General features: G+C 46.3%; 2 protein-coding genes and 1 pseudogene across 6 annotated transcripts; 1 reads left to right on the plus strand and 2 right to left on the minus strand.

The window, feature by feature from the left end:
- Positions 1-8,018: 8,018 nt before the first annotated feature.
- On the plus strand, positions 8,019-9,309 carry LOC118473057 (uncharacterized; annotated as a pseudogene).
- A 2,408-nt stretch (positions 9,310-11,717) lies between these two features.
- Positions 11,718-51,253, minus strand: LOC111828497 (uncharacterized). 5 transcript variants are annotated; one of them, XM_035960695.1, is made up of 18 exons: positions 50,431-51,253; positions 39,205-39,270; positions 33,476-33,588; positions 33,165-33,291; positions 33,015-33,071; positions 32,863-32,946; positions 32,689-32,790; positions 32,526-32,608; positions 30,864-32,394; positions 22,222-23,187; positions 20,457-21,497; positions 20,106-20,249; positions 17,860-18,165; positions 17,697-17,756; positions 17,119-17,364; positions 13,235-13,345; positions 12,639-12,815; positions 11,718-12,488 (listed from the first exon to the last, which is right to left on the minus strand). In XM_035960695.1, exons 1-10 carry the CDS (start codon positions 50,848-50,850, stop codon positions 22,609-22,611), a joined length of 3,162 nt encoding a protein of 1,053 aa, XP_035816588.1. In that variant the 5' UTR covers positions 50,851-51,253; the 3' UTR covers positions 11,718-12,488; positions 12,639-12,815; positions 13,235-13,345; positions 17,119-17,364; positions 17,697-17,756; positions 17,860-18,165; positions 20,106-20,249; positions 20,457-21,497; positions 22,222-22,608. The 5 variants fall into 5 exon arrangements, with proteins under 5 accessions (XP_035816588.1, XP_035816590.1, XP_035816589.1 ...); XM_035960697.1 differs by lacking the exon at positions 39,205-39,270; XM_035960696.1 differs by lacking the exons at positions 11,718-12,488; positions 12,639-12,815 and having other exon boundaries at positions 13,322-13,345; positions 17,697-17,759.
- A 1,066-nt stretch (positions 51,254-52,319) lies between these two features.
- Positions 52,320-56,794, minus strand: LOC100273099 (uncharacterized). The gene is made up of 8 exons (NM_001147548.1): positions 56,336-56,794; positions 55,966-56,033; positions 55,397-55,463; positions 55,069-55,223; positions 54,916-54,986; positions 54,738-54,806; positions 54,315-54,415; positions 52,320-52,867 (listed from the first exon to the last, which is right to left on the minus strand). The coding sequence occupies exons 1-8, from the start codon at positions 56,588-56,590 to the stop codon at positions 52,547-52,549; spliced, it is 1,107 nt and encodes a 368-aa protein (NP_001141020.1). The 5' UTR covers positions 56,591-56,794; the 3' UTR covers positions 52,320-52,546.
- Between the last annotated feature and the right edge of the window lie 14,567 nt (positions 56,795-71,361).

Raw genomic sequence — 71,361 nt, forward strand, 5'->3', positions numbered from 1 at the left:
CTATAGACATGGTTAGGATACTCACTGTCTTCAAAGCCGGGAGGTTGCTCAACATAGACCTCTTCCTTGATTGGTCCGTTGAGGAAGGCACTTTTCACGTCCATTTGATAAAGCTTAAAGCCATGGTAAGTAGCATAGGCCAATAATATGCGAATTGACTCAAGCCTAGCTACGGGTGCATAGGTTTCACCGAAATCCAAACCTTCGACTTGGGAGTATCCCTTGGCCACAAGTCGTGCTTTGTTCTTTGTCACCACACCATGCTCATCTTGCTTGTTGCGGAAGACCCACTTGGTTCCTACAACATTTTGATTAGGACGTGGAACTAAATGCCATACCTCATTCCTTGTGAAATTGTTGAGCTCCTCGTGCATCGCCATCACCCAATCCGCATCTTGAAGTGCTTCCTCTACCCTGTGTGGCTCAATAGAGGAAACAAAGGAGTAATGTTCACAAAAATGTGCAACTCGAGATCGAGTGGTTACCCCCTTATGAATGTCGCCGAGGATGGTGTCGACGGGGTGATCTCGTTGGATTGCTTGGTGGACTCTTGGATGTGGCGGTCTTGGTTCTTCCTCATCCTCCTTTTCTTGATCATTTGCATCTCCCCCTTGATCATAGCCATTATCTTGAGGTGGTTCATCTTCTTGATTTTGCCCTTCATCAACTTGAGCCTCATCCTCATTTTGAGTTGGTGGAGATGCTTGTGTGGTGGAGGATGGTTGATCTTGTGCACTTGGAGGCTCTTCGGATTCCTTAGGACACACATCCCCAATGGACATGTTCCTTAGCGCTATGCATGGAGCCTCTTCATTACCTATCTCATCAAGATCAATTTGCTCTACTTGAGAGCCGTTAGTTTCATCAAACACAACATCACATGAGACTTCAACTAGTCCAGTGGACTTGTTAAAGACCCTATATGCCCTTGTGTTTGAGTCATAACCAAGTAAAAAGCCTTCTACAGTTTTAGGAGCAAATTTAGATTTTCTACCTCTTTTAACAAGAATAAAGCATTTGCTACCAAAAACTCTAAAATATGAAATGTTGGGCTTTTTACCGGTTAGGAGTTCATAGGATGTCTTCTTGAGGATTCGGTGAAGATATAACCGGTTGATGGCGTAGCAAGCGGTGTTGACCGCCTCGGCCCAAAACCGATCCGAAGTCTTGTACTCATCAAGCATGGTCCTTGCCATGTCCAATAGAGTTCGATTCTTCCTCTCCACTACTCCATTTTGTTGTGGAGTGTAGGGAGAAGAGAACTCATGCTTGATCCCTTCCTCCTCAAGGAAGCCTTCAATTTGAGAGTTCTTGAACTCCGTCCCGTTGTCGCTTCTAATTTTCTTGATCCTTAAGCCGAACTCATTTTGAGCCCGTCTCAAGAATCCCTTTAAGGTTTCTTGGGTTTGAGATTTTTCCTGCAAAAAGAATACCCAAGTGAAGCGAGAATAATCATCCACAATAACTAGACAGTACTTACTCCCGCCGATGCTTATGTAAGCAATCGGGCCGAATAGGTCCGTGTGTAGGAGCTCCAGTGGCCTGTCGGTCGTCATGATGTTTTTGTGTAGATGATGGGTACCAACTTGCTTTCCCGCCTGGCATGCGCTACAAACCCTGTCTTTCTCAAAATGAACATTTGTTAATCCTAAAATGTGTTCTCCCTTTAGAAGCTTGTGAAGATTCTTCATCCCAACATGGGCTAGTCGACGGTGCCAGAGCCAACCCATGTTAGTCTTAGCAATTAAGCAAGTGTCGAGTTCAGCTCTATCAAAATCTACCAAGTATAGCTGACCCTCTAACACTCCCTTAAATGCTATTGAATCATCACTTCTTCTAAAGACAGTGACACCTACATCAGTGAATAGACAGTTGTAGCCCATTTGACATAATTGGGATACGGAAAGCAAATTGTAATCTAATGAATCAACAAGAAAAACATTGGAAATAGAATGGTCAGGAGAAATAGCAATTTTACCAAGACCTTTGACCAAACCTTGATTTCCATCCCCGAATGTGATAGCTTGTTGGGGATCTTGGTTTTTCTCGTAGGAGGAGAACATTCTTTTCTCCCCTGTCATGTGGTTTGTGCACCCGCTGTCGAGTATCCAACTTGAGCCCCCGGATGCATAAACCTACAAAACAATTTTAGTTCTTGACTTTAGGTACCCAAACGGTTTTGGGTCCTTTGGCATTAGACACAAGAACTTTGGGTACCCAAACACAAGTCTTGGAGCCCTTGTGTTTGCCCCCAACAAACTTGGCAACGACCTTGCCGGATTTGTTAGTCAAAACATATGATGCATCAAGAGTCTTAAATGAAATGCTATGTTCATTTGATGCATTAGGAATTTTCTTCTTAGGCAACTTGGCACAGGTTGGTTGCCTAGAACTAGATGTCTCACCCTTATACATAAAAGCATGATTAGGGCCAGAGTGAGACTTCCTAGAATGAATTTTCCTAATTTTGTCCTCGGGATAACCGGCAGGGTATAAAATGTAACCCTCGTTATCCTGAGGCATGGGAGCCTTGCCCTTAACAAAATTTGACAATCTTTTAGGAGGGGCACTAAGTTTGACATTGTCTCCCCTTAGGTAGCCAATGCCATCCTTAATGCCAGGGCGTCTCCCATTATAAAGCATGCTACGAGCAAATTTAAATTTCTCATTTTCTAAGTTGTGCTCGGCAATTTTAGCATCTAGTTTTGCTATATGATCATTTTGTTGTTTAATTAAAGCCATATGATCATGAATAGCATCAATATCAACATTTCTACATCTAGTACAAATAGTGACATGCTCAATGGTAGATGTAGAGGGTTTGCAAGAATTAAGTTCAACGATCTTAGCATGTAATATATCATTTTTATCTCTAAGATCGGAAATAGTGACATTGCAAACATCAAAATCTTTAGCCTTAGTAATCAAATTATCATTTTCTACTCTAAGGTTAGCAAGAGAAATGTTTAATTCTTCAATCCTAGCAAGCAAGTCATCATTATTATCTCTAGGATTGGGAATTGAAACATTACAAACATGAGAATCAACCTTAGCAATTAAACTAGCATTTTCATGTCTAAGGTTGTCAATCATCTCACGGCAAGTGCTTAGCTCACTAGATAATTTTTCGCATTTCTCTATTTCTAGAGCATAAGCCTTTTTAACCTTAACATGTTTCTTGTTTTCTTTAATTAGACAATCCTCTTGGGAATCCAAAAGATCATCCTTTTCATGAATAGCACTGACTAATTCATTTAATTTTTCCTTTGAGCTATGTTAAGGTTGGCAAAAAGGGAACGCAAACTATCCTCCTCATCACTAGCATTATCATCACTAGAAGATTCATATTTAGTGGAGGAGTTAGATTTAACCTTTTTCTTTTTGCCGTCCTTTGCCATGAGGCACTTGTGGCCGACGTTGGGGAAGAGAAGTCCTTTGGTGACGGCGATGTTGGCGGCGTCCTCGTCGTCGGAGGAGTCGCTTGAGCTTTCATCGGAATCCCATTCCCGACAAACATGGGCATCGCCGCCTTTCTTCTTGTAGTACCTTTTCTTCTCCTTTCTTCTCCCCTTCTTGTCGTCGCCTCGGTCACTGTCACTAGATATGGGACATTTAGCAATAAAATGACCGGGCTTACCACATTTGTAGCAAACCTTCTTGGAGCGGGACTTGTAGTCTTTCCCCCTCCTTTGTTTGAGGATTTGGCGGAAGCTCTTGATGACGAGCGCCATTTCCTCATTGTCAAGCTTGGAGGCGTCAATTGGTTGTCTACTTGGTGTAGACTCCTCCTTCTTCTCCTCCGTTGCCTTGAATGCAACGGGTTGGGCTTCGGATGTGGTGGCTTCATCAAGCTCGTTGATCTTCCTCGAGCCTTCGATCATGCACTCAAAACTCACAAAATTCCCGATAACTTCCTCGGGGGTCATTTTAGTATATCTAGGATTACCACGGATTAATTGAACTTGAGTAGGGTTAAGGAAAATAAGAGATCTTAGAATAACCTTAACCATCTCGTGGTCATCCCACTTTATGCTCCCGAGGTTGCGCACTTGATTCACCAAGGTCTTGAGCCGGTTGTACATGTGTTGTGGCTCCTCCCCTTTGCGAAGCCGGAACCGACCGAGCTCCCCCTCGATCGTTTCCCGCTTGGTGATCTTGGTGAGCTCGTCTCCCTCGTGCGCGGTTTTGAGCACATCCCAAATCTCCTTGGCGCTCTTCAACCCTTGTACTTTGTTATACTCCTCTCTACTTAGAGAGGCGAGGAGTATTGTTGTTGCTTGAGAGTTGAAGTGCTCGATTTGGGCCACCTCATCCTCATCATAGTTCTCATCCCCTACGGACGGTACCTGTGCACCAAACTCAACAACATCCCATATACTTTTGTGGAGCGAGGTTAGATGAAATCGCATTAAATCGCTCCACCTAGCGTAATCTTCACCATCAAAAGTTGGTGGTTTGCCTAATGGGATGGAAAGTAAAGGTGTATTTTTGAAAATGCGAGGGTAGCATAGGGGGATCTTACTATACTTCTTGCGCTCTTGGCGCTTAGAAGTGACGGAGGGCGCATCGGAGTCGGAGGTCGATGTTGATGAAGTGTCGGTCTCGTAGTAGACCACCTTCCTCATCCTTTTGTGCTTGTCGCCTTTCCGATGCGGCTTGTGGGAAGAAGATTTTTCCTTCTTCTCTTTGTGGTGAGAAGAGGAAGACTTTTTCTCCTTCCGTTTGGAGGAGTCCTTCTTCTTCTCCTTCCTTTTGGTGCGGGACTCTTCCGATGAAGTGCTCCCGTGGCTTGTAGTGGGCTTTTCGCCGGTCTCCATCTCCTTCTTGGCGTGATCTCCCGACATCACTTCGAGCGGTTAGGCTCTAATGAAGCACCGTCCTCTGATACCAATTGATAGTCGCCTAGAGGGGGGGTGAATAGGGCGAAACTGAAATTTACAAATATAAACACAACTACAAGCCGGGTTAGCGTTAGAAATATAATCGAGTCCACGAGAGAGGGCGCAAAACAAATCGCAAGCAAATAATAAAGTGAGACACGCGGATTTGTTTTACCGAGGTTCGGTTCTCTCAAACCTACTCCCCGTTGAGGAGGCCACAAAGGCCGGGTCTCTTTCAACCCTTCCCTCTCTCAAACGGTCCCTTGGACCGAGTGAGCTTCTCTTCTCAAATCACTTGGGAATCAAGCTTCCCGCAAGGGCCACCACACGATTGGTGCCTCTTGCCTCAATTACAAGTGAGTGTTTGATCACAAGAAAGAATGCGAAAGAAAAGAAGCGATCCAAGCGCAAGAGCTCAAATGAACACTACAAATCACTCTCTCTAATCACTAATGCTTTGTGTGGAGTTGGGAGAGGATTTGATCTCTTTTGGTGTGCTTTGCAATGAATGCTAGCTCTTGTATAGTGGTTGGAAGCTGGAAAACTTGGATGCAATGAATGGTGGGGTGGTTGGGGTATTTATAGCCCCAACCACCAAAAGTGGCCGTTGGGAGGCTGTCTGCTCGATGGCGCACCGGACAGTCCGGTGCACACCGGATAGTCCGGTGCCCCCTGCCACGTCATCACTGCCGTTGGATTCTGACCGTTGGAGCTTCTGACTTGTGGGCCCGCCTGGGTGTCCGGTGCACATCGGACATGTACTGTTTGCTGTCCGGTGTGCCAGCATGGGCGATTCTGACTCCTGTGCGCGCTGCGCGCGCATTTATTGCTCTGCAGAGAGCCGTTGGCGCGGAGATAGCCGTTGCTCCGGAGTCGCACCGGACAGTCCGGTGCACACCGGACAGTCCGGTGATTTTTAGCGGACTAGCCGTTGGCGATTCCCGAAGCTGGCGAGTTCCTGAGGCCGCTCCTCCTTGGCGCACCGGACACTGTCCGGTGTACACCGGACGGTCCGGTGAATTATAGCGCGAGTGCCTCTGGAAATTCCCGAAGGTGGCGAGTTTGAGTCTGAGTCCCCCTGGTGCACCGGACATGTCCGGTGGCACACCGGACATGTCCGGTGGCACACCGGACAGTCCGGTGCGCCAGACCAGGGGTGCCTTCGGTTACCCCTTTGCTCCTTTGTTGAATCCAAAACTTGGTCTTTTTATTGGCTGAGTGTGAACCTTTTACACCTGTATAATCTATACACTTGGGCAAACTAGTTAGTCCAATTATTTGTGTTGGTCAATTCAACCACCAAAATTAATTAGGGACTAGGTATAAGCCTAATTCCCTTTCAACCGGCGTGAGAGAGGTGGGAATCCCGCGGCCTTCGTGTTCGTCCCGCGCCCAGGTCGGGTGCGCTTGCAGTAGGGGGTTACAAGCGTCCACGCGGGAGAGGGAAGCAAGCGGCTCCAAGCGAGCGCCTGTCTCGTCCTCGTCCCCGCGCGGCCAACCCTCTCTAAGAGGGTCCTGGTCCTTCCTTTTATAGGCGTAAGGAGAGGATCCAGGTGTACAATGGGGGGTGTAGCTGAGTGCTACGTGTCTAGCAGAGGAGAGCTAGCGCCCTAAGTACATGCCGTTGTGGCAGCCGGAGAGATTTTGGCACCCAGCTGGTGTGATGTCGTGGCCGTCGGAGGAGCGATGGAGCCTGGCGGAGGGACAATTGTCGGAGCGGTTGGGTCCTTGCTGATGTCCTCTTGCTTCCGTAAGGGGGCTGAGAGCCGCCGTCGTCACAGAGTATGCGGGGCACCATCATTGCCTATCTGGCGGAGCTAGCCAGATGGGACGCCGGTCCTGTTCCCTGCGGCCCGAGTCAGCTTGGGGTAGGGTGATGATGGCGCCTCCTGTTGACGTGACTGGCCTGCGCCCTAGGTTGGGCGATGTGGAGGCTCCTCCGAAGCCGAGGTCGAGTCTGTCTTCCGTGGCCGAGGCCGAGTCCGAGCCCCTGGGTCGGGCGAGGCGGAGGTCGTCGGCTGAAGCCAGGGCGGAGTCCGAGCCCTGGGGTCGGGCGAAGCGGAGTTCGTCGTCTTCTGGGAATTAGTCTGAGTCCGAGCCCTGGGTCGGGCGGAGCGGAGTTCGCCGTCTTCCGGGACTTAGCCCGAGTCCGAGCCCTGGGTCGGGCGGAGCGGAGTTCGCCGTCTTCCGGGACTTAGCCCGAGTCCGAGCCCTGGGTCGGGCGGAGCGGAGTTCGCCGTCTTCCGAGACTTAGCCCGAGTCCGAGCCCTGGGTCGGGCGGAGCGGAGTTTCCTGTGGTGCCTTCGGCAGGGCCTGACTGCCTGTCAGCCTCACTCTGTCAAGTGGCACCGCAGTCGGTGTGGCGCAGGCGGCGCTGTCCTTCTGTCAGGCCGGTCAGTGGAGCGGCGAAGTGACGACGATCACTTCGGCTCTGCCGGGGGGCGCGCGTCAGGATAAAGGTGTCAGGCCACCTTTGCATTAAATGCTCCTGCGATTTGGTCGGTTGGTGCGGCGATTTAGTCAGGGTTGCTTCTTAGTGAAGGCAGGGCCTCGGGCGAGCCGGAAATATATTCGCCGTCGGAGGGGGGCCTCGGGCGAGACGGAAATCCTCCGGGGTCGGCTGCCCTTGTCCGAGGCTAGGCTCGGGCGAGGCGTGATCGAGTCGCTCGAATGGACTGATCCCTGACTTAATCGCACCCATCAGGCCTTAGCAGCTTTATGCTGATGGGGGTTACCAGCTGAGAATTAGGAGTCTTGAGGGTACCCCTAATTATGGTCCCCGACAGATGATGACAAGAAATATCGTGATTCTATTCAAGGGCATCGAGTCCTTCGACGAGACAGAATAGCAGGGCATCATAAGCTATATCAAGATTATTTTTCAGAGAATCCTACATACGGACATTGCTATTTTCGACGTCGGTATGTATATATTACATATATTTTTTTGCATTTTTTTAAAAACTAGTGTACGCATGCGTCTTATTAATCTTTAAATGCAGGTTTCGAATGAGGCGTATATTGTTTGAACGCTTATGGAAAGAGGTAGAACAACATGATGAATATTTTGTGTAAAAAAGAAATGCTGCTGGTATACTTGGTCTTTCTAGTCTGCAAAAGGTTACCGCGACATTTTGGATGCTAACTTATGGAGTTGCAGCTGATGCTACGGATGATTATATTCGTATTGGGGAGAGTACGACTATTGAAAGTTTAAGAAGATTTGTAAGTGGTGTTGTGGCCGTATTTGGTGGTGAGTACTTGCGATCACCTAATGAAGATGACACTGCTAGATTACTTGCCATTGGTGAAAGCAGATGATTTCCTGGTATGCTTGGATCCATTGATTGTATGCATTGGAGGTGGAAAAATTGTCCATCGGCATGGCAAGGTATGTACACAAGACATGTTCATGAGCCAACGATTATACTAGAAGATGTCGCAGATAAAGATCTTTGGATTTGGCATGCATTTTTTGGGATGCCTGGTTCGCACAACGACATCAACGTTTTGCACAGGTCGTCTTTGTTCGCACGGCTAGCTGAAGGTCAAGCTCCACTGGTCAATTATACCATTAATAACAACGATTATACAATGGGTTATTATCTAGCAGATGGCATATATCCCTCGTGGGCTACATTTGTGAAGACCATACCTGAACCACAAGGTAACAAGAAGAAATATTTTGCCACTGCACAAGAAGCTTGTAGGAAAGACGTGGAAAGAGCTTTTGGGGTTCTTCAGTCTCGTTTCGCTATCGTTAGGGGGCCAGCTCGTTTCTGGGATGAGCACACTCTCGGACTAATCATGAGGGCTTGTATCATTATGCACAATATGATAGTAGAGGATGAGCGTGAGGATGAAGATGATTTCAATTATGAAGGGGTGGGAGAAAAGGTGAAGATTTCTCATGACGAAACACCAGAACTAGAGGAGTTCATAAAAAATTATAATAAAATAAAGGATAAAAGTACTCACAGTAAGCTTCAAGACGATCTCATTGAGCACTTGTGGCAACATCATCCAGACCTCTACAAATAAATTTCTTTATGTTCATGTGTTCTTTGGATACTTTTACTTTAAATAATCCACATACATTTTGTAATTTTCTTGGATTTATTTTCTAGTTTAATAATATTATGGTTCACATAATTAGTCCTTTATGTGCCTTTGCTGGAATGACTATCGGAACCAGAATATAGAAACAAAGATGACAATATCTGTAACAAACCTAATATATTGCAATGTGTTGACAGCTATGAAATGTAACAAATGACATGAACTGACATATGCACTATCAGACTACATGAGCAGCAAAGAGCTAAACAGGTACGAAATGTCACAAATGACAACAACTGGAATATGCAGTAACATACTACATGAAAATGCACTAACTCCATCAATATTCAGTTTCTCCATAGATTTGTAGTAACTCCATGCCATGCTGGTCACCACCCAAGAACTAAGTTCAATAAACAAATGTTAGGAACTAAGATAAATAAACAAATGTGGAAGAAGAATGACACAAAGTAACCAAACCTAAGTTAAAAGTGTAGCTTCATTTCTCATGATTTTAGCCCGTAAGCCCATGTAGTATCTCCTTAGCTCTTCTGGCATAGCAGAAAGATCTAGGGTCATAATTCTCTCTTCATCCCTCTGTTTTGCAAATCAACCTGTTGTTTCCGCAGTTCGACCTCTTCTTTCCTCACCGCCAGAAGGAGCTTTTCATTTGTAACTCGCTCTTGTTCTAGTGCAAATGCTTTATTGAATCTCTCCTCTTTTTTAACTTCCTTCTCCCCATCGGTGTCTTTCTTTTGTGCCCACATGTTTTCTAAAGTTGTTGTCACACTCTTTCTCTTTTCTTGTATAATTATTGCTTTTGACTTTTTCTTGCCAGTTGGCCTAATCAAAGCTTGATCCTCTCCAGCTTGAACTTCATTATCTCCATTTTCATTTGGTACCATTGCAGAACCATCAACATTTGGTTGTGTCTTCTGTTTCTTGTTTGATGTTCTACCAGAAGCTAAATCATCAAGTTTAGCTAACCATTTAGGTTGTGTTCTCAGCTTGTTCCAACAATGCATGAACTGAAAAGATTTTTTATGGTCATCTTCAGACTTGTACAAAGCACATGCCTGTGCAACCTATTCACATTTTTTAATTTGTGAGAGACATATAAGGATACTCAAAGATAAAATGAGAGTGCAAATGAAGATCTTACCATGTCTTGCATTGTAGTACCGCTCTGTCGTCTTAACTCAATTCGTGTTAGACATCCACAAAACTTGTTGACACATTTTTGAATTATCTCCCATCGGTGCATTAGAGAATTAAGTGTACGCTTTGACTGACACTTGTTGTGTTCATGAAAGTATTCGTATATACGAGACCAATACCGACCACCTTTTTGATCTTTGCCCACAATAGGATCCAAACTAATATTGAGCCACGCTGAAACTAAAACTTCATCTTCGTCATCACTGAAATTTTTGGATCTCTTATTGTTCGGTCTTGCGTTGGGGGCTACTGGACAAACAGATATTGATTGTGACTGTAGTTCAGGGCATGTGTTGCTATGAGTATCGAATTCTCTTTGACTGTTGTCATCCCTCATCATGCTAGAAAAGTATCCATTTCCTGCATACATGACAACCCACTTCCATGTTCATGTTTGATTTTATTATTGGTTAGCTGAACATTACAATTTCAGTTAGGTTTTAAAAGGTTCAGTCCAACCATGGGACAACTCAACATTGCAGTTAGCTGAACATTACAACTTGGTATGGGTCCAATGAGATGATCACCGGCATAAGACACAAGCCTGAAGCACCATAGGTTGAGACATGCTTCCAGAGAGTGGAAACATTTAAAAAGCCCACAAGTACATAGTAGTACACAATTAAGAATAAAATGGTCACTTCACGACAATTCAGTTTGAGGATAGGATTGAGTACTTGCTGATCAGGGTGCAGCAAGTTTATTTCGATGCATAATCACCAAAATAAATATGATGCCAAGTATTCTTAAGCAATTCTAACCAAAGCTTTAGTATTATGGTACTAAAATCCAGCCATAACAGAGGCCCCACTCAGAACAAGACGCTGTAAATTAATAGAATTATGGTACTCGTATATATATTGCACTAGCATCAACACTGGGCATATATCTGGGAACGCATATGGCATTAGAATGAGTGAAGAAGCAGTAAATTAACACAAAAATCAAGGGTTGTACCATTTGTCCGTAGGTTGAATGATGAATAATGTGCCTCGCGGGATCCGAATAAGGTCGACGCTTGTGCATCTGTGTCAAATATGACTCCTCCTGAAACCGGATCAAGAGAATCTGCCCCAACTTGGAAAATCCCTCGCAATGAGCTGCCTCCATCGTGGTCGTGGCAGTCGCTGCCGACCAGTTGCCATGGGTGCACAAGACCACCGACAGAGTTTCCCTCCCGCAGCGCATCAGTGTCCCGGCGAGATACCACAACCACTCTCGAATCCGACGTCGGCCGCATCTGGAAGTCGCAGCCATCACTACCAGCACTACCGCCACCACCGCCTCGCAGAAACTCACGAAGTAGGAAGGACGCGGGAACCAAAAGGAAGACGCGGGAACCATAAAGAAAGCAGGACATGAGAACTCTCCATGATTCGCGCGCAGGCGATCGGGGGAGTATTTTCCTCGCGCATATCTACGGAACGCCAGCCCTGGTTTGCGGGTCGCCAAAATTTGCGGGGACGGAAAGAGGTACTGTTGGAGTGAATGAAGATGGTGTTTCGCCGTCAAAAATGGTTTTGGGAACCTTTTACATATTTTCTTGGATGCTCTAAGGTGTTGAAGTAATGGCACTACCATTGTCAAAATACTTCTCGATAACTTAGTCCGGCGATATTATGTAGACAAAAAGAGTCTAATTTATGTACAGAGCTAGACTTTACTAACAAATGGTGGCAGAATTACATACACGTGGCTGGAATGACAATTAACAGGTGTGGTGATTGCTATGGCAGCGGCAGGGGACGTCATCTCCTTAGTCCTCACACATATTCACGTATTGCAGGCTGCTACAGTTAGGGATTTAGGGCTAGTTTGATAACCTCATTTTTTTCAAGGGATTTTTATTTTTAACACTTGGAAAAAAATGGAGTCTCAAACAAACTAGCCCTTATGGATTTTACCGGTGGAATGGAAATGAGACAGACCGATCTGGAAAATTTACGGGACAGGGAGAAGAGGGAGTGGCTTCCTGGGCAGCCGCTGTTTCCTCCTCTGAGAAACAACACCCCTCGGGTCAGAGCCCTCGAGCACGGCATCCAGCTCCGATGGGTCGAGGGCCAGCCTCTTCTTGATGAAAGCATCCAAATCGAAATCACTTGTTAGAGTCCCCATTGCTTCGCTCCCGTTGTTACGAGCATCATTGCCCGCAGAAGTTTCTGAAGACTTGGCAGTGGGAGGACACGGTTCTGTTGTGCTTTTAACATCATCTTGCCTCGCCGGTCTAGAAGGCTGATCCAGGTTTAGTAGCCTCTTCACGCTGTCTAGGGCAGGGTCGATGATGTCGAGGAAGCCTATGACCCAGGATGCATCATCCACAACTTCAGTACGCTGCCAGTATGGAAAACAGTCAGAAGCGATGTCAAGTAGTATATCACGCAAAGATAAGCTACACTAACTATTATAGTTCATGGTCCGAACTACAGATACACCGCAAGAACAGATAAAGATATAGTAAGTCAGCAAGCAACCTGAACTAACCTGCTGAAAGTAAAGGTTCCGAATTTCTTCAGCTCGAACTGGATCCCCCTGTTCCTCCTCAAGTGCTGCCCATGTCATCCATGTCACCTCACTTTGGGAGTTTATACTCAGTGAAGACCTCAACAATCGTCTAGCGGCCGTGTAGTTACCAGCACGCTGTTCTAGGACTCCCCAAGCCTACAAAAGCAACAACTAAGGTCACCGGTCATTTTATCCCTATCTTCCAATTCAAACCTCACTTTGCGAACAGTATAAGCTACAACGTAAAACAGTGTTTTGCCCGTTATATATAACGGTCTAGTGACCTTAGCCTCTTATGGAACAGAAAATCAAACACTAGCCTCTACAGTACTGAAATCAGCACTGAAACTTCAGTTTGGTACTTTTAGACCAATATATGGAGTAGATCAAAGACTGGTTACGTGTATACAGTTCCGACAAACTGGATTCTTCAGAAATGCAAACATTCGTATTTGACAACCATGATACACTAGTTATCAAGTACTCAAATGACCTTTTGAATATACAATGACATTGAAGATAAGCCCTTTCTGACAGTTTAACAACTACCAGGCTAACTCAATGATATGCTTTACCTGAAGACAACGAGCAGCACATTCATTTGTTGAATTGACTGACAAAGCTCTTTGATAGAGAGCTCTTGCTGTTCTTGCATTTCTTTCTTTCCATTCCATCCACCCCCAAGCCTACAATATAATCTATGGGTCATTGATGAGCTTCAGAGAGACTCACATAAAATAGCAGCAGTAATATAGAGTTAAACACGAATGTTAGAGTACCCGTTAGGGTTTTGGGTGTTTCCTGTGTAATTACCCTCTCGCCCCTTCTGTAATGGGCCTGGTCCAACTACCGAGTCTATTAATACATTTCCCAGCCCCACTCAGGGGTTAGGGTTTCTCACATGGTATAGAGCCAAGTTCCTTTTTTCCTCCCCACCCAGCCGCCACCGGCCCTCCCGGCCGCCAGCCGGACACCTGACGTCATAACCAAGCTTTCCAGCAGTTTAGATTCTTTTTGTAGTAGGGGACATTTTGAGGGCCTCTGTCATGCTTGTCATCTTGGCCGACATACTCGTCTCCCTTTTACTACCTCTTCTTTTTGGGCTGAGTAGGCTTTTGACCTGGTTCATTGTGATCTCTGGACCTCGCCTGTACTCAGTCTTTCTGGATATAAATACTATTTGATAATTTTGGATGATTTTCCCATTTTTTCTGGACTTTTCCTCTTTGGTTGAAACCCAGTTCTGTGCCCGGTCCGTGCACTGCAGTGTGACAATGGCCGCGAGTTCGACAACCACGCCTCCCGCTCATTCTTCCTCACCAGTGGCGTTCAGTTGCGTCTCTCGTGCCCCTACACCTCTGCCCAGAACGGCTGGGCCGAGCGTATGATTCGCACCACCACCAATATGATTCATTGCCTTCTCTTCCAGGCATCTCTCCCTGCCAGCTACTGGGCAGAGGCCCTGCACACCGCTACCCACCTCCTAAACCGCCTCCCATCGAAGGCGGTGAGCCACCCACCCCCCATTCTGCGTGTTCGGCTGTGCATGCTATCCCAACACTTCCGCTACTGCTCCTCATAAGTTGTCTCCACGCTCCACTCGCTGCCTCTTCCTTGGCTCCTCCCCAGACCACAAGGGGTATCGTTGTCTTGACCTCACCTCCCATCGCATCATCATCTCCAGTCACGTCGTCTTCGACGAAGATATGTTTCTCCTTGCTGGCTCCTCCCCACCCACCGATCTCGACTCCTTCCTTGAGTCTGATCCGAGTACTCATCCCTCCAGGCACCTCGTCTCGCGCGGCCTCACCGTCCTCGCGCGCGGCCCCGTCGACCCCGCCCATGCCACACATGGCTTCGACGCCCCCCTCACAGTTCTACCCGCACCACATGCGACCCAGTCGCCTGCGCCACACACGGCCCCGTCGACCCTGCCAGCGCAACGCGTGGCCCCGCCTGCGGCACACAGTCCCAAGGACTCCGGCCCCTTCCACGAGCGAGACTCGCTTCACTGACCCCGCCCTCGTCTACCACCACCGCGGGAGCGCTCCTCCCTCGGTGCCCACGGACTCGGACCCCTCGACGAGCGCAGTCCGATTCGACCTGCCGTCGTCTATCATCGCCGCGAGCCGGCCACGCCCGCGGCCCCCGTTGTCCCGTCGCCTCGCTCTGAGCCGTCGGTGTACTACTCGGTCGCCATTCACCACGACCTCGGGCACATCCACCCGATGGTGACTCGCCACACCGCAGGTGTCCTTCGGCTAGTCGACAGGCTGATCCTGGCCGCTGATATGACCACTACTCCACCGGACACCTCCCCAGTCCCCTCCTCCGTCTGCACTGCCCTCGCTGACCCTCACTGGCGTCGGGCCATGGAGGAGGAGTACGCGGCCCTGCTGGCCAACCACACCTGGGACCTGTTGCCGTGTCCTCCTGGCACCAATGTGGTCACCTGGCACCACAAGCTGACTTCGGACGGCTCCCTCGAACGCTACAAGGCCCGCTGGGTCCTTCAGGGTTTCACCCAATGCCCCGGAGTGGACTATGACGAGACCTTCAGCCTCGTTGTCAAGTCGCGTCGTCCTCTCCATCAGCTCAACGTCAAGAACGCCTTTCTCCATGGCACTCTGACGGAGGCTCTACTACAACTAGCCCACCAGCTTCGTCGACGCCGCTCACCCGGATCTGGTCTGCCGGCTGAACTGCTCCCTCTACGGCCTCAAGCAGGCGCCGCAGGCATGATACACCCACTTTGCCTCCTACTTGGCCTCCATCGGCTTCGTCGAGGCCAAGTCGGATACATCACTCTTCATCTACCGGCGCGGCGAGGACACCGTCTACCTCCTCCTCTACGTCGACGACACCGTGCTCACGGCATCCACCGCCGATCTCCTACAGCGCACGATCATCGCCATCCAGAGGGAGTTCGCGATAAAGAACCTGGGGCCTCTCCATCACTTCCTTGGCATCACCGCCGAACGCCGGCCCCAGGGTCTCTTCCTGCACCAGCGCCAGTATGCCATCGACATTCTGGAGCGGGCTGGCATGTCCGACCGCAAGCCATCCTCCACGCCTGTCGACACTCGGGCGAAGCTCTCTGAGGACGACGGGCCCCCGGTCTCAGACGCGACATCTTACCGGACCTTGACAGGCGCGCTCCAGTACCTCACCTTCTCCCAGCCCGACATCGCCTACGCCGTACAACAGGTGTGCCTCCATATGCACACCCCACGGGAGCCCCATCTCACCGCTCTCAAGCGGATCCTGTGCTACTTCCGCGGCTCCCTCGACTACGACCTCCTCCTCCGACCATCCTCGACGTCGGAGCTTGTGGTCTACACCGACGCTGACTGGGCCGGCTGCCCCGACACGCGCCGGTCCACCTCCGGCTATGTCGTGTTCCTAGGCGCCAACCTCATCTCCTGAGCCACCAAGCGGTAGCCCGTCGTCTCCCGCTCTAGCGCAGAGGCCGAGTACTGCACTGTGGGCAACGACATGACAGAGGCCTCCTGGATGTGTCAGTTCCTCCACGAGCTCCACAGCCCCCTTCAGCGCGCCACCCTCGCCTACTGCGACAACGTCAATGCTGTCTACCTTTCAAACAATCCCGTGCAATTTCATCGCACGAAGCATGTGGAGGTCGACCTGCACTTCGTCCGGGAGCGTGTCGTTGCAGGTGATGTTCGGGCCCTCAGCGTCCCCACAACGCTGCAGTTCGCCGACATCATCACCAAGGGGCTGTCGTCAAGTGTATTCCTAGACTTTCGGTCCAGTCTCAACATATGTACATGATAGAGTTGCGACTGCGGGGGGTGGTGTTAGAGTACCTGTTAGGGTTTTGGGTGTTTCCCGTGTAATTACCCTCTCGCCCCTTCTGTAATGGGCCTGACCCAACTACCGAGTCTATTAATACATTTCCCAACCTCACTCAGGGGTTAGGGTTTCCCACAACGAATACAACAATACATATATAATTACACAAAGCGTTTCTAATCTTTTCAGGAATCTTAAAACTTTTACTTGTGTATATCAACTGCAGTTAGTTGGCAATCTAAGGCTTTCTACTGATTTTTTTTGTTCTTACAGTTTATTGCTGGGGATCTTACGTGAATACAATTTCAAAGTTTCAACAACAACAAAAAAACAAAAAATATTGCTAATTTGCCATTCACTTAACCTAATCACTCCCCAAATTATTGGACTGTGTGCAGTCATTTGCACTGGGAATGTAAACAACCACAACACTTGTAAATTATGACTCTAATGCTAAAAAGTTTCCCCAAAAAGAAACATGTCTTCTAGTAGTAAGAAGTGCAAGATGCAACATCAGAAACTTAAAGTAATTGTCCATTCATGCAGAAAATCCTATAGGGAATAAATGTTCGCGCAAACATTTTTCAAAAGGAAACAACGTGGAATTTATAGTCAAATAAGGAAGGCGAGTGCAGAAAGTTCTTACTATCCAAACTGGCTGATGTCTTGGATCAATCTGAGACGCTTTTCTGAATAACACACGAGCAACATTCGCAGATGAAAAGTTGTATTCCAGTAGCGCGAGTGACTGTAGAATTACAGGGTCCCTAGGATTTACAGCATGTCCAATCTTAAGCAACTTCCTTGCCCTGTCAATGTTACCTTCATTTGCCTCAAATAGTGCCCATACATGCCATGAAAATCGGTTTTTAGGACTAGCCTGGACAGCTTTCTGCAGTAGAAAATTAAAGTTATACACCACACATTTGAAAATTTCAGAGGAATTTCATATGTGACAAACCATCGCATTCACATGTTAATATAGAACGTCAAAACAACAGGGCAGAATAACTTGAGCAAACGAATATCAAGCCTTATATTAATAAGGGTAGAGACTAGACAGATCTTCTATGAAAAATTTAGACAAACAAAAACTGAACCCACAGTAATGCCATGCACTTCAACTGACACATGAACATGAGGAGACCCTCAGATATATTTTGGAATTTACAAAATCATTAATGCCAGCAATAATTATCCTAGAAAGGGAACACAATTTATTACCTCAAAGAGCTTTCTTGCCATGGTATTGTTTCCTGCACGCATTTCTACCTGAGCCCAAGCCTACTAGAAAGTTGTCGTACATAAATGACAGTTTAATAGAAAAGGCAACTCTGCAGTTTCTTTTTGTGCAGATAAAATGAATAATTATGAAGCAAATACTTACTAGCCAGCTTGCACAACTTTTTGGATTGGATTGACTGGCTTGCTCGAACAAAGTCCGTGCCTGTTCAAAGCGCTCTGCTTTAGCTTCAAGCAAAGCAAGAGTTTGGTAAATATACTCATTTCCTCCACAATATTTCAGGGCTTTCCCAAGTAGGTTCCGTGCCTTTTTTATGTTTCCTTGCTTTATTTCTAAAATTGCCCACCCGTGCCAAGCAGCAATATGCTTTGCATCAGCCACAGTAGCGGCATCAAATAGCTCGCGTGCCCTTCGAATATTTCCACCCTTGCTTTCTAGGACTGCCCAGCACTGCTTAGCAAAGAAAACAACAAATTCATACACGATCACATGCTTTGTTGGATTTATCCTTAAATGACTGAATTATAGGCGCATCAAGCATGGAACAGAAATAGTTATGGTTGTAAAGGCACAAATTGCCCTGACTTCATCAATCTAGATCTTAGAAACCGGGAACATGGAACTTGTCCACGTTCCTGGTTACTAAGGTCTGTGTAATAATTTCATTATGTTATATATAATTCAGTATAAGGATCAAATGATTTCTTTAGATGGCCCGAATGATTATGTTATCAGAGCGAAAGGACCTCTAGCGTAATGGTTAAGGCTTCCGAATAGCACCTCTAGGTCCTAGGTTCAATCCCCCTCGGGGGCGAATTTTGGGCTCGGTTAAAAAAAATCCTCTCGTTGTACCCTGCACGCTTCCGGGTTATGTCCTACGTGCCACCCTCCGGCTAGGCCATTGTAGAGTGGGGCGGTGACGGCCCACTAGTGATGGAGGGCCAGAGTTCGGAGATTTTCTTGGCCGGGGCCATGTTTCGATCTCTTCTTAATATAATACCGGGAGGACGGTCTTTCCCTCCCCGGCCGAGTTTTTTTTTATTTTGTTTTCAGATGTCAGTAAAAGTTAACAATGCAATCTTGATATGATGTTTCTGTCTCTTTCGATATTGAAAAAGTTAAAGAAAAGCTACAACAGGGAGATCCACCATTGTTCCTACAAGCAAAATAGTGTGTGTGATGTATCATGAAATAGCCTATGGTCTCCATCTATTTGGAACAAAAGCATACAAGCAGCTGACATGCAAGGAATGCAATTACTGAACTGAAGCCCAAATGCCCAAACTGCCAGTTGTTGGATTAAATGCAAAACAACATAATCATACAATTAGAATAATGCTGACTCGCATCCCTTCAATAACAAAATTATAGTTGCAGAGTTCCCAAACCAGACATAAGGTGTTTGTGTATTAAGATTACTTATTTGTAATATCCTACCTGCCAGTTTAAATTCGCTCATCATCTTGGGGGTGTGGGCTAGCTGGACTCATCACAACTGTTGCCTTCCATGGTGCTTCTCCCTACTTAGAGGGTGTTGTATCTCCTGCTATGGAGAAGATGAGGGTCTGGAGCTTGGCCAGGGTTTGAGGTGTTTCCTATCTCCTCACCCTTCTGCCTCAATAAGTTTAGTTGGTGGGTGGGTGTTTTACATGGGTTTTGACCCCCTTTTCTTATTCTGATATAATGATACTCCTGCAGGGAAGTCTATATAACCCCCTAAGGCTTTGTTTGGGTACTCTAGTATTGACCTCAATCTACATGTGCTGAGGTGGATTGTGGTGTAAATTAGTTTAAGTTACACCCCAATCTACCTCAATACAAGTGGATTGAGGTCAATACTAGAGTACTCAAACTAGGCCTAAATTGTTGTTGTTGGTCTATTTCATCCCCTAACCTACAAAGTATTCTACCTCCTTACCTAATCAAATTGTTTAATCTGACTCCTAGGTGCTTTCAATGGGTGGCTTTGCCTCTCTGGCACATGTAGGACACACATGTCAGGCTTTTACGGTAAATAGTGTTCGTGAAAGGTTAAAACTACAGGGTTAAATCTGTAAATTACCAGGCTTGGGCTGGATTGAGATCATCTAAGAGTTTTAGGAGGTTATTCGTAAAAACACCAAGACACATGAAACCACTAGTTAATTACACTGTTCCAAGGGTTATATGTGTAAACTGGTCAAGACAATAATGTAGCATGACCGACGCCTAATGATCAGAGGCACTTCCTCAGAATACCTAGTTTTATAGTTTTTAGGGGATAGAGTAGATTAATGTAAATAGTTCCGGGTACTTTTTCCTCTCCTAGCCTAGGTGTTCGAGAGAGAAAAAACATCTTGCATATGGTAGTACTCCACAAAATGGAGCATATGAACTGATCATGTGCAAACCTGCCAAATGTATGGGTTTTCGCCTTGCGTTGCTTGGCACCCCCTTTCGTACACCGCTCTAGCTTTGTCATACCTTGACTGCTTGCTATACAGCTTCCCCAGCGCCACATAAGGACGTCCGTCTTCAGGCCAGAATGAGATACACTAGTTCAGATTTAAGAATTGAAACAGAGCATCAGATCCATCAGCTCGGAACCCAAAAGTACTCGGTTCGAGCACACGACACACATTTAATAGTTTCATTCATGTCGCCTTGATGCGCTAGGTAGAGAAACCTTCTCCACGTGTATGGACTCCTAAAGCGTAAATGCGTAATGGTATAGCCTTGTCTCTCTCTCTCTACGTGCTCACCTTGTCCAGAAGTTTTTCTGCTTCAGGGAACTCGAACTTTCTGGTGTGCACTTTGACGCGGTAGAGCCAGAGCTCGAGATTGATAGGCAACGGCCGCTCGCCAGCCGCAGCGGCGAGCTCCCCGTCCGCTGTGGGCTCAAAGAGCGGCACCTTCCTCGCGATCTCCGCGAGGCCCCTGTCGAATGCCCCGCTCATCGCCTCCCCCTCGAAGCGTCCGCTGCGCCGGTCGGACCCGCCCGCCGCGGCCGCGCCTGCAGCCGCTGCAGCCGCCGCGCGCGCGCGGCGCAAGCGGACAGAGAAGTACGAGGAAGACGATGCGGAGATGGAGGCGGGTGCCTTCTGGCCGGGGCTCGGGAAGCGTGGGGGCGGCGTGGACGGGGACAGGAGCCGCATCGCCATGGATGCCGGCCGAGCTCTAGTGGAGCTTGTCTGTTGCAAATCGCCAGTGGGAATGGTGGAGCGAGGCGCGCCTTTGAGAGGCGAAGGAGGAGTGAAGGACGAGGGGCCTGGACTGACGGGTCTGCCCTCTCGGATGCGGTGCCGTACCGGGCTTGGACCTTGCAGGGACGGAAGCGGGAGGCTGGGATGAGGGCACGGTTGGAGGTCGTCAGCGCGCCACGTCGGTTCGGCGTTCGAACCACCGCCGAGTGCACTGTCAGTTGACGACTTGACGGATGACGGTGTCGGAGCTGGAGTGTGTACGTCGTTCGATATTTCTGTTATTCTGTCTGCAGGAGTTGAAGGCGGCTTCCCATCTTCCCCACAAGTCCCCGCTTCCAGCCTTTGACAGGCGGCAACTCCTCTCGTGGGCAGTGGGCACGATCGTGTCGTCTCAGCGTTCTCCAAATTCTCTTGGCAATGGAGCTGCTCGCGTGTTCGCCTTCTGACGAGAGGGCAAATGTCCGTTCTTCTCTCTGACTCAGACAGATATATTAGCCTGACAGAGTGGGTAAGGCAACAACTAACTGCAGACTGCAACTTGTATGTGACTGGCTGAAGATATCGGTAGGGTAGCAATAAAACCATACTGCAAACACGCAACTAAAAAAAACGAGCGGATAATCACGAGTCTTTCCGTTGACAAAAAAAAGCAACAGCGTAGATTAGATATAGGCCCTGTTTGGCACAACTTATTTTCAGCTTCTTCATAAATTTAAGCAGAAGTTCTACCAAACAGGTAGCTTCTGCAGCAGCTTATCAGTTCAGCTGCTTCTCAGAATACACTAAAAGCAGCCAACAAGCAGAATCAGATAAGCTGTTTTTTCAACAAGCAGCAGTTGTGCCAAAGAGGGCCATAGAATACTCTATTCGTCCAGAATAAAATAATGCAATTCTACTTTTGTTCATAAAAAAGAGTATAAATATTTACAACTGGTATATTGTGAAAAAATATATTTAACGCTGAATCTAAATATACTTATCTAGTGTCACATAATATCTACAGTTCTTTGCGTAAATTTGGTCAAGGCCATATTACAAAGCATAATTCTCAAGACATAAGGATAAGAAAACATTGAATTAAACTGCCCTTAATTGAAATCCCATATGAATCAAGAACATGGGAAAGTTACGAATGAAGCCTTTCTACATAGGAAGACAACAAATCATCTAGTTAAAGGGAGCCTATCTAGCCAACAGTCTTCAAATCAACAAACACGGAACTATGGAAGCAGTGTAGAGGCAGAAGCATATAAACACAATCAGACAAACAAAAATGCAAAAGGCAGCCCCAGAGCATACGATCTGCATTTTACAATGAACTCACCTTAATCGGGGAAAAACACAATTGCTGCATAATAATAAAAAGAACTCTGGAGATGATGGCATTCAGAGTATGAAGAGATAAACTTGAATACATAAACACAGAGAAACATTTAGCAGCCTGCAGAAAGGAAACCATTTAAATCTCATCTTAGGGGATAGTAAATCATCTCCAGTGGTTTGAAAGAACCCCACAAACACGTTACATTTGAAGTCGAACCTTTTTACTCTTAAACTATGCAAGATACTATATCTATAAAAGTGCCTGAAGAATATGCTTTCTATATTTTGTTTCCCCAACCCAGCCATCAGAATAAGTAAACATAACAGTAAAATGTTTTGAGCAACATAAGCAGAACACCTTGTTGAAGAAACCATCACGGACAAACTCTCAAGGCATTTCCAGCATCCAACAATTACCACCCCACCGCCGTTTCCTAGCAGGCCGTTGATTCTGGATGAAATCTGTACTGCATGCTAAAGCCGATAGGTCTTTCTTGTCACCGACTTCTTTTTTTGGTGCAATAGCCTCTTTGAACCTTTCCCTCCTTTTTTGCATCTTTTCCATTACCTCAAGAATGTGTTTCTCATCAGATTCTCTTGTAGCTCTGTTGTTGCAGGTAGCATCCTTCGACGTTGCATTATTCACCTGTAACTGCTCTGCTGAACTTGTTTCAATAACTGATTTCAGTACAACATTTTCCTGCTTAAGCTTGCTTTTATAAATGATATTATTATGGTCCTCTTCAATCAATTCTCCTTCCTCGATCTCCACATCTTTATTTAGACAATTCTGGTCTGCTGATTTCTCCAAATCCTGATTGCCTGAGTGACGGTGACTCAGATTCTGTTTCCACAGCTTCTGATGTACATGCTTATGTCTAGAAGTGTGCAAATCCTTATCCACAGGATGGCTTCCCTTTTGGTTATCTTCAATTACACGTCTTAACTCATTACCTTCCCTCTCAAACTGCAAAAAGATAACAATATAACATTGAAAAATTTAAACCCAGTTGATGGTGATAGCATGTGCAAGGGTATGGTATAAACTACCATTTTGCACCTAACAGAAAATACAAACAAAAACAATGCAGCAAATACAGACATTTTTGTTCCACCATAGAATAAGCAATTGTGCTATGAACTTCTAAAAACGAAAAGAACAGAAACACAAGTTCAATATGCAAAGCAATCCAGTACTCGAATTCTCCAACCATTAAAAAGAATCCAGTACTGCCTTGCTCTATGTGGGAATCCTCCAGTACTCGAATTTGGCTGGTTATTTCACCTTCTTAATAAACGGCATAGTTCCTCCTATAGGTTGGATCTCGATGTGAAGATATATTAAAAAGCAAGTATGAGTAATGTCAGGGTTGGATGACATGAGTATAACAAAGACAGGTTAATAGAAGATGTCGAGTTAAAACCTGACCCATTATATCCGACCTTTGATCCCCGCGAACGAATCAAAACCAACGCCCGACCCCCGACCCGTGGAGGGTCAGAGAAAGGGTGGGCTACCCTAAAAGTCCGCAAATCTCCCGACCCCCGAGGGTCGGGAACAGGACCAGGTCGGGGGCTGAATCCGACCTCACAGGGTTGGGTACAAATGGGACAGTACCAACAACCAATCCAGATAAGGATACAAACCGGTCTGACTTGTCACAGGCATGCGGATCGAATGACAACACAGGGTTCAGTGTGTTAAAATGCAGATTTCTCTCTGCCACGGGACAACTCTGCACTCCTCAGTACCAACCCAACCATTCCGCCACAGAAGAGTCAACTAAGGACGAAGGAACAGCTGCTGCAGCGACGGGACGGCACATGACGAATCGTGATGCTGCAACAGTTTCATGACAGGAGAAGGAGAAGACATCCGCGGGTGTCTTTGGGTCGGTCAGAATCGCGGAGGACAAGGAACTACATGACAAAACCCGACTCCGGCTCATCTCGCCTGACCTCTCTCAATAATGTAATGAAACTTTTCCTCATCTTGACCTATAAAAGAGAGGAGAGGAGCACGACCACGGCTGCGAGCTCAGGTTACCGCCACACTTGTAACACAGAGCACGACACTCCTCCCACGATTCATCAGAGACTTGGGGATTCGCCCCTCTCTCGCCTCAGTTTGTAATCCCCTACTACAGACTAAGTGCAGGGTAACACAAGTCACCCAACTGGACATAGGGACATTCAGCCCGAACCAATATAAAAACCTTGTGTATTCCTTGCACACCATCCGCACCATACGCGCAAAAGCACGTAGATTACTGGCCGGTAGTTTTAGAACACCGACAAATAACAATTTGTCAAATTTCCAGTCCTAAAACTTGACAAGGTTGAAACCTAAAGTAATTGAGCTACAGATAAAAAAAACTTGGCACTCATAAAGGCACGTTTAATAACGGTTAACCATATTGGTAATTGAATATGATTAACCAAGGATATTGGAATTGATCAGCTTCAGATATTAATAACATGTGCTGAGGTCCTAAGCCTAGCTCCATATGACATTTAGCTAACGAATCCTTTTGTTTATTGGAGTGGAATAAGTTAGTTTGTGCTAATGCTAACTATGAATAACTATAGACTTAAAACTACTTTTTGTGTAGGTGGAGAGGAGAGTGTATGGCATCTCTCATCGCTTTTCCAAACCCAAGAAGCCACAACGTTCCTCGCTATTGGGAATAAAAAAAATGATATCCAAGTTGCACAAGATCATCTGCAGTTGGAACTCACATAGTAATAAACTAATAATCATATCTGCTTTTGGAACTTGATACAGCAAAAATGATATCTGCTTTTCAAACTTGGAGCGGCTTTTGAAATATGCACCCCATTAGGAGAACACTTAATGGCATAAATACAAGTGAACAAAATACATTCTAGCAAAACCATTATAATATAAAAAGTGTGTTATAGAATATTCTTAGCTTTAAAATTGGACCCACTTGGCTGCAGTTCTTTACAGCTGCAGCTGCAGGAAATGTAAGCTGCTGGTACAGTGATTCAGTCTCAGCAGCAGCAGCCATGAAAAAGTGCAGCTGAGCACTCCCATTAAATCAAAAGAAAATGCAGCATAGATTGAACTTAGGGCCTGTTTGGAGTCTGACCTCCAACGCCACATCTCGCCTAAGGTGCGGCGGCCGATTCGGCTGCCACAACTGCGGCGCGGCAAGTGTGGCGCGGCGTGGGAACCGGAGCGGTGATCCAAACAGGCCTGAAATGTGGTATCCAAAATCTGAAGTATGCAGAAAACAGAGAGCAGATAATACTTTAGCCCATTCCATCAACTATTTGATTTGACCTAGATAACTTTTATAGGAACACACTAGGAACCTAAGTGGCATAAGAGGGCCAGTAGAAACACATTTTTTCCAATGAGTATTCAGCTGTTAACAGCTCAATCAGGCTACACATTTTAATGTTCATCAGAGACTTCTGCTGAGACATTCCTAGAGTAACATACATGATTAGTTTGGCTGAAGTCTTGATATGGTTTGCCTAAGCTTGAATAAATTGCTGGTAAGTAAATAAAAGCTACAAGTACGAAATTAATGAAACAAAAAACAGTATACACTGAATATAATAGCATAATGGGTTACAACAGATTATAGATGTTTTACAGCGAAAGGTAAAGTTTAGTTTAATATAAAAACAATCAAGAGATGATATCACATGATAGCATGAATACTATCTACTATTGAGGCGTCTATTACAGGTGCACTAGTTAAGGGCCTATCTGGATCCATTAGCACTAAAATAAGCAAGCTAATAGCTGCAGTTTTTTAGCTAGCTAACTTTTAGGAGGCTGTTTGGATCCACCTGCTAATAGGTGGTTAGATATTGAGTTGAAGATGCATAGGAACTATTAGCACCTAACTACCTATTAGCAACACTAAACTAGCTAATGGAACTAATAGTTAGCAGCCCCCTAGCTAATAGTTAGCAGGTTTATGGCTGGGGCCAAGGGCCTTTCCTACATGTCTGATTACCACTCCTTGAGGCTTAGTCTTGGAAGTGGTTTATGCTAGTAGTTGTTTGATGTCACCTGATGGATTCTTTTGGGTTTCTGGTTTTTAGAACTCCGTAAGGAAGTCTAGTCCTTTTGTACCTGGTCTTTCTAGACCATTTTATCTCCTTCTTAATATATTGGGGCGCAGTTCTCCTGCGCTTTTCGAGAAAAAAAGTTAGCAGGTTTATTAGCAGGTCTGTTTGGATAAACTATTACTAATGTTAGGTCCTGTTTGTTTGAGCCTTTGGTCACTTTTAGGCCCTATTTGTTTGAGCTTCTGGACAGCTTCTCGGTGTGAAAAGTCAGAAGCTTATACAAACATCTAGCTTTTTAATTTAGCTTTCAGAAAGCCAAAAGCTTAGAAAAGTTGAATTTATATGGGAAGTTGAAACACCTGGTTTTGTGGGTTTTCTATAGCTTCCTAAGTTTAGGAAGATAACAACATCATCGAAAAGCTATTGTTGGCTTCTCAGGCTCAAAAGCTCAACAAAAGCTTTTTAGAAAAGCTACAACTCAAACAAACATGCCTTTAGACTACTAGCTATTGGACTTTCCAAAAACCAAAGGCCAAAAGCTCGCTATAGAGCTTTCTAGCTTTTGGCTTCCGTCTAAAAGCTCCTAGGAAGCCTAGACAAACAGGCCCTTAGCTGCTAACTTTTAGTGCTAATGAATCCAAACGGGCCTAAATGGAATAACAATCAATAAAACAGTGTGGCAATAACACTAGCAAGAGCCGGGAGATGTTATTAATCAAATAAAGTTGATGATTAGCCAAATTACAAGAGGAGATGCTGAATGTAGAAGAACAATCAAAGCAAGAATAGGCCAAAAGAAAAGTTAAATAAGCATAAGTTAAAAAAGATCTAGTCAACTTACTGAATGTTCAACTGAAATAGGACATTATACCCCCTTCCACTTTTCTAAAGTTCCATAAACACCCTTACCAAACACCCATCAACTACCACCGGAACGACCCATCCCCATGTGCCCCACATGACCAGAAATATGTAGGGAAGAGAGGAGACATAGGAGTTTCAGGACAATATTTTCTTTTGCACATACTCCCTCCATTCCAACTTATAAGTCATTCTGGCTATGTATATAGATATAGTGTAAAAGGCAAAAACTATGTACCTAGAAAAATCAGAACGACTTATATTAGAACAGATGGATTATAAACTAAATTTTCTCAAGCTTAGTATTACGGTTGTGTTCGGCTGCCCCAAGGTGCTGCAGCTGCAGATAGAACCAGCACCGACAAAAAGCAAAACAGCAGCAGCCAGGACCCAGGGGAAGTAGCACTTCCAAACACGCCTTAACCCTGGTTCCCCTCCCACAGTGTATTTTCTTAGGAAAGTTTGGAATGGGACACAAGTGGAGCCCATTGTGTTGAAAGATACTATTATAAAAGATGAATATTTCAAAAACTGTGTTGGATAGCATCAAAGCACTTCCTAATTAAACATTCACTGGCAAAAACTGTGGCACCGCCAGAGCTATCTATTTGATTGCCAGGATTGCAAGAAGTGCATATGCAACTCAGATGGTAGGAGGAAGAGCAAACTTCAGGCATCACTAAAATGTCAATGAAGTAGTTTGGTTGTCTTTAGGGCACACTGGACAGCAAGCACTTCGACAAAAATTAATCATAGTGCCATATCGCATCACATGTTGATTCGGTGTTACACAGAAAGATAAACAAAAAAACTTGCAAATAAATCCACAATGGTGTACTCAAAATCAAAACTAAAGTTAACCTCTTAGCACCATGAAGTACTGTTAGTATGTCAGACTAAGGTGATAACCAACTGCGCCACCCGGACAATTTCAAGTACTGTTAGTATGATTTACTATGAACCAGTGTAGGCATAAATAGTGCCCCAGCGCAAACCTTTTGCATAAACAGCCGTGACCACTGACCACCTCAGTCATCTAAATTCTGAACAGCTAAAAGCAAGAGAGGACTTGCTCTGGCCTGAGCCTGGTTTAGGCAAATGCAATGTTCCTAGTGCAGAGTGCTTGCTAGCTGCAGGTTCAAATGTCGCATTTCAGTTTATATCCCTTTGTTTGGAATTGACAAAAAGGTTTAAACATGTTACGAACACCTAATGAATAAGATTTCACTACAAAATAAGCAAATGCTTCTAAACATAGGAATCACAAATGGAACCATGGATGCGCGCATTAGTTTGTATCTTGTGTGATAGATTTGTTTTAACTTGAGAAAGGTGCAATTCCAAAAAAGAATAAATATTTCATGGTCATTGCTGACCCCTCTAGGTAAATCTATTCAATATTTAAGTTCAGTAATATTTGGATTGCTCTTAATCTAAATAAGGATCTCATCTATGAGGGCACTTAAGCACCAGCATACTGCTTATAAGCACCAAGCTTGAGTTAGCAGACTGCTTACCATATTTTAGCAGATTGTTACTGACTAATTGACAACCTAGCAATTTCCCCCTTCATTCCAAATTATAAGACATTTTGGCTTTTTATAGATACATAGCTTTTGCTATGAACCTAGATATACAATATGTCTAATTACATATTAAAAGCAATGTATCTAGAAAAGCCAAAACGTCTTGTAATCTAAACGGAGGGAGTAGTATGTAACTCATATAAGATAACCTACATAGTAAAGATAGACAAAAACATTGAACTTCATGCAAGTCAAATAAGATTTATTCACACAAAAAGAGCCATCAGTCCAAATTCCCAAGATCGATTGACTAGTGACAAAATCCAACAAGAACCACACAAACAAAGCAAGATAGCTTTAATTTAAAAATAGCAATATAATACAGGAAAATATTTGGTGGGAAACTGGGAACCATATTGTTGGTGGAATCATGAAACCAACATAAAAGGCATACTTGAAGTTTTTTTTAAAAAAAAACTTGGCACATCCATATTGCATCAGTTTCATATGGATTTTTCAGAAACGATTTTTTATCTCAGCTTTTGAAATTCGGTACATGTATAGTTGCATCCAAGGACATGGCTTGATATCTAGAGAAGTTTTTAAAGTGGAAATTGGTACATGCATAGTGCATATGGATTTTTCAGAAACGATTTACATATGGATGCACTATGTATGTACTAAGCTCCAATTAAATAACTTTTAAGCATGCTTTTTTATAAGGCCACCAAATATTTTCCAATATAGTACTGACAATAATGATAGCAGAAAACAGAACTTTGTTTGTAGGTCCATAGCTCTGGCGTACAAACAATTCTTTGATATGTTTCATATCAGGAATCATGAAGCTCCTATCTGAAGTTTATTTCATATCCACTGTTTTCAAGTCGTCCGACTAATCGCGATTAGTCGCGCAGGTCGCCTGGTAGTGGCTGATCAGCCGGACGACTCGACTAGAGTATCAAGTCGTCCAGGTCGTCCGACTAGTCGTCGATTAGGGGCGATTAGTCGTCCGACTAGATGGTAAATCGACCAGGATTTGTCCAGGCGGCTAGGGTTTTCTAGTGGGCTACTGGGCTTCTATTTTTTCGGCCCATCTACAGTAGTATAAAGGCAATGCGCCACCACCCCTTGTCACCCCTTGAAACTTTTCCTCTCCTCTGCCGAGTCCAGAACACAGGCTGCGGCTCTAGAACACCAGCAGCAGCTCCAGAACACCGGCGGCGTCTCCAAAACACTAGCGACGAGATGAGCTCCTCATCTCAAGGTTCCCCCCTTCTCCCCCTTTCCTATCTTTCCTATTGTCTGAATTCTGATGAATCTGAATCTGTTGGAGAAGCTGCTGCTGCTTTTTGCTTGGATGATGATATGCTCTAGGTAGTAGGTACTGCATTACACATTACTGCTTGTAGCCTTGTATTCAATATTTCAGTTTCAGTTCTGCTATAGTGCTATATGCCTATATTGCCTTTCAGTCTGTTACTCAGTTTCAAATTCATACTTTCAGACTTATATAATGCCTATTGCAGTATTGCTTATATATACATATATCATATTATATATACATATGCCCAGAAATATATAGGACGATTAGGGGACGACCAGAGGTCGACCAGGACCGATTAAGCATCCTAATCGTTGCCCTAATCGCGATTAGGCACCTGGTCGGTCCTCTGGAACGACCAGCTGGTCGTCCGACCTGAAAACAATGTTCATATCTATGACTTCAGAAATATCACAGAACAGTTCATTTTTGGACAAAGGCAAACGATATAAGTCTAGATACCCGTGGAGTACTCAGGTCCTTGACAGAAAAGATTAACTATTATTTGCCAGATCAGAAATGCAACTAAACCATGTTGCATCCCAACAGATTGAACAGCTTAAACTATAAGTGGCAAATGTTTTAGAAAAGAAACGCTTTAGTGCTAAAATGCTCTTATATTTAAGCAAATCGGGTGACATGGTTAGGCCTTAGCAATTCCCAGATAGTCACTACTCAACTAATGCCCACAAAGTTTTCTGATCTGTGAAGTTTAGTTGAATTTAGAATGCCTAAAAGAGTGGCTTAGTATTTGTTTTCATGTGCATGTGTGTGCCAGCAGAACACATCATGTCAGAAATAAGAATGCAAAAGATGGAAACCCACAGATTGATAAAAGGTCGGTGTGTACAATTTTGTTGATTTTTTCTCCTCAAAGTTTACCTTTATTTTTCTATCATTCAAGTGGATGTTATCAGCATTATCCAGCTCATGTCTTCTGCCAACACAAATGTTTGAAAGAGTATTAATATTTCTCATATCACTGGAACTACAAATGGCTTCTGTATTAATTTTCTTTGTCGACTTATGCAGCTTCAAAGCATAAATCCTCCTGTCACTGGCAATGGATTGGCCATGCATCAATCTTCCTTTCAGAAGTGGCAAATCAGCAAGAGTCCTTTGGTCCATGGAACCCAGATCAGAATAAAGCTTCCTCTTAATTGGCAGAACAAAATGGCCCTTTTCAGCATAAGTATCAGTGCGCAAAGCATATCGAGGAATGTTGCCAATACAAAATGATGAATCATGTTGCTTGTTCTTTTGATGATACCCATGGCAATTATTTTGTGTCATCTTAGCATTGCAGACTTCTTTGTTATCGATGCATCTGTTTCTTGAGCTCATAACAGGGAAGCCAGTAGCAGGTTTGTCCCTCTCAAAATTGTTGAGGCCAGAATACAACTCGAGATGGTTAGCATGTCTGAAATGCCCATCATTGCTTTTGGCAAATTTTCCTTTATCTCTGTATCTGCCTCTTACCTCCAGACTCCGCCACTCGCAAAATCTGTAATCAGTGTAATGGGAAAATTCAACATCCATGCTATGGTCATGTCTGGCTATTTTCTTTTCCGGACTATACCTATCTCTGTACATGCGTCCATCATTAGCATCAGGCATATCAGTTTTTACCATTGAATGGTATATATGGTCACCATCTCGTTGCCACTCCTTCGCTGAAGAGAAGCACTTGTCAATATCTCCTTCATTGATGTCACATGACAAAGACTGCCTATGGTGGTAATTAGACTCATCGCTAAAGTAATGCTCATCGTTTTTCAGAGCTTTTTTTTCAAGAGGTGAATAACGCTGCTCATAAGATTGATTGCAAACGGAATTGTGATAGTTGGTCCTCAGGGAAGATGAGCTAGATCTTCTCTTCACGAACTTCCTATCACACGTACTATGATAGCTATCTGTTGGTTTTTCTTTTTCAACAAATATAGCATTCCTTCTGTCATCTAAACTCTGTCTCCTCTGTCCTTTTCTTGCTTTATGTCGAGATTTGAAGTCACGGTCGCTGTTGTGACCCAAAAAAAGATCACCAGACTTGCCTCGCCCAGTGAAAGGAGCTTCACCCATCCACAGAAGTTTAGATGCCATGTTTCTATCATCAGTAGAAGGGGTATAACCACGTCTGCAGCTTTCACTATTTTCTCTGTCTGGCTTACTTGGATAGCAATAAAAATCAGATTTGACATGCTCATCCTGAAGTTTGGTGGCTTCAAAGAAGTCCCTGAAATCTGAATGTCTATTGGATCTCTTAAAATAGTGATTTTCTTTTGATTCTCCAGAAAGTACATCAGAATAATCAGGGCTAGGAGATTGGTCACGTGCAAAATAAGAATCTCTTCTGTCCAGTTTGCTCCCAACACCCTCTGAGGAACCTCCATCATAAACTTCCTTATCAAACACCCTGTCCAAAAAGAAAAGAGTCCCTCAAATGTCTTTCACCAGGATGATCAATAGACATCAGCATGCAGTGCAATTGACAAGACAAACAGATCAGGAATCAACTTAGGAAAATGTAGCTTCAACAATGCATACCTTTCAGTAGCCACACCCTTGTGATTTAACTTTGAGCTGTCATCCGAAGTGGACTGATTTGATGGTGAAAGTGTCATGTTTACCTGCTCAACCATATTAACTTGTTAGAATACTGCCAGAAGATATTGATGAACCATACAAAAAAAACCTTGATGAAACATACTTGAATCACAACATCTGAATCCCTTTGTATTGGACGCCACAAGTCTGCTGAAGGAACACGTTCGCACGCACTGCCTTCAACATGGATTGCTCTACCTTTTGGCTAGATTTACAAAACCAAGTTAGCTCTAATACATTACATGTGAACATATGCTAATTCAAGACTTCATATTACCTTGCCAATGTCATTTCTTCCTTCAGATCCAGAATCATTTGCTACGTTGGACATTGCTTTCGCAGATTTCAATTTGTATGATTCCTGTACACAGAGATCAGAAGATTTCGCTCAACAAGAAATATGGAAAACATCCAAGGTTTATGTCTTACCTGCTCCAATCCTGATGTTTCATTTACAAGTGATCTAGCCCCTAACCTTAATTGCTTCTGCACAAAAAGTGGTGTACTAAGCTAAATTATCATTTGACAGCTTAGAAACTGCTACAGAAATGCTGATATGAAAAGGCATGTCCAAAGTACCATGCTACACCAATACTTTCTCCAGCCTTCTTCATCCAGACTAAAATTAAAGTAGTCAGTAAGATCCGCTCCTTGCTGTCTCCAAGGCTTCAGTTGAAACGCTTCAATGTCTATGTCGAAAATTGTGCTAAAGTAATACAACACTGTTAGGAAGAGCACTAAAGCTACTGCATCATACTTATCAGTTATGACATGAAGACATAGTACTTTTCTTTCTCTTTTGACACCTATAAACTATAATATTAATAACAGAGAAGACCACTATCACTATGAACTACATGGTTTTGCATTCATACGAGAAGAAAGCTCACCTGTTTCTTGACAAGAAAAAATTATAATCACGCCGAAACACATGCCGATCGATTTGCCCCATGATGGGTAATGTCGTTTTCTCAACAAACCCCTTGCACTGGAGCCCACCAACCTGGAAAGCAGCCAAAATAAAATAAATATATATATATATATAAGAGGTCTAATTGTCTAAACAAGAAATATATGTGAGCCAATAGTGTTGTGACTCTTGTTAATTTTGGCTGGAAGGCTAACTTTAGCTAAATCTCTCAGCTAATTTTAGCTAACTTTAGCTAAATCTCTCAGCTAATTTTAGCTGCTAACTATTAGTTTTAGAGGTTTGGACCAGGGCCGAAGTATGTAACATGGTAACATGTCTCTTTGGGTTTGTTAGTTTCCTTTTCGGTTTGTTTCTGTCTATCAAGGTGGAGTGTGCTTTTTCGCTATGCCCTCTACCGTTTCGACTCCCCACCCCACCGGTGCGCTCACCCACCACGAGACCTCACCGGCGACCATCAAGGCACCGGTGACCACCCCTCCTGCCCCCTCGCCACCGGATTCCCCCTCCCCTTGTCTTCTCAGCCTTATCATGATGGATCGCTCTTCCTGGCTGGTCGTTCCAAGGCCCAACATTGGGAAGAAGATGGGGCGGCCTCTTCTGTCGAGGCGGCGGTTCACGTGCGGCCTGCCCCTTCCTTCAAGGAGGTGTTACTGCCTAAGAAGAGCGGAGACAGGTCTGCTCCATGGGCTTCGGCCGGCGATGTTGGGCGCCCTTCTGGCGGGTCGAAGATGGAGGTCGCGCGTCCATGTCCCGGGACGGATGGCTGGCAGCTCGTTGAAAGTCGAAGTGCACGACTGCGGCGATGTAAGGCAGCGAGACCTAATCGTCGACTAGCCCCCCACGATCTTCAGGGAAAATGTTTCAATTGCCTCTCCACCTCCCCCACCTAGCTGCCTTCTGTCATCAACTGACGCGATGCTTTAACTGCCTTTCGCTTGGGCATTGTGCCTAAAAAGAGGGTGAAGCACGTCACTCGCAGAATCTCGGTGTGGAATTGAAAGGGAAATGTGCCCTTGGGCCATTTCTAGTATATTTTGGTGATTAAGTGTCCAACACATATTAAGTAGGTTATTATATGCCAAATGATGAATAAAGTGCAAATCAACAAGAAGATATGTTTCTAGACTTAGTACATTTGTTTTGGGTACTAATGAAGTTACCTAAGTGCTAGAAACAGGAAAAGAAAAAGATTGGAAGAGAGTGCCTGTGTGCAGCCAAGACTCAGCACAGTCTGGCACACCGGACTGTCCGGTGCGCCAGGCTGGTCTCCGGCGAACTGGCCACTCTCGGGAAACTTTGGCGGCGTACGGCTATAATTCACCGGACTGTCCGGTGGTGCACCGGACTGTCCGATGAGCCAACGGTCAGCTGGGGGCACCGGACTGTCCGGTGTGCACCGGACAGTGTCCGATGCGCCAACCAGCCCGAAGTTGCAACGGTCGGCTGCGCCAGGAATGGAAGGAAATCGCGCACCGGACATGAACAGTGGTTGTCCGGTGGCACACCGAACTGTCTGGTGCGCCACCCGACAGAAGGCAAGATTAGCCTTCCAAGAATGCCTCCAACGGCTCCTAGCTGCCTTGGGGCTATAAAAGGGACCCCTAGGCGCATGGAGGAGTCACCCAAGCATACTTTGAGCATTCTAAGTCTTCCACACTCCGTCTCCGCGCACTTGATTGACTTTGTTAGTGATTTGAGCTCTGTTCTAGTAGTGAACTAGTTGTGCTTCATTCGAGCTCAAGTCTTGGCTTGTGTGTGTGCGTATTGCTGCGGATTTGTGTGTGTTGCTTCCCACCCTTACTCTTGTGCTTTCACTTTGATATTTGTTGTAAGGGCGAGAGACTCCAACTTGTGGAGATTCCTCGCAAACGGGAAAAGAGATAAGCAAAGAACACTGTGGTATTCAAGTTGATCATTGGATCACTTGAAAGGGGTTGAGTGCAACCCTCGTCCATCGGGACGCCACAACGTGGAGGTAGGCAAATGTTATACTTGCCGAACCACGGGATAAACTCGCGTGTCTTTTGTGATTGTTTTTCTGTGATACTTGTGTGTTCGTAAGAGCTCGCTACTTAGCCATTCTAACACTTAACCAAGTTTTGCGGCTATTAGTTGTTGAATTTTACAGGATCACCTATTCACCCTCCCCCCCTCTAGGTGCTCTCAGGAATCGGCTCGGTCATCTCCCCTATGTCTCTGGGTGTGAGTCTAAGGCTGGGCAGGCTCGCAAGTCGGTGTGGCGCATGATCACGCCGTCAACTGCCACGGCGCCCTCATCTCTGTCGGTGGCCATGGAGTCCTTCCCGGCTTCGACGTCTGACAAGAGGCGACGACACTGGTCTCGGGTTAGGAGGCTTAAGGGCTTTGCTAACCCTGGCGTTCTCGTGAAGGTGGGAGAGTCTTCGGTGTTGCGGTCGGCCGGCGAGCAGGTCGGGGTGGCCGATGGCAGAGCTGCTCTTGCTTTGTCTCCTCTGACGTGCTTTGCTTAGCGTTCGGCTGCTCTAGCCAGAGCTAAGATGGACCTTCGAAAGGCATTGTTTGTAACAGTGGTTGGATCAAGGTCGGCCGTGTCTGCGGACCTGGTGGCCGAGGAAGTCGCGACGGCTCTAGCCATCAAGGTGGATCGCATCGTAGTGCACAAATCTTCGCTGGAAGACTTCCTGATGCTAATTCCAAGCGAGATGGCAAGAAATGTTTTCAACAACGAGGCAATGTTTAATACCCCTAGTTGCTCTTTGAAGTTCAAATTCTGGTCAAGATTGGCTCATGCTGAAGCAGTCTCACTATCCCTCCGCGTGAGCATAGAAATGAGGGGTGTTCCTGTCCATGCTTGGATGTTGTCCACTGCTCAAGATCTGCTTCGTGGGTACCGTACGTCGGTGGAGCTCTGCACGGACACAGCCGTCCGGCGTGATCTTTCTTGCTTCAGGGTTTCCGCCTGGTGTTGGCGGCTGGAGCTGATCCCGGCCATGCTGGAGCTGCTGATCCCGGAGCCGGAGATGCATCCATGTCAAGATCTGTCATTGAAGCGCATGTTGTCTTATGAGATTTCAGTGTCGATGTCTGTAGTTTCGCCGTCAATGGCGGTGCCTCGAATCCACTGCCGCCTCCGATGTCCGAGGATGTTGGTCCTGATCCCCGGCGCAAGCGGGATCGTTCTCCCTCACCAGGGGTGCATGGCGGCTCTGGTGACAGAACGGTGGGACACCGTTCGGCGCATGAGAGGCTTGGGAGCAACCCGGTGACCAACCACCACGTGGCTGCTTCCCAGCGACCCCGCATGCCTCTCCTGTGCGTGATCTCAAGGCGCTAGGTGACGCCTCGGGGCCTTTGGTAGCTGCTTCAAGAATTATGGCGGCAGGGACCCTTGTGCTCTTCGAAGTGTTCAATGAGCGTGCCTCCTCCTCGACTTTTGCCGCTGCTAAGAAGCAGGATGGCGGTCCGCCTACCTGTGGTGGACCAAGATAGGTAGGTCTCAGAAAGGCATGGTTGGGTCGGCTGATGTCGATGGGCCAGATGAGGAGGGGGATTTGTCTGGATGGGTGGCCCAGGAGCCTGCTTACCTCTAAGGCTAGTGCATTCCAAGGCCCATCATTGACAGGGAGATCACCCCACCGATGGAAGATACCTCCATATCATTGTTGAATGTTGAGACACTTCCAGAGGAGGAGGTGGAGCCCCCATGTGTTCCGTCCTTAGGGAGAATGGTGGATCCATCTTCATCGACAAATGCAACAACAACCATTTCCCCGTTGGGTTCTGATCGGCTATCAACCCCGCCACCTCCTGTGGTGGCTGCTCCCGCGAGCAGAAAGCCTGCCTCGGTTCGCCCCTCTCTGCGTGTGTACTCTCGCAGTCCAAGGAGGAGGGCTCGACGGGCCCAGGCGAAGGCAGGTGGGTGCTCCCTGGTGATGGCACCTCCGACTAAAGCTTTCATATGCAAGATGTCAAAGAAGGTGGATGGGGTCCTGCCTAGGCGCCAGACTAATGAAAAGAAGAAAAAAGTGGTGTCCCAAGCTTCATCCAACGTCGGAGCAGAAGAATGGCTGGAATTGGAGTCGAGCCACAGCTCCGACTTCCTGCTCAGAGGCGTGCGAAGATGACGGTGCTAAGAGCCATGGCTAATTCCCCAATTGAAGCGGAAGCAGTTTTCTCCTCCAAGGGTATAGATGAATATGCAAAGCTATTCAGTAAGCCGCTGTCTGATTCGCAGATTTCTGCTTTGGCAGCTCTGTTTGGGTGGTCAGTTCCTGATTCCCATGGGGAGAGGTCGGCCCTAGAGGCCTGATCTATCGCCACCTCCACTGGTCGTTTTTCTTTTCTGTTTCCCCATGGATCCTTCAAATATTTGGTGTGGAATGTAAGGGGTTTTGTCACACCCGGTTTTGGAAGGTAAACCGAATGCGAACCATGTACGTGCCAGGATCAGAACTCACGTACACAGCGATTACATAAATGAACTTCATCGCACAATGCTCGAATAATAACATAAAAGAGTACTTAACTTATTACATCACAGAGTCATAGACATCAACATAGTCATCGTCTTAACAGGTAAATCAAAGTACTAGCGAAACGCAGTAAAGAAAAGGCCTCCACAGGCAGCTGACTGGGGGTTGCCGCCAACCCACACCTAGAATTCGTCGTAGTCTTGGAACTCCTGGAAGTCTCCTTCCACGGCTTCGCCTTCTCCTGAGCAGTGATTACAATGCGGACAACCTGGTGTTTTGTGGTAAAGCAAGGATGAGTACACATCAACGTACTCAGCAAATGTCCCGTTTGGCTGAGGTGGACTAGCTTTATGTGGGGTTAGGCTCAAGCAGTTGCTTTTAGTTGGTCAGGTATTTATCATTAGTAGAAGCCAGATTTTAGCATTAACCAACCCGTAAACCATTTCCTCAACGAGGAACATTATCATCATCGTCGAACCAAAACCATAACATAATCCTTGTCTCTCGAACCATCTGTATCTCTAATCAAAGAGGATCCCAAGGCTGCTCTTAACCGTGAGCACGGCTGATATACCAGTTTCACTACCCTCTGCAGAGGTTGCACACTTTACCCATGAGTCATGATTCCCTTTCTACCCGGGGAGAGCTAATCCCCATTGACCACTACCTAGGTGGTCCGGCAGGGCATCACTACGTAGCTTTTACAAAGATTCCCTAGAGATCATAGCTGCCCGTTAGGTTTCTCCAGTTTGATAAACACAGTACCCCTCCCCGCAGGAGAGTGACTAACAAAGAGCAAAACGAAAGAACCTCGGCACTCAGCCTCGGCAGAGCAAGCACTGTGCCTGGACCCCATTGACGGCACGACGGCTAAGCAACTACACCTCTAGTTCATCTAATTAATCGGCTAAGGGCATCCCATTTCACCCTCATGGTTGCACTGTTATCCCGGGTGGTCTCTCAACGAACTAGTCCTTACGGAGAGGTACTCAGGAAACAACCTGAGCCCCCTAGAGTATCACAAGATCATCAACATCATCAGGATAACAGTATCATAAATAGCCACATCATGTTCATTGATTATGTTAAAGCAATAGCAAAGTGCTAACCATAATAGCCCATAAGGTCAGCAAGGATAAAGTAAAATGTAAAGCTAGTCAATCCTTAGGTTTCAAGTAAGTAGTGCGGGGTAGTAAGTTATAAATGAATAGGACATAATGGGACAGAGGACACTTGCCTTCACCAAACTGCTGATCCGGGACTTCCTCTGCAACCTCCTCGGGAAACACAGACTGCTCGTTGTCTACGTAAAGTAATCATTCACACTATGCACTTGGGAAGATAACAAACAAAAGCAACATGCCAAACATATGCAGAAGAGAGATCACAAGTTCATAGTTTGAAAAGGGGTAGGCATTCTGGTGTTCCCTAGGTCTGGGGTAGAGGACTGTACAAAGTGATTCATTATCCACTAATCAGGTTCAAGTCAGTGGTGGGATTAAATTATTACATGGTTTTAAGTTACTAAACTTAAGTGTTTAAATCCATAAACTTAAGTGCTCCAACTTTTATTAAAGTCTACCATCTTTTATTTATCTCAAATAGGGTTCCCATAACATTAACTTTATCCTAATGATTAACCATTAATTGGGACATGGAAACAACAGGGAAACTTTGCATAAACAGATAGATAATAATATTATGAACATTTTGCAATTTGAAGCACCCAATTTGGAGTTCATATGACAAAGTTATGGATTTTACAAGTTTAGGGGTTAAAATTATACTCTAAGGACCTATTTTGAATTAAATAAAAGGTCCAAGGACCTAACTGCGAGAAACCAGGGACGGCGGGCGCAATTTCCAGAAAACAGGGGGGTTCTTTAAGAAAATGCGCGGGCGAAGGGGTATCGGGCGCTTACAGCCGTTGGATCTCAGATCGACGGCCAGGATTAGATCCCGCGGCGGGCGCGCGGGCGCGCGGCGGCGTGAGCGGCTGACAGGCGGGGCCGGGCGGGCAGCGCGCGCGCGGGCGAGCTGACAAGCGGGGCCCAACGGGCAGGGAGACGGGGTGAGGGGGCAGCGGGCCTGGGCCGCTGGATCTCCGGCGGACGGCCAGGATTAGGTCTGGGCGAGTTGAATCAGGGCCGCCCGATCTGGGATGAACGGCGGGGATCGGGTGGGCAGCCTGGGTCTTTCCTACGGCTAGCAGGGGCGGCGGCGCTCGTCCCCGCGGCGGAGGGGCTCGTCGGAGACGAGGGGCGCGGGGGCCCTGCGGGTCCTTGGGGCGATCCGAGTGGCCGGGGAGGTTAGGGAGGGCACGGGGAATCCGTTGGTGGGGTCTGGGTCGGGGCAGAGGCACCGGAGGGGGGCGGTTCACGGCGGAGCGGCTCGGCGGCGGGGTTACTCTACTCCGGCGAGGAATTACACGCGGCAGAGAGCAAAACAAGGGGCGATAGGGGCGGGAGAGGTCCCTTACCTCAAGGCGGACTCCGGGGACTCCTCGGCGGCGACGGAGACGCGACGGTGGCCCGGGTCGACGGTGGCGGCTGCACGGCGGACGGCGGGTGAGCGCGGGCAGAGAGAAATAGGGAGGGAAAGGGGAAATCGATGCGCGTTCCGGGTTGCGGACGTCGGGGCGAAGCTCACCGTGGCAATGGACACGGCGGAGCTCCAACGGCGGCCGGAGACCGAGCTCGGAACGGCGGGGTTTACGGCGGCGGCGCTCTGGCGTGCGCACAGCGAAGGAGAGGTGGAAGAGGGGGGGCCGGTTGGTGCGCAAATGAGGGAGGGGGAGATGGCGAGCAAGGCTCGGGGCTCAAGTGGCCGAGGGCGAGGTGGGGCGAGCCCCACGCGCGACGTGGGCGCGGAGACCGCGGCACGCACGGCGGCGGTTACGCGAAGACGGGGAAGCTGACAAGCCGGGCCCGCGGCGCAGAGAGAGAGAAGAAAGCGGGTGCGGGCGCGAGGGAAGCGGGGCTGACAGGCCGGGCCCACGGGCAGAGGGAGAGGAAGGCGGGTGCGCGGGAGGCGGCCGCGCCGACAGGCCGGGCCCGCTGCGCAGAGAGAGGAGAGAGGGGGGAGGCGCGCGCGCGAGGTGGGCCGACTGGGCCGAAAGGCCGAGGGGGGCGGGGACGTGGGCTGCTTTGCCTTTTTCTTTTATTCTGAATTGTTTTTCCCTTTTCTTTTTACTTTCCCTATTTGATTCAAATTCAAACAAGCCACAAATTCAAACCAAACCTTCCAAGCATTATGCACCAAGCAAAAGTGAAATCTAGGGTTCAACATGATGCAACAATTCATACTCCCTTAGGGTTTAACATAATAAACTATAATTACAAATAAAATAAGCACTTATCTCCTATAGAAATGAGAAAGAAAAGAATGAGGAAGGATGAGAAAAGGAAGTAACACCTGAATTTGTGAATATGAGCAAAGAAATTTTATACCCCCAAATTCAGGGTGTTACAGGTTTAAATGCCGGCGCTCGTCAGGATGTTGTTAGGGGTTTAGCTGGCTCCTTAAGATGTGATGTCGTTTGCTTACAGGAGACTAAAATGACTGAGGTTTCTCGTTTTCTGGTTACACGAATGTTGGGCCCTGATTTCAAGAATTTCGTTGTCATGCCTTCGGTGGGTGCCAGTGGCGGAATTTTAGTTGCTTGGCGTGATCGTCTCAGCTATCAAGGCCTATACAGAATTGACTCGCATTCAGTATCAGTTCAGTTTGGTTCAGCTCAAGGTTCCCCTTGGTGGCTTACATGTGTTTACGACCCTCAAGGAAATGAAGCTAAAGTTCAGTTTTTTATGGAACTCAGGGAGGTCAGGGCAGAATGTGCTGGACCCTGGGTGGTGGTTGGAGATTTCAACTTGATTTTTCAAGATGAAGACAAGAACAATTCAAATTTAGACCGGGCTATGATGGGTAGATTTTGGAGATGGATTAATGATCTTGCTCTCAAAGAAGTCCCGCTGATTGGTAAGAAGATTACTTGGTCTAATGGACAGGCTAATCCCACACTAGTTAGATTGGACAGGGTCTTTTGTTCTGTGGATTGGGAAGAACTTTTTCCTAACTGTCTCCTGCAAAACTCAGCCACACAAGATTCAGACCATTGCCCCCTTGTATTGGGGTTGCAAGATTTTAAACATGGTAAAAGGAGATTCCATTTTGAAGAGTTCTGGCCCAAGTTGGGTGGTTTTCAGGATGTAGTTGCTACTGGGTGGTCCTTGGTCCTGACAGGGCCCTGTCCCTTAGTGACTTTATCCTTGAAGCTTAAGGCCACTGCCGAAGGTCTTCTGAGTTGGAGTAAAAAAAAGGTGGGGCACGTACAGAGTCAGTGGTGGTTGGCCAAGGAGGTCCTTCATCAACTTGAAATAGCTCAGGACAGCAGAGCTCTTGCTGAAAATGAAGACTGGCTCAAAAATACACTCAAGAAGCATTGTTTGGCTCTCTCCTCTCTTAGGCGAACTATTGCCAGATTGAGATCCCGAATTAGCTGGATCAAGGATGGAGATGCAAACACAGCCTTATTTCATGCTCAGGCTAGGTTCCGTAAGGGTAAGAAGTTTATTTCTAAGATCATTGATGATGATGGACGTACCCTCACATCGCATGATGACAAGGCAGCCCAGTTCTTCAGTTTCTATAGTGGACTGCTGGAGTCTTGCGAGGTGCGTGATACTAATATTGATTTGGATGCTCAAGGCATGCCTTCCTTTGACTTAGCTGCCTTGGACGCCCCATTCTCCGAGGAAGAGGTCTGGGATACTATCAAAAACCTCCCTTCGGACAAGGCCCCGGGACCGGATGGGTTCACTGGACGATTCTATAAAGCTTGCTGGTTGATGATCAAAGACGACATTATGGCAGCCATATCTTGGGTGTGGGCTCGGAAATTCAGAAACATGGATCTTCTTAATGCTGCCTACATGTCATGTGGGGCCTCCCCTATAACCGTCGGAGGCGCGCAAGAGACGGGAGGCGCGCTGCAGAAAGAGCAGCAGCCAGTGCCACGTCAGCAGCAGAAAAGGAAAGCCAAGAAATCAGTGGCTAGAAGAAGGAAAGAATCAAAGGACATGCAGCCGCCACCTCTATAGAAGGAAGGGCGGCTAGAAGAAGAAATAATCATAGAGATCAGTTTCCTTTTAGTAGAGATCCTAAATCAGAGGGATTAGTTTCCCCTTTTGTTACACCGTAGGCTATAAAGCCTTGTAGCTGGCTCCTTTGAGAGACGAGCAATAACACAGTTATTTCCTCCATTCTCCCTACCACTCTCAAGCCTTCGGAAGAGGGGTAAAACCTCACCGGAGAAGACGGACCGAGGGTACGACCTACGTAGCCGAGGGCCCCCTTCCCTAGACTCTAAGGCCCTTGACAACCTGGTATCACGGTCACGTCGATCCGAGACTTCCAGTTCTTCCGCTACTTCCGCCGCAACCAGCCACCCAGCAGCCCTCAACACCGCCAACCCACGCTCATCACCCACCTCCACCGCGCCCCCGCCCAGCGCCATGTCCGAACACACCATCGCCGACCTCGCCAAGTTGATCGAGGGGCTCACCGGCAAGATCAATACCCTTCAAACCGACATCGACACGATGAAGAAGGACAAGACGTCGTCCTCGGGCACCCAGGTGCCGAGCGGCGGCTTCGACGGGCAACACCACACCGATCGACCACCGCGTTTCCAGAAGCTGGACTTCCCGCGTTACGACGGCAAGTCCGACCCGCTCGTCTTCATCAATCGCTGCGAGTCGTACTTCCATCAACAGCGGATCATGGAGGAAGAAAAGGTGTGGATGGCCTCCTATAATTTGGAGGACAAGGCCCAACTCTGGTACATGCAGGTCCAGCAGGACGAAGGCATCCCGATTTGGCGGCGCTTCAAGGATCTCCTCAACCTCCGCTACGGGCCACCGCTGCGATCAGCACCGCTGTTCGAGCTAGCCGAATGTCGGCGCACGGGCACGGTAGAGGAATACCAGGATCGCTTCCAGGCGCTCTTGCCCCGCGCGGGTCCGCTGGGGGAGGCCCAACGGGTTCAACTATTCACCGGGGGGCTGCTCCCTCCGATCAGCAACCAAGTCCGCCTCCACAACCCCCAAACCCTAGCAGTGGCTATGAGCTTGGCGCGGGAAGTGGAGGTCATGGAACGGGAGCGACTGGCGTTCACACCGACGGCTGCACCGACCCGGGGGGGCCAACGCACCATGCCGGCTCCAGCTCTGCCGCCGCCAGCGCTTCCTGTCCCTCCAGCGCGGCCTGCGCTCCCAGCTCCCCCTATTGGAGCAGCCCCGGCGCGGTTGGAGACCCAACCAATCAAGCGGCTGTCGACAGAAGAGCAAGCGGAACGGCGTCGTCTCGGACTATGCTACAACTGCAACGAGAAGTACTCCCGGGGCCATAACCGGGTCTGCCGCCGCATCTTCTTCGTCGACGGCGTGATCATCACCGACGAGGAGGACACAGCCGCTGCAGAACCTAACTATGAAACAGCGGCTCCAGTCTTTTCTTTGCAGGCAGTGGCAGGAGTCCCCATATGCGACACCATGCAAGTCCGGGTGGATCTGGGGACAGCGACGCTGGTGGCTCTTTTGGACACGGGATCCACCCACAACTTCATCGGAGAGGAAGCTGCGCGCCGCACGGGCTTGGTCATCCAGCCTCGCCCGCGTCTGACGGCCACCGTGGCGAACGGGGAGCGCATCCTCTGCCCCGGAGTCATTAGGCAGGCCCCTATCTTCATCGCCGCCGAAAGGTTCCTAGTGGATCTCTTCGTAATGCCTCTCGCTGGCTATGATCTGGTCCTGGGGACACAGTGGCTCGTCACCTTGGGCCGGATCATGTGGGACTTCACGGCGCGCACCATGTCGTTCACACGACACGGACGGGAGGTCTGCTGGACCGACGTGGCGACTGTCCGCGCACCGCGTCTCGCAGCGACCGCGGCGGGCGATTCCCTCATCGAGGGGCTCCTCGGCACGTTCGCCGATGTCTTCGCTGCACCAACAGGACTGCCACCAGTACGTGCTCGAGACCACGCTATCGTCCTCAAGCCGGACGCAGCACCGGTGGCTGTGCGTCCCTACCGGTACCCGGCGGCGCACAAGGATGAGTTGGAGCGGCAATGCGAGGAGATGATGGGCCAAGGCATCGTCCGCAGGAGTAACTCAGATTTCTCATCGCCGGTCATCCTCATCAAGAAGCCCGACGGCTCCTGGCGGTTCTGCGTCGACTACAGAGCGCTGAACGCGCTCACCGTCAAGGACGCCTTCCCGATTCCAGTGGTCGACGAGCTATTGGACGAGCTCAACGGCGCCCGATTCTTCACAAAATTAGACCTGCGATCGGGGTACCATTAGGTACGCATGCGGACGGCGGATATTCACAAGACGGCTTTTCGTACCCACGACGGCCTCTACGAGTTCCTGGTCATGCCATTCGGCCTGTGCAACGCACCGGCGACATTCCAAGCTCTCATGAACGACGTGCTCAGGCCATTCCTACGTCGATTTGTGCTGGTGTTTTTTGACGACATCTTGATCTACAGCTCCTCCTGGGCCGACCACCTGCGTCATATCCGGGCGGTGTTGACCATGCTCCAGCAGCATCAGCTCTTCGTCAAGCAGTCCAAGTGCGCGTTCGCTGTCCCATCGGTGGCTTACCTGGGCCACGTCATCTCCGCTTCCGGCGTCGCCATGGATCCCGCAAAGGTGGAAGCTGTCCGGGACTGGCCACAACCTCGTTCGGCGCGGGCGGTCAGGGGCTTTTTAGGCCTTGCAGGCTACTACCGCAAATTCGTACACGATTACGGTGTCATAGCGGCACCCCTGACAGCGCTGCTCAAGAAGGAGGGCTTCTCCTGGACAGAGGAGGCCACGACAGCATTTATGGCACTGAAGACAGCAGTCACTTCGGCACCAGTCCTCGCGCTACCAGACTTCACCAAGCCATTCATCGTCGAGTGCGACGCGTCGTCCCATGGGTTTGGGGCGGTGCTCATCCAGGACAGCCACCCCATCGCCTTCTTCAGCAGGCCAGTGGCGCCCCGGCACCGCTCTCTCGCTGCATACGAGAGGGAACTCATCGGACTCGTCCATGCTGTCCGGCACTGGCGACCATACCTATGGGGGCGTCGGTTCATCGTACGCACCGACCACTACAGCTTGAAGTTTCTCCTCGACCAGCGGCTAGCTACCATTCCCCAACATCACTGGGTGGGCAAGCTGCTGGGGTTTGACTTCAGTGTCGAGTACAAGCCTGGCGCTCAGAACGGGGTGGCAGACGCCCTGTCTCGCCGCGACACGCCAGAGGGTGCAGTCCTAGCGGTGTCCGCGCCACGCTTCGACTACATTGCCCAGCTGCGGCAAGAACAGGCCAACCACCCGGCGGTAGTGGCGCTCAAGGAGGAGCTAACAGCAGGCCTACGCGGCGCGCCTTGGGCCATTGTCGACGGGCTCCTCACGTACGACGGCCGCATCTTCATTCCATCGGCATCACCACTCCTCCAGGAGATATTGGCCGCTGTCCATGGGGACGGCCACGAGGGCGTACAGCGCACTCTCCATCGCCTCCGTCGGGATTTTCACTTCCCCGACATGCGCCGGGTGGTGCAAGACTTCGTCCGGGCATGCTCGACCTGCCAGCGCAATAAGTCGGAGCACCTCCTGCCGGCTGGGTTGCTGCTACCTCTGCCGGTCCCGACGGACGTATGGTCGGACATTGGCCTCGATTTCATCGAAGCTCTACCGCGTGTTCGTGGCAAGTCCGTCATCTTGACAGTGGTGGATCGCTTCAGTAAGTACGCACACTTTATTCCCCTGGCTCACCCATACTCCGCCGAGACTGTGGCACAGGCGTTCTTCTCCGACATTGTACGTCTCCATGGCATGCCGCAATCGATCGTCTCCGATCGCGATGCCGTGTTCACCTCCATGTTCTGGCAAGAACTAATGAGGCTCATGGGCGCCAAGCTTCATATGTCATCAGCATTCCACCCACAGTCAGATGGACAGACGGAGGCGGCCAACAAAGTCATCACCATGTACCTTCGCTGTTTCACGGGAGATCGGCCACGTGAGTGGCTCAAGTGGCTGCCTTGGGCCGAGTACACATACAACACGGCGTACCAGTCTTCGCTCCGCGACACACCCTTCCATGTGGTGTATGGTCGACATCCCCCATCCATCCGGTCCTATGAGGCGGGGGATACCCGGGTGGCAGCAGTGGCCAAGACAATGGCAGAGCGGGAAGCATTCCTGGAGGATGTACGACATCGCCTGGAGCAGGCTCAGGCTGTACAGAAACGGTTCTACGACAACAAACACCGGGCGGTGGCCTACAACGTGGGGGACTGGGTCCTGTTGCGTCTCCGCAATCGGCCGGTGGCGTCCATGTCCCTGGCACAGAAGGGAAAGCTGCAGCCCAGATTCTTTGGGCCCTATTGCGTCACTGAAATCATCAATGACGTCGCGGTTCGCCTAGCTCTACCACCAAAGGCCAAGATTCATGATGTGTTCCATGTGGGGCTCTTGAAGAAATGGGTGGGCGCACCACCGACCTCTCCCCCGGAGCTTCCTGAGCTGCTCCATGGAAAGGTGATACCCGAGCCGGAACGGGTGGTGCGTTCCCGCCTCGCAAGGGGGATAAAAGAGGTCCTGGTGCGTTGGAAGGGTCAGCCAGCCTCCGCTGCAACTTGGGAAGACTGGGAAGATTTCAGCGCCAAGCACCCGTCGTTTCAGCTCGAGGACGAGCTGCCAGTCGAGGGGGGGAGAGATGTCATGTGGGGCCTCCCCTATAACCGTCGGAGGCGCGCAAGAGACGGGAGGCGCGCTGCAGAAAGAGCAGCAGCCAGTGCCACGTCAGCAGCAGAAAAGGAAAGCCAAGAAATCAGTGGCTAGAAGAAGGAAAGAATCAAAGGACATGCAGCCGCCACCTCTATAGAAGGAAGGGCGGCTAGAAGAAGAAATAATCATAGAGATCAGTTTCCTTTTAGTAGAGATCCTAAATCAGAGGGATTAGTTTCCCCTTTTGTTACACCGTAGGCTATAAAGCCTTGTAGCTGGCTCCTTTGAGAGACGAGCAATAACACAGTTATTTCCTCCATTCTCCCTACCACTCTCAAGCCTTCGGAAGAGGGGTAAAACCTCACCGGAGAAGACGGACCGAGGGTACGACCTACGTAGCCGAGGGCCCCCTTCCCTAGACTCTAAGGCCCTTGACACTACATCACTCGGTTGCCTAAAAGGGAGAGAGCACAGAATGTGAAAGATTTCAGACCAATTAGTATCGTACACAGTTTTGCTACATTGGTCACAAAGCTTTTGGCTAATAGGCTTGCTGGAAAACTGCAGTAAATGGTTGCCCCAACCCAGTCTGCTTTCATCAAGAAACGGTTCATACAGGACAACTTCATGTTAGTGCAACAAACAGTCCATTTTCTTCACCGAAAGAAACAGCCCTGCATTCTTTTCAAATTAGATATTACAAAGGCTTTCGACTCAATATCTTGGGCTTTTTTATTGAAGTCGTGAAGAAGTTTGGATTTGGGCAGATTTGGTGTGATATTATTAGTGGGCTGTTGGCTACCTCTTCTACTCAGATTTTAGTCAATGAGATTCCAGGTGAGCGTATTCTGTACCAAAGGGGGCTGAGGCAAGGCGATGCCCTCTCGCCTATGCTCTTTATTTTAGTAATGGATATTCTATCACAGCTGATTCAGCAGGCGTCTGAGGAAGGTCTCTTGCAACCATTGTCCTCAAAACCATTGCAACATCGCATTTCTCTTTATGCGGATGATGTGATGATTTTCCTGCGGCCCGACCCTCCTGACATAAGTTTGTTGCTGAACATTCTTCAACTGTTTGGTACAGCTTCAGGCCTCAAAACTAATGTCCAGAAAAGTAATGTGCTTCCAAATCATTGCTCAAGTGATACGGTTGTTGTGGCTAAAAGTATGCTTCCTTGTGAGTTCTCTGCTTTCCCTTGCACCTATCTGGGCCTCCCCTTAGCGTTATATAAGTTGCCTCGATCCCAGATCTGTATGTTGATCAATAAAGTGGCATCCATGCTCCCAGGGTGGAAAGCTGAGATGATGAACCGAGCTGGCAGGGCAGTATACGTTCAGTTTGTTATGACTGCAAAAATAATTTATACTGCAATGGCTATTGATTTGCCTTACTGGGCCATCAAGGAAATTGATAAACTCCGAAAAGGCTTTTTGTGGAGGGGCAGAAAAGAGGGTAATGGAGGGCTCTGTTTGCTCGTGTGGCCTAAAGTTACTAGATCAAAGGAACTGGGTGGTCTGGGGCTGCATGATTTAAAATCGTTATGCTGGGCTCTTCGGGTTAGATGGCCTTGGTTGCAAAAGACTGAGTCTAATAAACCTTGGACCGTTTTTTCTACTCATTCTAGTAAAGAGGTTCAGAAGCTCTTTGAGGCGGCTGTGGTTACAGTAGTGGGGGATGGTACCAATACACTCTTCTGGAAGGACAGATGGTTAATTGCAATAGGAGTGTTAGTAAGATTGACCCCTCTTGTAGCCATGGTCCCTAGAAGAAGGATCAACAAAAGGCTGGTCAGTGATGCCCTAACTTTTAGAGTGTTGCTGGAATTTTTTGAGCTGTATCATGTTCTTGAGGATGTTGTTCTGCAGCCTGGAGTGCCTGATTCTCACTTGTGGAAGTTTTCATCATCTGGATCTGTTATGACCGACAGCCTAGCTGCCCTAATAAAATCAGTTAGTTTGTTTAGATGGATAACTATCAGTTAGTTTGTTTAGATGGATAGGGATAAGGAGTTTGTTTAGATACATAAGGATTGGGTTTGTTAAGATATTAGATAAGGATGGCTGCTATCTCAGCCCTATAAATGTACCCCTTCAATCAATGAAAGATTAAGCAAGCAAATCATCTTGCTAGGCTTCCCCCTTTCCTTGTGACTTGCATAGTTGGATAGAAGCCACATATGCAATACATTCATCCAAATTGTTTTGCTTAGAAATACATACATCATTAAGTAAACAACTGCAACACAACATCCTCGAGCTACATGTATCAGCAATTCAGCACAGAGGAAATTGGAATAGAGAGTCAATCGACTTGAAGCTCACAAGAAGTTTAATAGGATTGGCAGGAACCCACATAAAACATGCAATACGCCACAGCACCAAAGTATCTAGAACCTCCCCTGAATTAAAGGGTTTAGGGTTTCTAGGGACTAATTTTTAGTCCCTCTATTTTATTCCATTTTTGTCCCTAAATTGCTAAATACGGAAACTAAAACTATAATTTATTTTCTGTATTTGACAATTTTGGGCTACAATGGAATAAAATGAAGGTACTAAAAATTAGTCCCTACAAACCAAACACCCCTAACTACACCTATAATACTCCAATTTCGCACTACAGCACCAATAAGAATCTTAATACTACCAATTACTCAGCCAATTCAAGAATCATACCGTTGCCCACCCGCCATCGTTAACAGATGAAACCTTCACACGGTTGCTCGTATCATCTCCCTCCTCATCCTCAGCCACGCATCCCTCGCCGCGCCCCACAGGGGGCGGCGGCAGTGGCGCGCTGGTGTCCTCGTTCAGCACGATGCGAAGGCCATCATCGCTCTCATCATCGCTGCTGCTGTAGCCCTCGGTCCCGTCGCCCAAATCCACCGCCTCGTTCTCGTCGGGCTCCGGGAACTCCCCCTCGCCGTCGGTGAGGGGGTCGGAATCCCTCGCGTTTGAGCCGCCACTCTCCCCTGCGGCAGCGAGCGCGGCGGCGACCTGCTCGTCGAGGTCCGCGTAAAGGTCCTCGACGTCGTCGACATTGTTGTCGTTGGTGGATACACCGAAGGCGGCGGCCGCGTCCAATGGGTCAGCCATAGAGCGGCGCAGCAGCAGAGGGAGCACGTGTGAGGTACTAATTGCTAAGAAATTGGTGGCGCGCGGACGAAGGTTGCACAAAAACCTTGGACCTAAAACCCTAGAACTTGTGGGGGCATTCAGGCTAGTGGCAGTGGGTGCCCAGATTGCCGATAGGACCTGAAGTGCGGCGTTGTCTCAAACTTCTCAAGGGTGACGGGCCGCATTCATACGGATATTTTGGGCTCCGGTAAATGCTACAGGATTCTGCAGATTTTTCGTGAAATTGAATGGATTCAAAGGGTGGGGCAAAATTTTAGACTTGATTTGAACTCAATCTAGTTGCTTGTTTGTTAACTTAAATTACTAAGAGTATACGCAAATTTTACTCTTCCCTCTTTAGAGCATATCCAAGAGACTTTTTATTTTTAGCTCTTTGTTTGACTGTCTATTTAGGTAGTGTTTGGTTCCAGAGTCTATTTGGATGGAATGGCTCCGTTCCAGATTCTAAGAACAGAATGGCTCCGTTCTGTGTTTGACAGTTAGAACAGAGTCACTCTATTTTTTTGTTTGGTTCTAGAATGAAGTAGAATGGAACAACCCATTCTGTGTTCAATTATAGAGTGGATAGAATAGATCTTCTCCATATATATACACAAAAATAATAATATTACTAATTCAAACAAAAAATAATATAATTACAATACGTATATGGTTTTCACGGTCATAAATGTGGAGATAAAAAAATTATAATACTTTAAGCTATTAAAGACTAATGAGTAATGACTAGATTTGACAGAACAGCCCGCACGATTTACATAGTTTAGAACAGAGACGCTACGACGGGAGGGGAGAGAACAGGGGCACAGCCCCACGCTGCGACTGGAGAACTCGAGCGTATAGGTTCGAGTGTTTTTCTGGAGCCCAGAGATGCAGTATATTGAATGAATATTCTCTTTTTGGAGCCTATCGATTCTACGTAGAATCAAACCAAACACGCTATATACTATAATAGAGTGGCTCCATGACCCTATACTCTGGATCCAAACGCTACCTTATATCCAACAGACTATTTATCTAGTTTTACTAATCAGATGGCTAGCTAAATTTAGCTAGTGAGAGCTAATTTAGATAATCAGATAGCTTAACGAGTCAGATAGCTAGTCTGTTACAGAGTTATTTTGTTGTTGAATAGTCAATATTTGGCTTAACGAGCTATTTAACTAGTTTTTTAAGATGCTCTTAAGGATTAGTTTGGAAGAAAGGGTGCTAAAACAAGGGAGCGAAAACCTCCCATTTTAAACTAAATTTTTTATTTAAATAGAATTGCTATGGATTGCTCATCGTAGGAAAAGACAGGGATCCTACGGGCACGGGGCAGATCTTTCAACAAATCAGCGTTATCATAGAAAAAATTCACTTCAGCATTCGAACCAAATTTAGATATATTCAAATATTATGCAACCAATGAAACAATCGTCAAAGTCATGAGCCGCCAATAACCGGTTTGATGTATAGCATATAGAAATTGTTTCCTACGATAAAAACCGGCAGTCTGTAATTAAATTATGTATCGTGTATGCTTTCAATATCTCCCTATACTGGATCACAACAACCCGGTTCAAAACTTCAATGCAGCAATCTGTCAACTTTGGAGGTACAATGGTGGAACAGATGAAACATTGTTGCTTGATGCTTCGCCTAATCTCAATTCCAATCAATGGCGTTCTTCAGCAAACTGGATCTGTTCAAGTGGTGTAAACTGGGCAGTGCTCCTGTTCCTAGAAAATCGGTAGCCCACAAAGATGGACATGCAAATGGCTACCACTGAAAGAAGTAAAGCAAAGCCAGTTGCAGCATCCCAAGAGCGATTAGGAGCTGGACGGTAATACGTAGCTTCGGACGAAGGTTGTATATCCAAAACCAACCAGTTGCAGCTGGCTGAGTAATGATCGGAGTTGCTCCATGCTTTGCCATCGTCTGGGTACCACAAGGCTACGGACATATTGCTGGGACGTCCTATTGTGAATTGTGCATCCTGCATCACCAAAAGAGCATTTGATTACTGTATTTGGTTAGGGTAAATACAGTAAAACATAAAACTTCAAGCAGGTTAAATTGACATAGAAGGTTTCATATCAGTCAGTTCACATTTTTTAAATAGGTACGCATACAGATCGGCCCATCATAAGTACAGATGAGGTAGATTTGTCAAAGGTTCAAAGCATACTAGGCACAAGATGCATGTGGCCTGTGGAAGATATGTATGTCTCTCGAGCGTATAAAAAGCAAAAATCTGACTACTGGACCAGTTCAAGTCCTGAAGGAGATACGGTACAAGACCGGGTATCTCTTGCAAAACACGGGATGAAGTTCTACTCGGTTTCGATCTCTGTTCGATTTGTACTCAGATTGTAACCTGATGAAATCTGCATCACATAAATGACTTGTAACTCTAGCCCCTATAAATAGAGCTAGGAACCCTCCATAGAAAATTGCGGATACACCCAAGGCATCATCTGAAGAAATCTAAAAACAGACACATCTAGAGACAACTAGCAAAGTGTCCATATGTTGGTGAGGTTTCCATCTATGTTTTGAGTATATAGTATAAAACACAAAGATATGTGTGTTTTGTTGATTAAGTGTGTGTGAATGTGGGTTTGGAGCAAACAACCATGGTTCAAATCCTCATTTGTACACAATAGTTTTTTTACCATTTAAATGTGGGGGATGGACCATCCCGGAAGTTGTCCCCTCTGCAGTCAGGACAATGAGACAGTTCAACATCTCCTGGTCGGTTGTGTTTTTGCTAGGCAAGTTTGGTTTTCTATCTTGGAGATGGTTGGTCTCCAATTTTTCTCCACATCTCCAGATGTGACAGTTTTTCAAGATTGGTGGTGTACAACTGTGTCTTCTGCCAATAGAAAATCATTTAATTCATTGGTTCTGTTGGTGGCTTGGTGGTTGTGGAAGCACCAGATTTAATTCATTAGATTTTGGTTGTCGTAAGGTGGTTCTCTATATCTCGATCTATGTAAGGCATGTATCTTTCTCCTAATTAATATAATGATATGTAGCTCCCATGCGTGTTCGACAAAAAAACATGATAGTACAGACACTCATACTAAAAAAAACTCGACCTGCGGAGGGTAAGACACCCTCAGGCATTGTATTAAGAAGAAGACCTCCTCACACGGGTCGAGAAAACCCCCCCGAACCCCTGCCCCATTCATACACAACGACACCGTAGCCCATGTGAGAACGACCTCGGCCGGGGGCCGGGCTTTAGGCCTGTGCTTTGTCGTAGGATAGACGAGGGGTTTTTTTAATCACAGCCTAAAATTCGCTCTCACGGGAAGTCAAACCTAGAACCTGAGGAGTGCTACTCAGACCATCTAACCAACTCGGCTAGAGCCTAGAGGCCCTTTCACCAGACACTCATACTACAATATCTTGAATGTAATGTGTTAGTGGATAAGTACCTGCTGAAATTGATCCATTGTTCTTAAGGGTCTTGAAAACTCAAAATAATATGTACCCTTCTCATCTTGTTGTCCATAAGGATTATCGTCATCAACAAAGCCTGGGAGAAGATTTCAAAAAAACATTAGACAATAAATTTTAACTTACATGTATTTGCCATATGGTGAACATTCAATTAAGGTATACTGATGACTAGCCAGGTTAAGAGAGCTTATGTTTCCATATTATTGCAGTGGAAGTCCATTGCTTTTTAAAATAAATATATATACGCAGTTGGAGATAAGGGGCATTAAGAAGAATAAAGCATGCAAACTCAAGTTGTCAACTCTCAGAAGCTGATCTCCATATGCTATATTCTTTAGAATTCATAACCAAACCAAGTACGAAGTAAAGATAAAAGAGAAACGAGTCTGATGGTATACCTGAATGGAAGGTCAATGAACTGTGCCACCAAGCCCCATGCCAATCATTTTGAGCATTTGAATTGTTCTCTGAAACAATTTTTGTCCCAAAACAAAGTTCAATAAAAAAAGGTAGTAGGAAAATAACCAAACATATAATCCATACATGATGGTTTCTAAATTTTATAAGCATGTTTACCTTTAGGGCCCACTCCATCGAGGTATCGGCAATGTGGATTCCATGCATAGACATCAACAAGGTGACCAAATCTAAATAAAGAGATACTCTAACCATAAGTTTCTACAATACATAAGTACGCGATCATCATGCAACAAAATAGAACATAGTTACCTGTCGTTTCCATTCCCAGCTGCATTGTCTATGTGATTGCCACCGTAAAGTCGTCCAGGGATAGCATTTCCAATTGAGAAGTGCATAATGTCAACCTCATGACCTCTACAACTTTTACTTGTGCATGAACCTGGCATATCTTTGCATCCTCCCATCTAAAAATGCCAAACAATGTTCAGCATACATTATAAAATGACCAAAAATAAAGAGTGCAAAAGGCATTGTCCAGAAATACAAAAAGGAGCTAGTATATATAATGATTAAAAAACTCAATGCATGCATGAAATTACACTTGTAATGGTTCATAGCTGGAAGCAACCAAACTTACATTGTAAAATGTGGCTTTCTCTCCAACTTGGAACATCAGAGCAACAGAAGGGCATTTGTTACTTTCCCTGTGTTGATGAACAGGTGAACCAAAACACAGGTTACTAGATACAGAGCTATATGTTTAAATTAATGGTGGAAGGCTAAAATCCATTTGAGAATGAAATCGTTCTCATAAGGCATGATCAATCAAATTAAACCAGCAACATGTCGTAAAGAAGACAAAGGCAATGAGTGGGGTTGTCATGCCAAGGTATAGTCAATCCAGTTAAAACACCATCATGCCTTAAAGAATACCAACATAATAAGAAAAGCTACATTGATCCTAGTACTATTTAACAGAGCAGTCAAGAACCATGTATAAATCTATAGGCCTCATCAACTGACAATGTCGAAGCTAAAGGACAAACAGATCGTGATGGATTTGTGCATTAAAACAATATAGGAGTAGCTGATTGGTTATCCAACGTCTCTGAACTAAAAGAGTGGCCATAAAGAGCACTACAACCTCCACTATCGTTCTATCCGCACTGGTGCAGATGTAGTGACACAGAAAGAAGGCGAAAGTACCCTTTAGTGTAAGCGTAAGCCCCATCAACCTGAAGCAAGAAGAAGACGTTGACGCCATCATGCACAGCCTGTACAGTCAACTTCCAAAGTTAATAAAGCACCACTTCGGAGACACCAAGGTTTCAAAGTTAGTAGAAAACTGAACTCGAACATCTAGCTAGCTTATTCCAGATAAATCTAATATTTTGCTTCTCCAAACAGAAAAATGCTAAAAGTCCATGATTCGGCTTATCGAACCCCATTTCGACAACACGCGCAGTTCTGAATCTAATTCCGATCAGCCTAACTTGTCGTGATCCACCTGTTTCGCTATGGGGGAGAGTAAGACAGAGAAAGAAAAGACGAAGAAGAGAGCGTGGAAGAGACGAACCTTTACGGCGATCTTGCCGCCGGAGTAGGCCTTATCATCGTCTGGATCTAGAGCCGGCAGCAGCGCGAACTCCGAGGCCTCCACGCTCTCCCAGTCCTCGTTGTGCCCGTCCACGGTCACCTCACCGGGGCGGAACTCCGCAAGCACGTGCTCGCTGCCTCCGGCGCAGGTGGGCGCCTCACCATGGTGCTCGTGCGCGGTGGTGGCGACTACTAGGGTCGCCCCGGCGAACAGGATGACGAGTAGCCTCGTCATGCAGATCGAGGCTTCGTGGTCGACCGGAGCCACCCTGTTGGAAACTCGGAGGCTATTTCCGTCGTCGGGGATGCAAGAGCCTAGAGAAGTCAAGATCGGTCAGGTCAACCTAGCCAACGCGGCGGCGGCGGCGGCGGCGGCGTGGAGAACGAGGAGGCGTCCGTCGCCGGCCTGGTTTGGGCGAATTTTCGCTTCAAACCCGTGAACAGCAGGAGTTGACGAGTACCCCTGTGAACCACCTAGCATTCAGCTTTTGACAGCCACGTTGAACCAATTTATTAAAAAAAACTCTTTATACGAATGCGAAAAAGGCAGATAACTACTCCACGAGGCTGTAGTTATACGAGTAATTTCTATTATCTATTAAGTCAATAATATAGATTCTAGGCACAACTATGCCCCACTCTAGCCCCGCACTAGTCCTTTGCGTGTCGCTGCCCTCCACCCAGCCCCGAGATTGTCACGGAATCCGCTGTCTCGCCCGATCGTCCCGCTCGCAATACGCCCACGGAACGTGCTTCGCCAGCCCTACCGCCACGTAGTCCTTTTCCCGGCCTCCCCCTCTCATCGCGCCCTCGCTGTCGCCCGTGCTCCCGATCGTCGTCCCCGCTTGCGGAAATCTCGCCCACCCGCTTGTCCAGCTTGCAACAAGCTCGTGGTTAGGGTCGCTGAAAGGAAAATGGCCTCAACATTTTCTATAATCGATTTTGGTGTTTGACGTCCACCACAAATCACATGGACTAACTAGTTTGCCTAGTGAATGATTGTATCAGATGCATAAAGTTCACAATCAACAGGCAACAAATTATCTTGGGGAATTCTACAAAGTTTGGAGCATACATAGACTTGGCGTAGTCTGTGGTGCACTGGACACTGTCTCGTGCCCCAGGCTGCAGCCCTCGCGAACTGGCCGCTCTCAGGTTTTCTCGAAGTCACTCCACTAAAATTCACCGGATTGTCCGGTGTGCCACCGGACTGTCCGGTAAGCCAACGGAACAACGATCATCTTCGCCAATGGTAGACTGCGCTGACGAAGAAACAACGGATAGAGCAGAAGTCAGAGCGCACCGGACGGTCCGGTGTCGCAAGAGGACAAATGACTTCAACGGTTAACAGCTCCAAATCCCAACGGTTGGCTGACGTGGCATGCACCGGACAATGAACAGTGCCATGTCCGGTGTGCCCATCGATAGCAAATCCAGCCAACGGCTAGAAAGTGGTTGGAGGCTATAAATACCCCCAACCACCTCCATTCAAGCCATCCAAGCATCCCACACTTCTCATTCAATACAAGAGCAAAGAATACACTCCAAAGACACAATCAAAGCATTCAATCATCTCCAAGCTCCAAAATCAAACCAAGTGCTTAGTGACTTGAGAGAGGGTGTTTTGTGTTTCTTTTGTTGCTTGGATTGCTTTCTTCTTCTCACTCTAATTCTTCTAAGTGCTTTGTAAAGTTAGCTAGAGACACCTAATTGTGTGGTGATCCTTGCGGAGTCTTAGTGACCCGTGTGATTAAGAAGAAGCACTCGACCGGTCTAAGTGACCAATTGAGAGAGGGAAAGGGTTGGAATAGACCCGACATTTGTGGCCTCCTCAACAGGGACTAGGTTCTTTAAAACCGAACCTCGAGAAACAAATCGTCGTGTTCACTTGTGTTGATCTTCACTCTATTTGTTTCTTCCCTCTCCTCTCTCTCTCTCTCTAAAGTTCTCTTGCTCACATCGCTTTGAGTTTACTCTCAAAGTTATCCGTATTGATTGAGAAACTCATAGCAAGAGAAACTATCTTCCGCACTCCGAATAATTTCAAACACTAACCCTAGGTATAGTGTGTGTTCAAAGTTTATAATTTGTAGGTTTCGCCTATTCACCCCCTGTCCCTCTAGGCGACTTTCAATTGGTATCGGAGCCTTTTGCTTCATTGGAGTCTAACAACTCGAAGTGATGATGTCGGAAGAACACGCCAAGAGGGAGATGGTCACCGACGAAAAGCTCGAACCCTCGGGAAAGAAGAACGAGGAACGGACTCCGTCAAAGGAGGCCGGGGACAAGAGCAAGGAGGAATCTGCCGGCTCCATCAAGTCACATAGGAAGGGTGACAAGAAGAAAAAGAAACTGAAGAAGGTGGTCTACTATGAAACCGACTCTTCATCACCTTCCACATCCGGCACCGAGTCTACATCTTCGAAACGCCAAGAGCGTAAGAAGTATAATAAGATGCTTCTTCGCTATCCTCGCATTCCTAAACGTGCTGCTCTACTTTCCGTATCCCTAGGAAAACCACCATATTTTGATGGTGAGGATTATTGTATGTGGAGTGATAAAATGAGGCACCATCTAACCTCACTCCACGAAAGCATATGTGATATTGTTGAGTTTGGAGCGCAGGCACCATAGGTGGGCGATGAGGACTACGACTTCGATGAGGCCGCCCAAATAAGGCACTTTAATTCCCAAGCAACCTCTATACTCCTCGCTTTCTTGTGTTGAGAGGAGTACAACAAAGTGCAAGGGTTGAAAAGTTCCAAAGAAATTTGGGACGTCCTCAAGACGGCCATGAAGGGGACGAGGTGACCAAGATCACCAAGCGCGAAACGATCGAGGGAGAACTTGGTTGATTTGTCCTCAACAAAGGGGAGGGGCCACAAGCAATGTATAACCGACTCAAGACGATGGTCAACCAAGTGCGCAACCTCGGGAGCACCAAGTGGGATGACCATGAAATGGTCAAGGTTATTCTAAGATCTCTTGTTTTTGCAATCCCACTCAAGTTCAATTAATTCATGGAGATCCTAGATATAAACAGATGTCTCCCGAGGAAGTAATTTGCAAGTTTGTGAGCTTTGAACTTGTGATCAAAGACTTCAAACACATTGTCAACTTGGAGCAAGGCGCCACCTCCACACCCGAGGTGCAGCCCGTTGCATTCAAAGCAACGAAAGAGAAGAAGGAAGAGTCTACACCAAGTAGATTCCCAATCGACGCCTCCAAGCTTGATAATGAGGAGATGACTCTTATCATCAAGAGCTTTCGGCAAATCCTCAAACAAAGGAAGGGGATGGACTACAAGTCCCGCTCCAAGAGGGTTTTCTACAGGTGTGGTAAGTCCGGTCACTTTATTGCTAAATGTCCATATACAAGTGACAGTGACAGGGACGACGACAAGAAAGGGAAGAAGAAGATGGAGAACAAAAGATACTACAAGAAGAAGGGTGGCGAGGTGCACATGGGGCGGGAATGGGACTCCGACGAGAGCTCCACCGACTCCTCCTCTAACGAGGACGCCGCCAACATCGCCGTGAACAAGGGCCTTCTCTTCCCCAACATCGGCCACAAATGCCTCATGGCTAAGGAGAGCAAAAAGAAGAAGGTACATTCTAGAGATACTCCCAAATATATTACATTCGATGATGAGGGTACCTCTAGTGATGATAATGATGATTTAACTTCTCTTTTTGCAAACCTTACCAAGGATCAAAAGAAAAAAAAGATAAATGAATTTATAGAAACCATTAACGATAAGGATGATCTCTTGGAATGCCAAGAAGACTTGCTTGTTAAGAAAAATAAGAAGTTTGTTAAACTAAAAAATGCTTATGATCTTGAAGTAGAAAAATGTGAAAATCTATCTAAAGAGCTTAATGATTGCAATGATTCAATTTCTTGTCTTAGAACCGAAAATGCTAGTTTAATTGCTAAGATTGAAGAATTGAATGCTTGCAATGTTTCTACATCTACAGTTGAGCACGTCACGATTTGCACTAGATGTAGAGATGTTAATATTGATGCTATGTATGATCACCTTGCCATGATTAAAGAACAAAATGATCACATAGCGAAATTAAATGCTAAAATTATCGAGCAAGAGTTAGAAAATGAAAAATTTAAATTTGCTCGTAGTATGCTTTATAATGTGAGACACCCTGGCATTGGCTTCCAACAAGGGAGCCAAAGCAAAACCAAACTTAATGCCCTCAAGAACAGACTATCTAATTTTGTTAAGGGTAAGTCTCCCATGATTCAGGATAGAGAGGGTTACATTTTATATCCTGAGAACTATCCTGAGCATAAAATTAGGAAAAATCATGCTAGAAAATATCATACTATTTCTCATCATGCTTATATGTATAGTAATGAGGCTTCTAGCTCTAGGCATTTAGCTCATATCAAAATGCCTAAAAGGAAGACTGCTAATGCATCCAATGAACATAGCATTTCATTCAAAACCTTTGATGCATCTTTTGTGCTTACTAACAAATCAGGCAAGATAGTTGCCAAATATGTCGGGGGCAAACACAAGAGTCCTATGACTTGTGTTTGGGTACCCAAGGTGGTTGTTTCTAATGTGAAAGGACCCAAGACCATTTGGGTACCTAAGAACAAGGCCTAGGTTTGTTTTGTAGGTTTATGCATCCGGTGGGTCAAGTTGGATAATCGATAGCGGGTGCATAAACCACATGACAGGGGAGAAAAGGATGTTCTCCTCGTATGAGAAAAATAATGATCCCCAAAGGACAGTCACATTCGGGGATGGAAATCAAGGTTTGGTCAAAGGTTTGGGTAAAATTGCTATATTCTCATGACCATTCCATTTTTAATATTTTTCTTGTAGATTCTTTAGATTACAACTTGCTTTCTGTTTCTCAATTATTGAAAATGGGTTACGACTGTCTTTTATTGAAGTTGGTGTTACTTTTTTATAAGAAATAATGATTTAGTAACTTTTAAGGGAGTGTTAAATGGTCAGCTATATTTAGTTGATTTTAATGATAACAATGCTAAACTGGACACTTGCTTAATTGCTAAGACTAATATGGGCTAGCTCTAGCATCACCGACTTGCTCATGTTGGGATGAAGAATCTTCACAAGCTTCTAAAAGGAGAACACATTTTAGGAATAACAAATGTTCATTTTGAGAAAGACAGGATTTGTAGCGCATGTCAAGCAGGGAAGCAGGTTGGAGTTCATCATCCACACAAGAACATCATGACGACCGATAGGCCGCTTGAGCTACTCCACATGGATCTATTCGGCCTGATTGCTTACATAAGCATCGGCGGGAGTAAGTATTGTCTTGTTATTGTGGATGATTATTCTCGCTTCACTTGGGTATTCTTTTTGCAGGAAAAATCTCAAACTCAAGAGACCTTAAAGAGATTCTTAAGAGAGACTCAAAATGAGTTCGGATTGAGAATCAAAAAGATTAGAAGCGACAATGGAACAGAGTTCAACAATTCTCAAATTGAAGGATTTCTTGAGGAGGAGGGAATCAAGCATGAGTTCTCTTCTCCATATACACCCCAACAAAATGGTGTTGTGGAGAGGAAGAATAGAACTCTTTTGGATATGGCAAGGACCATGCTTGATGAGTACAAGACACCAGATCGGTTTTGGGCGGAGGCAATTAACATCGCCTACTACTCCATCAACGACCTCTATCTTCATTGAATCCTCAAGAAGACATCATATGAACTCCTCACCGGTAAAAAGCCTAATGTTTCTTACTTTATAGTTTTTCGGAGCAAATGCTTTTTTTCTTATCAAAAGAGGTAGAAATTCTAAATTTGCTTCTAAAGCAGTAGAAGGCTTTTTACTTGGTTATGAGTCAAAAACAAGGGCATATAAAGTCTTCAACAAGTCCACTGGATTAGTTGAAGTTTCGTGTGACATTGTGTTTGATGAGACTAATGGCTCCCAAGTGGAGCAAGTTGATCTTGATGAACTAGATGATGAAGAGGCTCCATGTGTCGCGCTAAGTAACATGTCCATTGGGGATGTGTGTCCAAAAGAACCCGAAGAGCCCTCACAAGCATAAGATCAGCAATCATCTTCCATACAAGCATCTCCACCAACCCAAGATGAGGAAATGGCTCAAGAGGATGTGGATGAAGATCAAGACAATGAGCCACCTCAAGAGGAGGACATGGATCAAGGGAGAGATGAAGATAATGAAGACAAGGAAGTTAATCAAGAGATTATGGATCAAAGACCACCACACCCAAGAGTCCACCAAGCAATTCAAAGAGATCACCCTGTCAACTCCATTCTTGGTGACTTCCATAAGGGGGTAACCACTAGATTTTGAGTTGCTCATTTTTGTGAACATTACTCTTTTGTATCTTCTATTGAGCCATACTGGATATAGGATGCACTAAGAGATCCGAATTGGGTGGTGGCAATGCAAGAGGAGCTCAACAACTTCACAAGGAATGAGGTATGACATTTAGTTTCACATCTTAACCAAAATGTTGTAGGTACCAAATGGGTATTCCGCAATAAACAAGATGAGCATGGTGTGGTGACTAGGAACAAAGCCTGACTTGTTGCCAAGGGATATTCACAAGTCAAAGGTTTGGAGTTCGATGAAACCTATGCACATGTTGCTAGGCTTGAGTCAATTCATATATTACTTGCCTATGCTACTTACCATGGCTTTAAGCTATATCAAATGGACGTGAAGAGTGTCTTCCTCAATGACCCTATTAAGGAAGAGGTATATGTTGAGCAACCTCCCGGCTTTAAAGATAGTGAGTATCCTACATATGTTTATAAGCTCTCAAATGCGCTTTATGGGCTCAAGCAAGCCCCAAGAGCATGGTATGAATGCCTGAGAGATTTTCTTATCGCTAATGGCTTCAAAGTTGGTAAAGCTGACCCTACTCTCTTCACTAAAACAATTGCTAAAGACTTGTTCATATGCCAAATTTATGTCGATGATATTATATTTGGGTCTACTAACAAGTCTTCTTGTGAAGGGTTTAGTATGATTATGATACAAAAATTCGAGATGTCTATGATGGGGGAGTTGAAGTATTTTCTTGGATTCCAAATCAAGCAACTCCAAGAGGGCACCTTCATTTGCTAAATTAAGTACATTCGAGACATACTCAAGAAGTTTGGGATGAAGAATGCCAAACCCATCAAGACTCCTATTGGAACCAATGGGCATATCGACCTCAACACGAGAGGTAAATCCGTAGATCAAAAGGTATATCGATCGATGATAGGATCTTAACTCTATTTATGTGCTTAACTACCAGATATTATGCTTTCTATATGCATGTGTGCAAGGTTTCAGGCAAATCCTAAGGAAGTTCACCTTTGGGCCGGGAAAAGAATCATGAGATATTTAGTTTACACTCCTAAGTTTGGGCTTGGGTACCCCAAGGGATCTACCTTTGATCTAATTGGGTATTCCGATGCCGATTATGCCGGATGTAAAATTGACAGGAAGAGCACATCAGGGACTTGTCAGTTTCTGGGAAGATCCCTGGTGTCTTGGGCTTCAAAGAAAAAACTCAGTAGCTCTATCCACTGCCGAAGCCGAGTATATTGTTGCAGGACATTATTGTGCACAATTACTCTGGATGAGGCAACCCTTAGGGACTATGGCTACAAGTTAAGCAAAGTCCCTCTCCTATGTGATAATGAGAGTGCAATCCGCATAGCGGATAATCCCGTTGAACACAGTCGCACTAAGAACATAGACATCTGGTATCACTTTTTGAGAGATCACCAACAAAAGGGGGATATCGAAATTGCCTATGTTAGCACCCACAACCAATTAGCTGATATCTTTACCAAGCCCCTGGATGAAAAGACTTTTAGCAAGCTTAGGAATGAGCTAAACATCTTAGATTCTCGGAACTTTGATTGAAATCTTGCTCATGTTGCTCATTTATATACGTTTGATCATATCTCTTTCATTTGGTAAACATGCATATTTCTTATTCTTCTTGTGCCAAAGCTAAGACTAATGTGCTTCCAAGTGTATTTCTATCCTTAGTCTTAGATTGAAAGGGAAATGGAGTATTCGGCAAAGGCAATGAGACAGAACCTCCCAAGTAATTAGGCCCACCTACAGTTGTCCTTGTCCAGCAGACATCAGACAACCCTGTAGATGTTCCTAAATCACTTGACAAGTTCGGTATCTACTTTCTTACCTTTCCAGGAACGTTTCACCCGTCTTGCAGACATTACAGAACATCGGAGATAAAGAAATGCGGAAGCGATTACATAAACTTTACATTTATTTAGAAAGTAAGATCAAGTTACTTATTACAGATCAGAGTTATCCTAGGAGTGCAGAGTAGTATTATTACAATACCAAGGGAGGCAAAACTCCTCCCGATAGTTTTAAACAAAAGTTTTATATGGAGGACCAAGTCCTCCCGCGGCTTCACTCTTGTTTTTCTTCCTTGGGAACCACCTTGGAGCAGAAGCAACAAAAATTTGTCGCTTTCTCACCTAAAAACAACGGAGGGATAAACCCTGAGTATGGAATTACTCAGCAAGTCTTACCCGACTAAAGAAAAGACTCTCAAGGGTATGCTGGTTTAAGGGTGAAAGGGAATTAGGCTTACACCTAGTTCCTATATAATTTTGGTGGTTGAATTGCCCAACACAAATCTTTGGACTAACCAGTTTACCCAAGTGTATAGATTATACAGGTGTAAAAGGTTCACACTCAGCCAATAAAAAGACCAAGTTTTGGGTTCAATAAAGGAGCAAAGGGGCAACCGAGGGCACCCCTGGTCTGGCGCACCGGACTGTCCGGTGTGCCACCGGACAGTGAACAGTACCTGTCCGGTGCACCAGGGGACTCAGACTCCAACCCTTCGCCCTCGGGAATTCGCGGAGGCCGGCGCGCTATAATTCACCGGACTGTCCGGTGTGCACCGGACATGTCCGGTGCGCCAACGAACCGCGGCCTCCGGAACTCGTCATCCTCGGGTTTTCACGACAGCCGCTCCGCTATAATTCACCGGACTGTCCGGTGTGCACCGGACTGTCCGGTGTGTCAGCGGAGCAACGGCTCTCTGCGGCGCCAACGGCTCCCTGCGCAGCATTAAATGCGCGCGCAGCGCGCGCAGACGTCAGAATCGCCCATGCCGGTGCACCGGACATCAAACAGTACATGTCCGGTGTGCACCGGACACCCAGGCGGGCCCACAAGTCAGAAGCTCCAACGGCTAGAATCCAACGGCAGTGATGACGTGGCAGGGGGCACCGGACTGTCCGGTGTGCACCGGACTGTCCGGTGCGCCATCGAACAGAGAGCTCCCAGCAACGGCCACATTTGGTGGTTGGGGCTATAAATACCCCAACCACCCCACATCCATATCTATCCAAGTTTTCCACTTCTCAACCACTTACAAGAGCTAGGTATTCAATTCTAGACACATTCAAAGAGATCAAATCCTCTCCAATTCCACACAAAACCCTAGTGACTAGTGAGAGTGATTTGCCGTGTTCTTTTGAGCTCTTGCGCTTGGATTGCATTCTTTCTTTCTCTTGTGCTCTTGTAATCAACACTCAATTGTAACCGAGGCAAGAGGCACCGATTGTGTGGTGGCCCTTGCGGGGAAGTTTTGTTCCCGGTTGATTGAGAAGAAGGAAAGCTCACTCGGTCCGAGGGACCGTTTGAGAGAGGGAAGGGTTGAAAGAGACCCGGCCTTTGTGGCCTCCTCAACGGGGAGTAGGTTTGCAAGAACCGAACCTCGGTAAAACAAATCTCAGTGTCTCATTTGCTTATTCGCTTGGGATTTGTTTTGCCCCCTCTCTTGCGGACTCATTTATTATTACTAACGCTAACCCCGGCTTGTAGTTGTGTTTATATTTGTAATTTTCAGTTTCGCCCTATTCACCCCCCTCTAGGCGACTATCAATTGGTATCAGAGCCCGGTGCTTCATTAGAGCCTAACCGCTCGAAGTGATGTCGGGAGATCACGCCAAGAAGGAGATGGAGATCGGCGAAAAGCCCACTACAAGCTACGGGAGCACTTCATCGGAAGAGTCCCGCACCAAAAGGAGGGAGAAGAAGAAGAGCTCCTCCAACAAAGGGAAGGAAAAGAAATCTTCTTCTCACCACAAAGAGAAGAAGGAAAAATCTTCTTCCCACAAGCCGCATCGGAAAGGCGACAAGCACAAGAGGATGAGGAAGGTGGTCTACTATGAGACCGACACTTCATCAACATCGACCTCCGACTCCGATGCGCCCTCCGTCACTTCTAAGCGCCAAGAGCGCAAGAAGTATAGTAAGATCCCCCTACGCTACCCTCGCATTCCAAAACATACACCTTTACTTTCCGTCCCATTAGGCAAACCACCAACTTTTAATGGTGAAGATTATGCTATGTGGAGTAATTTGATGCGATTTCATCTAACCTCTCTCCACAAAAGAATATGGGATGTTGTTGAGTATGGTGTACAGGTACCATCAATAGGGGATGAGGACTATGACACGGACGAAGTGGCCCAAATCGAGCACTTCAACTCCCAAGCCGCAACTATCCTCCTTGCCTCCCTAAGCAAGGAGGAATACAACAAAGTACAAGGATTGAAGAACGCCAAGGAGATTTGGGACCTACTCAAGACGGCGCACGAGGGTGATGAACTCACCAAGATCACCAAGCGGGAAACGATCGAGGGGGAGCTCGGTCGCTTCCGTCTTCGCCAAGGGGAGGAGCCACAAGACATGTACAACCGGCTCAAGACCTTGGTGAACCAAGTGCGCAACCTCGGGAGCACAAAATGGGATGACCACGAAGTGGTTAAGGTTATTCTAAGAGCTCTTATTTTCCTTAACCCCACTCAAGTACAATTAATTCGTGGGAATCCTAGATATCCACTAATGACCCCCGAGGAAGTAATCGGGAATTTTGTGAGTTTTGAATGCATGATTAAGGGCTCCAAGAAGATCAACGAGCTTGACGAGCCTTCCACCTCCGAGGCGCAACCGGTGGCCTTCAAGGCAACGGAGGAGAAGAAGGAGGAGTCTACAAGTAGACAACCAATTGACGCCTCCAAGCTCGACAACGAGGAGATGGCCCTAATCATCAAAAGCTTTCGGCAAATTCTCAAGCAACGGAAGGGGAAGGACTACAAACCCCGTTCCAAGAAGGTTTGCTACAAGTGTGGTAAGCCCGGTCACTTCATTGCAAAATGTCCTATGTCTAGTGACAGTGACAGGGGCGACGACAAGAAGGGAAGAAGAAAGGAGAAGAAGAAATACTACAAGAAGAAGGGCGGCGATGCCCATGTTTGTCGGGAGTGGGACTCCGACGAAAGCTCAAGCGACTCCTCCGACGACGAGGACGCCGCCAACATCGCCGTCACCAAGGGCCTTCTCTTCCCCAACGTCGGCCACAAGTGTCTCATGGCCAAGGACGGCAAAAAGAAGGTAAAATCAAGGTCCTCCACTAAATATGAAACATCTAGTGATGAGGATGATGATAAAAATGAGGAGGATAACTTGCGCATTCTTTTTGCTAACCTTAACATGGAACAAAAGGAAAAATTAAATGAACTAATTAGTGCCATCCATGAAAAGGATGATCTCTTGGACTCCCAAGAGGACTTCCTAATCAAGGAGAATAAGAAACATGTTAAGGTTAAAAATGCTTACGCTCTACAAGTTGAAAAATGTGAAAAACTGTCTAGTGAGCTAAGCACTTGCCGTGAGATGATTGACAACCTAAGAAATGAAAATGCTACTTTAAATGCTAAGGTTGATTCACATGTTTGTAATGTTTCAATTACCAATCTTAGAGATGATAACGTTGACTTGCTTGCTAAGATTGATGAATTGAATGCATCTCTTGCTAGCCTTAGATTAGAGAATGAAAATTTAATTGCTAAGGCTAAAGATTTTAATGTTTGCAATGCTACTATTTCCGACCTTAGAACTAAGAATGAAATGTTGCATGCTAAGGTTGTAGAACTTAAATCTTGCAAACCCACTACATCTAATGTTGAGCATGTTTCTATTTGCACTAGATGTGGAGATATTAATGTTGATGCTATCCATGATCACCTAGCCTTAATTAAAAAACAAAATGATCATATAGCTAAACTAGATGCTAAAATTGCCGAGCACAACTTAGAAAATGAGAAATTTAAATTTGCTCGTAGCATGCTTTATAATGGGAGACGCCCTGGCATCAAGGATGGCATTGGCTTCCAAAGGGGAGACAATGTCAAACTTAATGCCCCTCCTAAGAACTTGTCTAACTTTGTTAAGGGCAAAGCACCCATGCCTCAGGATAACGAGGGTTACATTTTATACCCTGCAGGCTATCCTGAGAGCAAAATTAGGAAGATTCATTCTAGGAAGTCTCACTCTGGCCCTAACCATGCTTTCATATATAAGGGTGAGACATCTAGTTCTAGGCAACCAACCCGTGCCAAGTTGCCTAAGAAGAAAATTCCTAATGCATCAAATGATCATGCCATTTCATTTAAAACTTTTGATGCATCTTATGTGCTTACTAGCAAATCCGGCAAAGTAGTTGCCAAATTTGTTGGGGGCAAACACAAGGGCTCCAAGACTTGTGTTTGGGTACCAAAAATTCTTGTATCTAATGCCAAAGGACCCAAAACAGTTTGGGTACCTAAAGTCAAGAACTAAATTTGTTTTGTAGGTTTATGCATCCGGGGGCTCAAGTTGGATACTCGACAGCGGGTGCACAAACCACATGACCGGGGAGAAAAGGATGTTCTCCTCATATGAGAAAAACAAAGACCCCCAACGAGCTATCACATTTGGGGATGGAAATCAAGGGTTGGTCAAAGGTTTGGGTAAAATTGCTATTTCACCTGACCATTCCATTTCCAATGTTTTTCTTGTTGATTCATTAGATTACAACTTGCTTTCTGTTTCCCAATTATGTCAAATGGGCTACAACTGTCTTTTTACTGATATAGGTGTCACTGTCTTTAGAAGAAGTGATGATTCAATAGCATTTAAGGGTGTGTTAGAGGGTCAGCTATACTTAGTAGATTTTGATAGAGCTGAGCTCGACACATGTTTAATTGCTAAGACTAACATGGGTTGGCTCTGGCACCGCCGACTAGCCCATGTTGGGATGAAGAATCTTCATAAGCTTCTAAAGGGAGAGCACGTTTTAGGACTAACCAATGTTCATTTTGAGAAAGACAGGATTTGTAGCGCATGCCAAGCAGGGAAGCAAGTTGGCACTCATCATCCACACAAGAACATAATGACGACTGACAGGCCACTGGAGCTCCTACACATGGATCTATTCGGCCCGATCGCTTACATAAGCATCGGCGGGAGTAAGCACTGCCTAGTTATTGTGGATGATTATTCTCGCTTCACTTGGGTATTCTTTTTACAGGAAAAATCTCAAACCCAAGAGACTTTAAAAGGATTCTTGAGACGGGCTCAAAATGAGTTCGGCTTAAGGATCAAGAAAATAAGAAGCGACAATGGGACGGAGTTCAAGAACTCTCAAATTGAAAGCTTCCTTGAGGAGGAGGGCATCAAGCATGAGTTCTCTTCTCCCTACACGCCACAACAAAACGGTGTAGTGGAGAGGAAGAATCGAACTCTATTGGACATGGCAAGAACCATGCTTGATGAGTACAAGACACCGGACCGGTTTTGGGCCGAAGCGGTCAACACCGCCTGTTACGCCATCAACCGGTTATATCTTCACCAAATCCTCAAGAAGACATCATATGAACTCCTAACCGGTAAAAAGCCCAACATTTCATATTTTAGAGTTTTTGGTAGCAAATGCTTCATTCTTATTAAAAGAGGTAGAAAATCAAAATTTGCTCCTAAAACTGTAGAAGGCTTTTTACTTGGTTATGATTCAAACACAAGGGCATATAGGGTCTTTAACAAGTCCACTGGACTAGTTGAAGTCTCTTGTGACGTTGTGTTTGATGAAACTAACGGCTCTCAAGTAGAGCAAGTTGATCTTGATGAGATAGGTGAAGAACAGGCTCCATACATCGCGCTAAGGAACATGTCCATCGGGGATGTGTGTCCTAAGGAATCCGAAGAGCCTCCAAATACACAAGATCAACCATCCTCCTCCATGCAAGCATCTCCACCAACTCAAAATGAGGATGAGGCTCAAAATGATGAAGAGCAAAATCAAGAAGACGAGCCACCTCAAGATGATAGCAATGATCAAGGGGGAGATACAAATGATCAAGAAAAGGAGGATGAGGAAGAACCAAGACCGCCACACCCAAGAGTCCACCAAGCAATCCAACGAGATCACCCCGTCGACACCATCCTCGGCGACATTCATAAGGGGGTAACTACTCGATCTCGGGTTGTTCATTTTTGTGAACATTACTCTTTTGTTTCCTCTATTGAGCCACACAGGGTAGAGGAAGCTCTCCAAGATTCGGATTGGGTGGTGGCGATGCAAGAGGAGCTCAACAATTTCACGAGGAACGAGGTATGGCATTTAGTTCCACGTCCTAACCAAAATGTTGTAGGAACCAAATGGGTCTTCCGCAACAAGCAAGATGAGCATGGTGTGGTGACAAGGAACAAAGCTCGACTCGTGGCCAAAGGGTATTCACAAGTCGAAGGTTTGGATTTTGGTGAAACCTATGCACCCGTAGCTAGGCTTGAGTCAATTCGCATATTATTGGCCTATGCTACTTACCATGGCTTTAAGCTCTATCAAATGGACGTGAAAAGTGCCTTCCTCAACGGACCAATCAAGGAAGAGGTCTATGTTGAGCAACCTCCCGGCTTTGAAGACAGTGAGTATCCTAATCATGTCTATAGGCTCTCTAAGGCGCTTTATGGGCTCAAGCAAGCCCCAAGAGCATGGTATGAATGCCTTAGAGATTTCCTTATTGCTAATGGCTTCAAAGTCGGCAAGGCCGATCCTACACTCTTTACTAAAACTCTTGAAAATGACTTGTTTGTATGCCAAATTTATGTTGATGATATTATATTTGGGTCTACTAACAAGTCTACATGTGAAGAGTTTAGT

The sequence above is a fragment of the Zea mays genome, chromosome 1 (genome assembly GCF_902167145.1).
Source record: "Zea mays cultivar B73 chromosome 1, Zm-B73-REFERENCE-NAM-5.0, whole genome shotgun sequence".
Lineage (NCBI taxonomy): Eukaryota > Viridiplantae > Streptophyta > Magnoliopsida > Poales > Poaceae > Zea > Zea mays.

What these genes read in the sequence shown, in the direction of transcription:
- LOC111828497 (XM_035960695.1), bottom strand. Translation starts at nt 50,850, where the DNA reads ATGGCTGACCCATTGGACGCGGCCGCCGCCTTCGGTGTATCCACCAAC. An exon ending in AAGGGTGTGGCTACTGAAAG is followed by an intron (nt 32,395 to 32,525) that starts GTATGCATTGTT and finishes CTTTTTGGACAG; the next exon opens with GGTGTTTGATAAGGAAGTTT. An exon ending in TGAATGATAGAAAAATAAAG is followed by an intron (nt 23,188 to 30,863) that starts GTAAACTTTGAG and finishes ATCTTTTTGCAG; the next exon opens with TTTGAGAGGGAAGGTAATGA.
- LOC100273099 (NM_001147548.1), bottom strand. Translation starts at nt 56,590, where the DNA reads ATGACGAGGCTACTCGTCATCCTGTTCGCCGGGGCGACCCTAGTAGTC. An exon ending in GCTTACGCTTACACTAAAGG is followed by an intron (nt 55,464 to 55,965) that starts GTACTTTCGCCT and finishes TCATCAACACAG; the next exon opens with GGAAAGTAACAAATGCCCTT. An exon ending in GCTGGGAATGGAAACGACAG is followed by an intron (nt 54,987 to 55,068) that starts GTAACTATGTTC and finishes CTCTTTATTTAG; the next exon opens with ATTTGGTCACCTTGTTGATG.